Genomic DNA, 72,089 nt, shown 5'->3' with positions numbered 1-72,089 from the left:
ATTATTTTAATTACATTAGCTCTGTTTATTAAAGTTAATAATGGCTTTTCATTCATAACATTACCAAAATGATACAGTAATTTGTTTCCAACAATGAATCATTGCTAATTACGCACGCAAATTATGGAGTTGCATCTACAGTGCATGACTTGGGTTCTTGCATTGAATTTCAACTAAAGGGTCAGACTTACTCTTTTTAATTACTTTAAAATTGGTATTACTGATTTATTTAGGTTCAAATTTGAAAAACACTTGTTTTCAGAGGTAATTCTAAGTTATATACATTTGTTATTGCTGGTTTTCTCTGTTAACTTGGCATGATTAAGTCACTCTCTTTACCACCTGACAGTATACAAACTAAAAGAGACAATGACGTTCAACATTTTATTTTAAGGTCTAGCTACAAGCTACGTTAATGTTATGTTACATCATCCCAACAGGTAACAGTCAAAAGGCAGTTTAGATATGTATGCACAGAGCATTACATTGGAAGGACACAAGGAGACTCAAGTGGTTAGTGCATGGCTTGTACTTCACCAATTTGTTGAAATATTTACACATGAAAATACAGTTGAAGGCAGCACTGTACAAGAGAATTCATGTGACAACCCAAGGCACTTGGTGACGGAGTGATATATATACAAGTGAAGAGTGACAACGCAAGTGATAGAGGTGAACAGCGTGAACGGCGCAAGGTGACAAAATTATGTACAATGGAGGCTCAATAAATAGAAGGTTTTAGTCAATTATAATACATTCAATCATAGTTGTGAGCCAAACGCTAAAGTGCGCCAAAACAATTGCGCTGTGGTGTCGACGGCGTTTCGATCCACAGTTGTTTGGGATCTTCTTCAGGACAGGGTTGTCGAGTTGGTATGGTGCTGCGGGGGGACAAAGAGTAGGTATGAGGGACAGGAAAGGGGGGGAGGGGAGAAAAAATCTACACGAAGATGTGAGCCGTGTGGAAACTGCCAGAGACGCGGTTGATGCCAGGATGTTAAGTCAACGAGAGCCAGCCGGGTAGGGGAACAAGGCTAGGGGATAACCAGTTAACGAGTCCGTGAGAGTCAAGTGGTAGGTACATGCATTGCATGGCGCGTGAAAAATAAGGAGCGTCGTGGTGTAGTCTAAGGAGGGGGGGGTGGGGAAGGGGAAGGCGGAGGGCGGTAGACAAACTGATCATGAAAGATACGGCCCGGCATACCTGAAGAGGTTAGGAGGGGGCGGATGTTGGTATAGTTGGCCCCAAGAGCGCCAATACATGATAGGATCCACGTATGCTGGCGGGGGAGAACAGGGGAATTAGATGGGGGGAGGGCTGGAATCAAGGGATAGTAAAAGAAGGGCGAGAGAAAACTTACTACTAAATTGTCAATGGGGCGGGTCTCGGAGAGCTGGAAACAGCCTCAGAGTCGGCGTATCTAAAAATTAGAAAGAGACCGTGTGAATACAGGAGTCTCACCCTCTGCGTGGCGGTGGGGTAGAGGAGGGGAATGCGTGGCGCAAGGCGCCTAGGGAACATATGTTACCTGAGTCAAAAGTGGAACGGCGTCTGTATTAAAGATGATGACCAAGCAGCATCTGAAATGACAAGTGGAGTAAGTATAAGTAATCGGCGGGTGCCAAAGCAAGGCAGTGGTGACTGGAGGGAGAAGGTCGGAACACTGTACCTGAATAAATCTGAGCTGCTACATGGACCTGAATCACCCGGTATAATTCCAATCCGCGGCGAGGCAAACTGTAACCCGGAAGAGTGGGCTCGTACTAAGTAAACAAGGAGTGGGCGGAGTAGGCGGGTGACGTGGGGAAGGGGCGGGTTAGGCCTGTGATGGGGCATGGAACGAGAAAAGGGGAGGGTAACTGCGTGCGTCCCTGGAGATGCTTTCAATCAGGTAGAAACCGAGGAGCAAATTGGAGGATGGAAGAGCAAATGTACACACTTGAAATCTGAAAACATGTACAGAAATGCAATAACAAAATTACTGTGTAAATTAGTATAGGCACATAATTACTCATTATAGTATTGTCATAAAAAAATAATAATAAATAAATTCCATTATTGCATCGGGGTGCACATAAACAACCGGGTTGCACTGGGTTGAACGCATTTCCCTCCTCTACCCCACCGCCATGCAGAGGGTGAGACTCCTGTATTCACACAGTCTCTTTCTAATTTTTAGATACGCCGACTCTGAGGAAGTTTCCAGCTCTCCGAGACCCGTGCCATTGACAATTTAGTAGTACGTTTTCTCTCGCCCTTCTTTCACTATCCCTTGATTCCAGCCCTCCCCCCATCTAATTCCCCTGTTCTACCCCGCCAGCATCCGTGGATCCTATCACGTATTGACGCTCTTGGGGCCAACTATACCAACATCCACTCCCTCCTAACCTCGTCAGGTATGCTGGGCCGTATCTTTCATGATCAGTTTGTCTACCGCCCTCCGCCTTCCCCTTTCCCCCCCTCCTTAGACTACACCACGACGCTCCTTATTTTTCACGCGCCATGCGATGCATGTACCTACCACTTGACTCTCACGGACTCATTAACGTTATCCCCTAGCCTTGTTCCCCTACCCGGCTGGCTCTCATTGACTTAACATCCTGGCATCCACTGCGTCTCTGGCAGTTTCCACACGGCTCACATCTTCGTGTAGATTTTTCCTCCCCTCCCCCCTTTCCTGTCCCTCATACCTACTCTTTTTCCCCCCGCAGCACCATACCAACTCGACAACCCTGTCCTGAAGAAGATCCCAAACAACTGTGGATCGAAACGCCGTCGACACCACAGCGCAATTGTTTGGCGCACTTTAGCGTTTGGCTCACAACTATGATTGAATGTATTATAATTGACTAAAACCTTCTATTTATTGAGCCTCCATTGTACATAATTTTGTCACCTTGCGCCGTTCACGCTGTTCACCTCTATCACTTGCGTCGTCACTCTTCACTTGTATATATATCACTCCGTCACCAAGTGCCTTGGGTTGTCACATGAATTCTCTTGTACAGTGCTGCCTTCAACTGTATTTCCATGTGTAAATATTTCAACAAATTGATGAATTACAATCCATGCACTAACCACTTAAGTCTCCTTGTTTCCTTCCAATGTAATGCTCTGTGCATACATATCTAAACTGCCTTTTGACTGTTACCTGTTGGAACATTGTTTTTTCTACATACTTTATACCCAGTCCCAGTGTGGTCTATGGGTCTTACTCCTGTTCTATATCACCTGTTACATCATCAACACACAAAAAGATGCACAGAAAGGGGAATTGGGTCTTTCCCTATCTTTCACTGGCTTGACTGGGTCAGCCCCTTTTTGAATTTTTTTTTATTATAACTTCTATCACGCACGATTATCCAGAGGTGTCTTGGCGCTGAAATGAACCAACTGTGCCTACTCCTGCCTATCTTAGTTCTGGAAAAGCCATGTCTTTAGCATTTTCCTAAAAACGCCCAGAGAGTTGGAAGCTTTTATTTCCTTTGGTAGCGTGTTCCAGATTTTGGATGTACCGTAGGCTATGCTTCGCCCCCCCCCCATCTAGCTGTTCGAATCCTGCCATCAGACGAGAATAGGAGGACCTCAGTTGTCTGCCCGGGTAATACCATGAGTATAGGCTTTTCAACGCAGCCGGTCGGGTGTTATTCAGGACCTTATAGGCTAAGCACAGCGCTTTGAACCTAATTAGTTTTATCACTGGCAGCCAATGAAGTTTTCTGATTTCTTCCTTCACTGATACAAATTTTGGTAAGTTCAGTAGGAACCTAGCTGACTCATTTTGCACCATCTGAAGCTTTTTTAGATGTTGTTTTTGTAATCCAAGATAGAGACTATTACAATAGTCCAGCTTCAATAGCACCATGGTGGTAACCATTGTTGCTTGATTCAAGGGGAATAAAGGGGAAAACCTTCTTTATTTTTTTTTATCAAATAAAATGACGCTGAAACTGTCGCATTCGTTTGTTGGTTAAAGGAGAGTTTACTATATATCAGAACCCTTAGATTTTTGGCTTTTTCTACTGGTATAGGCATTTCTCTAATTTCTGTTAGCCACCAATGTGCATCCCAGCCCGGCTGGAGGTTGTCAAAGGTAAACACTTTGGTTTTATCCGAATTCAGCTTGAGGTAATGTCTTCCCATCCATCTGCTGATTTCTCTCATACAGTTTTGAAACTGAGTTGCTGGGGAAAGAGAATTTTTGTACACCGCAATCACAATCTGGGTATTGTTCGCGTATGATGTTAGATTGAAACCGAAGTTTGAACTAAGGGAGCCAATTCCGATACATAGATATTGAATAAGGAAGGGCTCAACGAGGAGCCCTGGGGGACCCCACATGGGAGCACATAAGGTGTTGCTTTGAACTGGTCAAGAGTCACTGCCTGTCGTCTGTTTATCAGAAAAGATGATATTAGAGACCATGCCAGCTCCTTGATCCCCAGCTTATCAAGGCTCTGGGGCAGTGTGTCATGATTTATGGTATCGAAGGCCGCAGACAAATCCAGAAGGATAAGTACAGCCGCACCTCCTTTGTCCATCACTGCTCTTATCTCCTCTGTTGCCTTAATCAGTACTGTCTCCGTACTGTGACCAAGACGGAAGCCGAACTGTGATGAATCTAGCAAATTGTTTTGTTGTAAGAATTCGGTTAACTGGCTGTTCATAATTTTTCCATTGCTTGTGCTTGGAGGGACAACCTAGCAATTGGCCTGTAATTGCTAGTTAATAGTGGGTCCAGGTTAGATTTCTTTATTAGTGGCAGGATGGCTGCATCTTTCCAGATAGGCGAACTTGTTAAATATCTTGGTCAAGGTGGGGCCCACCTCCCTTGCTATGTTTCTTAAAAACGCTGGGGTGCAGGGGTCCAGTGGGGATCCTGATGTGATTCCCTGAATCAGTTCTACTACCTGCTTGTTTGAACCCTGAATGAAGTTAGGGTAGATATTCCTTTCGGTTTCTTTTCTCAATGGATCCTTCTCTGTTTTGTTAGGTGTAGTCAAATTTAAGATGTTATATATGTCATCCACTTTATTTCCGAAAGAACTAGAAATTATATCTCAGAGAGATTGACTGATCCCTGAGGCTTTATTTTTGGGTGCTGCTGTCAGTTTTTCAACTACCCCAAATAGGTTCTTTGGTAGAGTTTTTTGCTTTCTCTATCTGTTGAGAAAAATAAGACATTTGCTCTGTAACCAGCAGTAATTTGTATTTAGATAGAGAGAGTTTATAGTTATTTTTTTCCTGTGTTTCATATTTCAGTCTCCAGCGTCTTTCCATTCTACGACAATTCTGTTTTTCTAGGCGCAGGGTTTCAGTAAACCAAGGAGCAGATGGTTGTGTACAGTTCCCTGTATTTGTGCATGTGGGCACTGTGATCCTAAAGGCATCATTAAGCCACTTGGTGTAATCTTCTGCTGCTTGGTCTGTGTGAGAACTCAGGATAGGCTGAGTGTTTTCCAGCTGAAGTTTTGAATTATTTATATCTAACTTACTCCATGCTTTATAAGTGCTTTGCTGTGGATTGGTTTGTCTGGTTCTTTGTATTTGTGTAACTGCGAAGTCAATTAGGATGAGGGAGTTGTCTTTCCAGACCATTGGGCAGATCTCTTTAATTACCAGACCCTGTACTGAGGAGAAAACCCTGTTGAGTGTGTGCCCTGCCTCATGCGTCGGTTTGTGAATCATCTGGGTAACCCCCAGCACACCCAAGCTTTCTATAAGTATAGCTGTGTCTTTTTCTGCTTCATCTTCAAGATATACATAAAAATCGCCCAGGATTGTGAATTCATTGGTGGTTAGGAAGGGTTCCAACAATGAGTCTAAGTTTCCAGTGAAACTAGCTCGTGGCCCAGGGGGGCATTAGAGCAATAAACCCTTAAAACTATTTACTGGACTTAGATCAAGTGCAAAAAATAGGCCTTCATATTGCGGGTCAACCGCGGGAGAGAACTAAGCTCGAATATGATCCCTATATATTATAGCTAGCCTTCGTCCCTTCTTTATCAATCTAGTTTGAAAAATGCAGATCCCTGTGGGACTGCAAACACAAAGTCGGGATCAGATGCCGGGCCATCCCATGTTTCAGTAAGGAATAAAATGTCCAAATTGTATTGTAGGATGACTTCTGCTATTTCAAATTTATGTTTAGGCAGTGATCTCACATTAATTAGTCCACAGTGTACCTCTGTCCCTTCCTTGCTTCCTGTCTGAGCTGTTACTAACTTAGTATCTAAAGTCTGCCCGGAAGTAATTATTTGTTGCTCAGAGAGGGTGAAACCACAAGTACATGAACAGCAGTTTTGATAAAGGCCTGTGTCCAAAGTGTATTGTTTGCAGTCAGGCTATGTACGAGAGTTTTTTTTTAAATCTAACAGCTCTTTACCTGAGTATTGTATTGGATCGTACTTCATCGGACATGGTTTCTAGCCCCTAGCCCCGTTCTGGCACGGACGGGCACAGATGGGCTTGCCTTTGGTGCACCTTTGGCGCGCCAGCATTGCTCCCGCTGCCCGCGTCCGCTGCACGTCTGTTTCCTTATCCCTTAAGTAGTAATAGTGGCAGAGAAACTAGACTGCTCACCCCCGGAAGTGTAGGGTTCTCCCTTACGGCCTCCCAGCTCCCGTCTGACCACAATTGCCCTCCGTACAATCGGCCCTCTGCCGTGACGGACCGGGGCATGATCTAGAGCAGGGGTACTCATAGTACGGCCCGCGGGCCGTCAGCGGCCCGGCAAGCCTTCCCTGGCGGCCCGCGGGCCTTGCAGACAATTTACCCATGGTTAAAATAAAAAAAATAAGTGTGTCTGCAAACAGTGCGTGCCAAGACTCTGCTGCTCTGTGGCTCTGTGGGGGCCCGGCATTCCAGTGATAGTCCGATCGGAGCTGCAGGGGCGCCAAGAGGTGGAATAAGAAAAAAGCCTCATTAACATAGGAATGGTCTTTTAACGACCTGTGAAGTGCTCGGGTGCGGCTCTGATGAAACCTGATTGACAGTTACAGCTGGGCACTGCAGGGCTTAAACCTAAAGCCCTTGGGCTGCCTAAGGCTGATGCCGGAGTGCGTCACAAATGGGGTGGGGGTCTAGGTGTGTGAGACCCCCGAGGCCAAGGCTGGGACTTTGCTTAATTCTGCCGATCTCTGAAGTGCTCCGTCAAAATACTTTCAGCTTTATAAGTGAAATCGAGTTAAAAGTGAAATCGAAAATCATACTGCCATTGTGCGGCGTTGTGACAAGAGTCTTTTGAGTTAATCATATACCCTTAAGGGAGCATCCCTAATGCACTCTATTGTGCGCGCGCTCTGCAATCAATGCCTTGTTGTAAAATTGCATAAACAAGGCCTCCGTTTAATCCTGACTGTGGGTGTCCCTGCTGATCCAGATCTCGTGTGACATTCCCGGGGAACAGGGGGTTAAAACAGAGGCCGTTTGTAGCAGAGAGCCTCTCCAGCTCTTGCCTGAGCGCCGCGCTACTCCGAGGCCCGGCTGACGACATCGAGTGATGTGCACTTTTCACAAGTGCATCTCTACGGTGACCCCGTTCCCCAGCAACAGCATCCCCACATGACCTGCCAGGTAATCTTGTACATGGCATCCGCGTGCAGCCAGGGAGTTAGGGAAAGGAGGGTAGGAGTTAAAGGGAAGCAGACAGAGGGAGAGGGAGGGAGGAAAAGGGAGACAGAAAGAGGAAGGCAGAGAAAGGGAGACAGAGAAAGGGAGAGGGAGACGTACAGAGGGAGGGAGAAAGACGGAGACAGACAGAGGGAGGGAGGGAGACCGACAGATGGAGGGAGGAGGGAGTGGGAGGGCGACAGAGGGAGGAGGGTGACAGAGTGAGGAGGGAGACACGAGTGAGGAGGGAGACAGAGTGAGGAGGGAGACAGAGAGGGAAAGAGAGAGAGGGAGACAGAGAGGGAGAGGTAAGGAGAGAGAGACAGACTGAGTGAGAGAGGGAGATAGAGAGAGAGGGAAACAGAAAGAGAGAGAGAGGGGAACAGAGAGATAGAGGGACTGAGGCAGTCGGAGTGAGTGAGACAGGTAATCAGGGAGACAAAGAGAGAGGGAGTTAGAGGGAGTGAGACAGTCTGAGGGAGAGTGAGACAGGTAGGGAGACAGACAGAGGGAGGGAGACCGACAGAGGGAGACAAACAGAGGGAGGGAGACAGATAGATGGAAACAGACAGAGGTCGACTGACAGACAGACAGAATGAGGAGGGAAGCAGAGGGAGGAGAGGGACAGAGGAAGGGAGACAAAGAGAGGGAGACAGACAGAGGGAGACAAAGAGAACGAGAGGGAAGGAGACCGAGAAAGGGAGAGGGAGGGAGACAAAGAGGGGAGAGGGTTGTAGGGAGGGAGACAGAGAAAGGGAGAGGGAGGGTGACAGAGAAAGGGAGAGGACGACAGAGAAAGGGAGACGGAGGGTGACGGAGAAAGGGAGAGAAAGACAGAGAAAGGGAGACGGAGGGAGACAGAGAAAGGGAGAGGAAGACAGAGAAAGGGAGACAGAGGGTGACAGAGAAAGGGAGAGGAAGACAGAGAAAGGGAGACAAAGGGTGACAGAGAAAGGTAGAGGAAGACAGAGAAAGGGAGACAGAGGGAGACAGAGAAAGGAAGAGGAAGACAGAGGAAGGGAGACAGAGGGTGAGAGAAAGGGAGAGGAAGACAGAGGAAGGGAGACAGAGGGTGACAGAGAAAGGGAGAGGAAGACAGAGAAAGGGAGAGGAAGACAGAGAAAGGGAGACAGAGAGGGAGAGGTTAGGAGAGACAGACAGAGAGAGAGAGAGAGGGAGTGAGACAGTCAAAGTGAGTGAGACAGAGGGAATCAGGAAGAGAGAGACATATTGAGACAGTCTGAGGGAGAGGGAGAGAGAAAGAGAGAAGGAGAGAGAGGGGGAGAGAGGGGGAGGGAGTGTGAGAGAGAGGGAGAGAGAGGGAGAGAGAGGGGGAGAGAGGGAGAGAGAGGGAGAGAGGGAGGGGGTGAGAGGGAGAGAGGGAGGGGGAGAGAGAGGGAGAGATAGGGAGAGAGGGAGAGAGGGAGGGAGAGGGAGAGGGAGAAAGAGAGAGGTATGTGTGTATGCGGGGTCTGGTGGCTCAGTGGATGAAGCCGTCCGCTGCAGGGACCTGTGTTCAACCTCATGGTCACAGTTTATTTTGTTGCTCTAGCCCCGCCCCCTCCCCCAATGATCCCGCCCCCACTGGTGCGGCCCTCGGACACAACCCATACTGTAAATTTGGCCCCCGAGAGAAAGTTTGTGAGTACCCATGATCTAGAGGCTGAGGCACCAGAGGAGTGAAAATGCACGTCCGCAACTAAAGTAAGTATTTTAAACGAAGTTAATGAGTAAACAAATACACAGCTTGTAAAATCTCCCCCTAGTAGTGTTAGTGAGGAGTTAACAGGAAAAAACAGTTTGAAAGAAATCTGACAGAGTTTAAAAACAGCGGAGCGTTAGCAGGGCTTGTTCAGTCATTGAAGCCATTGATTCAATAAAAATCCACTCAGATAATGGATCAGGACAAAGCAGTCGTTCTTTCACGCCACCATGTTATTTGCTAATAGGTAAAATTCAAGATAAAAAGGGGTTCCCAGCACAGGCAAAGGAGTCTTCCTAAAGCCATGGCACAGTGCACACTCACCCCCTAGGGACCTCAAATGTATCACAAAGGCGGCCAGAAGAGCGCTCCTGCGCATAGGTGATTTTATCAGTGTTTACGATGCTCAGCACCAGCGTAGCATCTGATGGACAACCACGCATCTACATCACACTATGTGTGAAAACCATTTTTTCACACTTGTAATGCAAGATTTCATTTTTGCTCCTCCCTTCCATTCCAGTATGCAACACATTTTCCACTTCTATCAGCTGCTTCTCTTTTATTTCAGTGTTTCATTTTGTAGATGAATTGGTCAGGATATGTGGTTGGAAGAGAGCCGACACCCCCTCATTCACACTGGAAAACATCTTCATCAAAACCGCTCACCTGTGCTCTATTAACATGAAGGTTTATTCAAGTAAACACCTTATTGAACATTCTCAACTTTGGGGCCACAGAAGAATTGTGGGATGATCTCAAGGCATGTCATCCAATGTAGGGGCGTAACACAGGCCCCCGCAGTCCACGCGGTGCGGGGGGCCCTAGCTCCAAGAGGACCCCTCGGCACTGAACTCTGGCCGGGAGAGCTCCTAATTGAGCCCGGAGGGGATCCTCTAAGTACCGTGCAGGGAGGCACCCTCACTTTTCGTTACGCCAGTGATCCAATGCACTATTTGGTTGCCAGAAAGAAGAATATGCGCACCCCAACTCAGAACTGAGATATCCTAGAAAAAGATTATGGAATTCTCCCTTTATTCTGTACCCAGTGGTGTGAAGATCGGTTTGCCAGCGATTAACAGTGATTTCTGGGAGTAACAGGACAGCAGCACCCTCCCTCCGTTAGCACACCGGGGGAAATATCCTCCCCCCACATTCGGTAGATCTTTCTCTTTTGAAGTTCACTTTTAGACTTTCGGGGTCGACTTGCAACATCTATTTTCCCATTTTAAATATTTCACGAAGTTTTTTTAAATATAAAATTATTTGCACTACTGTGGGAATGTGTTGATAAAGTTAAAGAAACAGAATGTATGCTTGCCAATAGAAAAACAACACCCGGTATTTGTGGTGCTCACTGTGGGCTGAAAGACTTTGCCTTCCAGTCTGACCCCAGATCTGCCATTTACCACTAGACTCATAGATAGAGTGATACAAAACCTGCACATTGCTGTTACTCCACCTTTCAACACCAATGGTTCTGTTTCCCAGGCCAGCTCACCTCTTCCACAGTCGGTCACTGTTACTAGGATTCTCCACAAGACATGGTGAGCAGATGGAAATGTTGATGATACTTGTAGTATCCTTCCCACCCTGGGTACGTGCAAAGGATTGGTATTACACATCTTTATTCCTCAGTGTGTAACTGTTAACTGAACATTCAACATCATGAATTCAATCACCTACACCCAAGCACTTAAGCCACTATTCTACAGAGTCCCTCAGGAACCAAAAGGGTCCGGTCATTGCTAATTCACAAGATACTACATATCCCCCTATGTTAAATAAAAAGTACAAATAATACATATATACATCACAACATTTCAATAAGTTGTTTCGGTTCTCAAATCAATCACACAGATCTGGTCATGTGAGGTTGTGGAGAAACAGGAGAAGTATGACTGGCACTGGTGACAGAGACACTGTTACAGTCACTGGGCTCTCCGGAATGTCATGGGATAAGTCTCACTTTTGACACCTGGAGCTGGTGATGGCCGAGGCAGGTGCTTGAAATGCAAAGAATCTCGCAAAATGGACTTTCCAGGATGGTGAGCAGTCACCACGTGTCCTTTACTAGTCACAGCCCTCAGTGGGTCAGCATCAAAAGGAGCATCAGACTTGCGTTTCTGTTCGGCTTGAAAATAACACAGTCTCCTCTTTTGATCACAGTGCTCTGTGCACAGTGGTTTCTATTTTCACATAGTCCTTCATTTTCTGTTTGTGAGATTAATCAGTAGTGTGAAGTTTACTAATGTCAATAGATCTCTCATTGGTCCATTGTGGCAGTTTGGTTCTCAAGGGGTCCAAAGAAATCTATTGCAATCTTCTCCTGTGCATGCTTTAGAAGATCAGGCATGTTTAATGGGTGTGGGTTTGTCTTGGATGACAAGCAGTTGCACAAATAACATACCTTTAACTCTTTTTCAACTCTTTTGACAAGGGAACTACACAGGGTCCAGTAGAGCTTGTTTAGTAGGAACAACTCCACGATGACCCTCAGGAGCTAGTTCAATCACATGTTGTCTCAGACTCTTAGGTATGACAATTCTCAAGCCTCTCAATATTATGCCTTCTGTGGTAGCTGAAAGTTATTCCTGCATATTTTAGAATTCCTGGTGTTCAAGGTCTTCGTGAAGAGGTAGAGTATGTTTTCGTCATGATTAATGTGTATTAATGTCTTTTGAGTGTCATCAAATCTCAGTCAGTGCTTGTGGCAGCAATGATTTGTTCCACCAATATGGCAGCTGAGGTACTGGATTTCACAATGAAGTTAACATAAGCATCAGCTGCTTTAGAAGCACTGCCATGACATCCTAGTGGCACACATGAGAAGTCATCAGCAGGACCTTTTCAGACAAAGCACAATCATATAACCATACTCCTGCAGTTGCAACCCCCACATATCAAAGTGAGGGGGCATTTTGGCTTTAGGATTGCCAAAAAAGGTGAGCAAGTCTTGGGGATCGGTGACAACTGTGAAATGCTTTCCATATAGGGACACGTAAAAATGCTCACAAACCCAAACTGCAGCAAGGCTTTCTTTTTCAGGTTGTGAATGGGCATGTTCTGTCGATGACAAACTTCGGCTAGCATAAGCCACAACATGCCTTGGAGGATTGCGATGTACAGTCTTTTGGGCAAGGATGACACCCAACCCCACTGGGCTTACATCAACAACAAACTTCGTCTGTTGCATGCTTTATTCTCTCAAAGCTTTGCTCGCATTCACTTAACCAATGAAAGGGAGCAATTTGTATCATTAAGCCTCTCAATTGAGCACTCACAATGGCAAAAACCATATATATCTAATAATAAGTGGTTCTACCAAGGAAGGAACTCAGAATAGTTATGTCTTGTAGAGGAGAAGTGGATTACACAGTTTGTACTCTAGTTGAATCCAGTGTCATTCCCCCATCAAGCAAGATATGACCAAAGGACTAGAGTTTGGTTTTATGAAATTCACATTTGGTCTAATTTAAAGTGAGACCTGCATCGGCAAGTATACGACCCACTTGAGTAATGTCTTTGTCATGTTCATCTTGTGTGGCTCCAATAATTAGTACGTCCTCACTTTAATTGAAAGCATTTGTGATTGGCTGTATTATTTGACGAATGACATCCTGAAAAAGTTCTACAGCTGTTGACACTCCAAAACATAGCCCTTTATATCTAAATAAACCAACATGAGTCAAGAAGGTAGTAATTTTTCTGCAATTCTGTTCCACATCAAGCTGGTGATACCCTTTGTTGAAATTAAGGTGGGAAAAGACTTTATCTCCATTCATCTGCGCAATCATGTCAGCAATGGGTGGACCTGGGTGTAGCTCTCTTTCAATCACCTTGTTCGCATGGTGCATATCAACACATTTGCTCATGGCTCCTCCACTATCCTTTTTCGGTACTACCAGTATCGGTGATACCCATGGCATTGGACCAGTGGATCACACAATGATGTAATGCTTTAAAAGTGTCTCAAGTTCTTTCTCAGTAGCCTTTTGGAAATGAAAGGCAATTCGATGATTTTGAGCAATAGGACAAACGTCCTCATTTATGTGAAGCTGCACTTTCATAGTCTTAAGTCTTCCTAGTCCCTGTAACAAGGGTGGAAACTGATTCACTATAACATGATAGATATTGAAATTGTAGTTTACAGAAATCAGTCCCATGTCAGCAGCAATACTGAAGCTGAGTAAACATGCACTCAGTTAAGTGCTTGACAAGACATGAATTGGTGCTTGAACTTTTCTCTTTTTATGCTACATGGTCGCAATGACAGAAAAGGGCGAATGGGTTTGCTACTATTTAACCGAACATCACAGAGTTAAACCAATTGTAATATGGACAAAAGTAGTTTGAAAAAAGCAACTATGGCTAGGGTGCTCCTAAGGTCTATGACATCTACCCACCAAGGTGTCAATCCGTCCTAATATCCAATTGAATCTAGGTCAAACATATATATGCAAAACACCCAAGCACACCATATTATTGTAACACATCAAGTGATGTCAATATTTTTTTCTCAAGAACAGTCCATAGAGTCTCAGCATCCAATCATTTTCTAAAGCCCAAAAAACTTCTCAAAAGAGTATCCACACAAATCTTCTTAGGTTGAGATCTGATGTTTTATTTCCAAAGTTCATATGAGGAAAGACAGCAGCCGATGCGCGTTTTGCCCACAGGGCTTTTTCAAGGCTATTTAATCACTCTTCTTATAGGTAATGCTATAGTCCCCCAACAGATATTGACGAAAGATGACGCTTGTGGTGAAGATGTATAAATATTAAATTTTGCTCATTCATATGGTAATTGTGGCCCCAACAGTATTCAAGCCTGTCCTCTTCCAATGTCACCACGCGAAGTGATTATTCTAATCCATTTTGTTAGGCGTATTAGTTCTTGAATCTTGATACATCCAAGGTAACACTCGTTTTGTCATGAGTGATGTCACTGACCATGTCATGAGTGATGTAATATGTGACGTCATCAGCAGTGCATTACACGCGCAAGTTATAGTGAGTCCAACTAACTATAACGTGGAATTTCAATGGTTTTATGTCAGTAAAATTTCCAGGTAACTATAACTGGTGTGAAACCTATGGTTTTTTCAGTGAATTTAATAGGTTTTTTAAATGCTAATTCCTAACTATAACTGGTGTGAAACCTATGGTTTTTTCAGTGAATTTGATAGGTTTTTCAAATGCTAATTCCTAACTATAAGTCTCACTTTAGAAGTAAGTCTGTTAACGCTCTAGTTGTTCTTTAGAACACTCTGGTACATTCTATCATTGGGCTATAGTTGGGCTACATATGGCTGATATTTGGGCTACATTTGTATTTATTTGTCTCTGGTGGCCATCTTTGGGCTACATTGGGCTACATTTGGCTACATTTGGGCTACATTTGGGCTCTAACATATATTTAGCCCAATGTAGCACAATATATATTTTTTTCAAAGTTAATTTTGGTAAAAACCACTTGAGTATAGCAAAGGCACATCAGGCTACCAGTCCCTACAATTTTTCCCATTTTTTTTTTGCCTTGGAGCGCTCCCAGTGCGCGCCCCGGTGAGCCCACCGGAGAGCGTACTCGTTTGAAGCGCCCCGGTGCGCGAACCGGGAAGCGTCCCGTTAGCGCCAATGTCGCAAACAAAACCATGATCGTGACGTATCATGTAGCCGCGTCCGCGTGATACGCACGGCGTAAACGCACCCGGAAGCATTCGACACGCTTACGCGACGCGCCCCTGGGCGCGCCCCGGGACGCGCCTCGGGGCGCGTAGCGTAAGCGCGTCGGGTTATGTGAACTGAAAATAACACTTTTGATTGGTTCACAACCGTTTTGTTTTCCAAATGATGAAAGACCCCACCTTTTTTCCTCATTTTCACTTTGTTGTTTGAGTGAAGAAGACCTGCATTCTGTAAGAAATGGCTTCACTGGTAGCAGCTGCAGGTGCATCTGCACCACCACCACCTCCACCACCACCACAAGGACCACCACAAGACCACATTGGTGGTCATGAAGAAGAGGAGGACGAAGAGGAGCAGGAGGAGAGGCAATATCTGCCTGAGGACAATCCCCCATACAAACCCAAAGAACATTTTATTTGGGAGTTTTTCAAAATGCCAAGGGGTGCCAAAAATGTAAATGCAGCAAAGGTCACTTGCCTCATCTGTGACCAAGAACTGTCAAGAGGGAACCCAAACAGGAAATATTAGTTTGGGAACCACACAATGATAAGGCATATGCAGAGGAAGCACCCAAACAATTATTCAAGAGCAGAAGTCAGGCAAATGACCAAGAACCCTCCCCATCTTTCAACTTCAGGCACCTCCAACCAACCCACTCCATCGGGTGCAGAGGCTAGGGAGATGGTCCCTAATGTCCAAACCAAATTTTCAAAATTTTCATTTGTTTGCATATATTGCAACAAAACTATATCATATGGTGAGCAGAGCATCACTTTACTTAATCGAGCTGCAGACAACCATCACTGCAGCAAGCAACCTTAATTTTTTTCTATTTTTTTGCTCGAGTTGAGCTGTTTGCAATTACCTGTCTTTTGTTTCACCCCAGAAAAACTACCCAAAAAATATAAAATTGTTCAATAAATCCCCCCCCCAAAAAAGTTCCAAAAATCAAAAAAAATATAAAACAACAAAAAGAAAAAAAAAACAGTTCTTTTCAGAACTACCTCCCATTTATATAAAATGACTTACATTTTTAAACTCTGCCATTCTCTTTTCTCCCCGGTGCGCTCCCCGGTGCGCGTACCGGGCGCTCCCCCGCGGGACCCTTTTATAGCCCCCACATCAAACCTAGGGGGTCAGGGGGGGTCTACCCTGCCCCCTTATGGTCAATTCCCCCTTTGTTTTGGCCACCTCTTGTGTCTTGATCCTACCGAGACACAAGATGGCGGCCGCTCCGGATTGTTTCGAATGTTTACAGACACCCAAGAACCAATCAGCTTTCTGCGCGCAAGTCGCGTGGCGCGCCCGGATTATAGATATATGTATTTTTTTGAACCTAAATTACTCAAAATCCACTGTAGCACATGTCTTGAGACATAGCAAAGGCACATCGGGCTACCAGTCCCTACAATTTTGCCAAATTTGGTGTAAATCCATTCAGCCGTTCGAGCTAAAAGTGAGGTCAACCACCCTATGGAAATTAACATGGGGAAAACGCGTTTTGGGACCCCCCTTTTATCTCGGCCCCCGCTTGACGCATTCCCCCCCAAACTTTCAGGGAAGGACCGGAGCTCGACGAGGCCATTTTGAGGACATTTTCAGGCAGATTCGTCAACCGGTGCCAAAGTTATTCCAAATAGAATTTTGAGATTTAACATTGAAAAAAATCCTAACTATAACTACCTACTGGCGACCTCCAGTAGGTAATATATATATATATATATATATATATATATATATATATATATATATATATATATATATATATATATATTATTCCAGGTTTGCCCCGATCTTCAAAGACACCACTCCACATGGAATTGATTCACAGAATTTTTATTTCCAAACTGCCACCAGTGTCTCCAAACATTTTCCAGTCCCAACGCGTTTCAGAGCGCCTGCTCCTTCTTCATGGGGAGTGGCGTCTTTGAAGATCGGGGCAAACCTGGAATAATGTTTACACGGCATGTCCCTGCCGTGGAAGATGCACCGCCCGTGTGAATGAAGGACGGGGCTGCGGGCCAAAACCCCTTCAGCCTGTTTGCAGCACGTGGAATTTCCCAAAGCAAAGCTGCGCTGGTGTTTCTGAGGCCCACTGGAGGGTCACGAACATTGTTTCAAATAAATGGATGTTAACTTTTTGGCCAAATATCACGGACCCCACTGGAGGGGATAAAACATACAACAAATCCCAACATGCTACTCACCTGGGAGTGCATGTTAGAAAAACGGAAATAAAAGCACATTACTTCCGTGAAGGTCAGAATTCCCCATGAAGAAGGAGCAGGCGCTCTGAAACGCGTTGGGACTGGAAAATGTTTGGAGACACTGGTGGCAGTTTGGAAATAAAAATTCTGTGAATCAATTCCATGTGGAGTGGCGTCTTTGAAGATCGGGGCAAACCTGGAATAATGTTTACACGGCATGTCCCTGCCGTGGAAGATGCACCGCCCGTGTGAATGAAGGACGGGGCTGCGGGCAGAAACCCTTTCAGCCTGTTTGCAGCACGTGGAATTTCCCAAAGCAAAGCTGCGCTGGTGTTTCTGAGGCCCACTGGAGGGTCACGAACATTGTTTTAAATAAATGGATGTTAACTTTTTGGCCAAATATCACGGACCCCACTGGAGGGGATAAAACATACTACAAATCCCAACATGCTGCTCACCTGGGAGTGCATGTTAAAAAAACGGAAATAAAAGCACATTGCTTCTGTGAAGGTCAGAATTCCCCATGAAGAAGGAGCAGGCGCTCTGAAACGCGTTGGGACTGGAAAATGTTTGGAGATACTGGTGGCAGTTTGGAAATAAAAATTCTGTGAATCAATTCCATGTGGAGTGGCGTCTTTGAAGATCGGGGCAAACCTGGAATAATATATATATATATATATATATTTATATGTGTGTAATATTAATATAGATATAAATATAATGTAATTTAAAAGAAATAATGTCTCATTTTAATAAAAATATATATATATGTGTATATATATATATATATATATATTATATATATATTTTTTAAATAAAGTACTTGTACAAAGTATATGACTTCACCACACATGCATTTGCGTTGTAATTGCATGCGTAGTAAAGTCATATGCGTTGTAAAAGTTTGAGGAATTATGGCTTGCGGACTAATGGTACTTGCGTACTAAAAAATGCGGAGTGATGGTATGCGGGATTTTTGAATGCGGAATGGGATCATATATTCGTCCCTCATACATTTGTGGAAGTTGGCTCTGGTGTTAGAGGGGTCTTCTGACAGTGAGAGGACGAGCTGTGTGTCATCGGCCTAGTAGATGATGTTGAATCCGTGCAACCTGATGGTGTTGACCAGGTCTTCATGTCGTGGAGAACGGTGAAGGATCCAGGTTGTTTAATAGGCTTATAGTTCCAGGTTTTCTCCTGTGAGCCTGGAGCTCGAGCAGACATGATATGATGTGATCCAGGATAAGGATTCTAGGGTGTCTTGCAAGCCGGACCAGAGCTGTAGGCTGTGCAGCATGGCAAGTTGTCTCAAGGCTGTACCATATAGCTGTGCTTCAAGGATGAGGCATGTCAGTCTACAAGCTGTGCTGCAGGGATGGATGGTGCTAGTCTGCAGGGCACTGAGAGCTCCTGGGAGACCAGTGGAATCTGTCTAATCTAGCCTGGTGCATCAGAGTTTCGTATCAGAGCAGCAATATTTTTAACTTAGGAACTTCAAAAATCTATAGTACTGTGATACCCTTGCATCATTTTCCTTCTTTTCTTAGTTCTCTCTGCATTCGATGATCCTGCCTGCACTTGTCTTATCAGTCCTTAAAACACTATATGGAGTGTATGAAAAAACTCGAAATTATAAGAGACTGTGGTGTTTTCTCTAACCTACTTCACTGAAATCTTAAGTGTTTTGCACAGCAGAGGTTTCCTGACATTTATTGCGAATGTTGTGACGAACGTGAGTCAGTGGTGAATCACTGCAGAGGAAAGGAAGGTAGTCTGTTTACAATCTAATGAAGTCATAATTATCACATTGATTCTGCAGTAGTACATATTAAGCACACATCAGTTTTCAAGCAGTCATTTATTTCTTCACCCATTCTTTGCTGCCTGGATTCAGTTGGAAGCCAAATGTTGCTTTTAGGTACCTACTGTCTGTGTTTCGCTATTATCTTCCCGGTATATGAGGGTTCTCCTGCTTCATGAGCTTGCAAATATCTCACCATAATCGATGCCTCCTCCTAACAAGACAGACATATTTACTTTACTAATCAGCCACTAATGGAAATAGTAGACCATCCTTCTTGCCATCAGTTTCCTCTATTTTCAAGTCACACTTGCTTTTAACTTCCTACTTTTCTACTCACTTCTATTCCCTTTTTCCTTTCCCATTCAGTTCTTTTACTGTTGTGACGACCGGATTTTCAGACCAGATAGAATCAGCTCACCAGAGCACCACCAACCCAGCCGAAACGCAACCACCTCCCTCCTCAGGACCCATCTATCCAGGCACCTGGGTACCTACCTGAGGGTGGGGAACTCGCAATATACAAGCTCATATCATCAGAAACACCTCTAAATCTATAGGGATTACTAGGAATACTCACTGATTACTAAGGACGTCCATGCCCTACACCACACTCATACCTCATAGTCTCGCGACCACATGGGCCCAGACTAATCTACCCTGGGGCAGTTCTGATTATATACCATTACACACTGGCCACAACCAGTGCTCACTCAAGCCACGATCCTGTGGGTATAACAAGCCGCAATCCTGCGGGTATAAACACCAGTCTCCTCCTCGGTGTTCTCTTACTTACATCCCAAGCCGCAATCCTGCGGGTATAAACACCAGTCTCCTCCCCGGTGTTCTCTTACTTACATCCCAAGCCGCAATCCTGCGGGTATAAACACCAGTGTCCCCCCTGGTGTTCTCATTAACGCCGCATACCAACGACGATCACTTTCCTATGAATACCTTCAGCTCTCTCTCTCTCTATGTTGGGAAGTTTCTCTCACCATTCACTAGGGGTACAATAATATTATGGAATGGCCGAATTACTTAGTGTATAACTTATTCTCCTAGCTCAAGGGCTCCTCTCTCCCTAATTATTCAGTTGTTACTTACCTGATCAGGGGTAGCATCTGTTCCAGCTGTAACACCTGACTAGAATAAAAGGTTACCTGCACTATAAGAACAAGAGGCACACACTGTATGCAAAAGTTATTCCCTGATTTAAGCGCTCCTATTTCCTTTTGATCCATCAGTTACTATACAGCATCTGGTTAGAAGAAAGGTTAGCTCTATCATAAGAACAACACATGCACACTGGTTCACTAAGAACTGGGGTATCTTTATTACACTATAACACTATACTATAACACATAGCCTGAAAGGTAAAATGGGAATAGACACATACACAGATCTGCGGGGTCTCTGTAAAGCTTTATTACTATACTACATCCACATGTGACTAACAGGGACTGTAAATAGACTGCACACCGCTGAAAGAAAAAGGATTAGCAATACAATAGGGGGCTTTAGCCTAGGGAATAAAAGACAAGATTAAGGTGTAAGTGTAAAGCAAACTAGTTTAGAATACCTCACCCTATTAGAAGGAATGTTTCTCTCTCTCTCTGGTGGAATCAGGGCTCTCTCTCTCCCTCCGTCACCACAGCTTCACTCCTCAGGCTCAACTGACCAGCTGGCAGCTTCAACTCCTCCATCTGACTGGTAACTGCTTTAATGCATCCTGATAAACTGGCAGCTCCAGCTGACAGTTCCAACTTCGTTCATCTGACTGCTCTCTCCATCTTCAGCAATTATCTGCCTTCTCTCTCCATTCCAGAAAATCAATTGAACTGAGCTGTTCTCTTCAGCTCCGGCAACCATCCTACTTCTCTCTCTCCAAGAACCAAACTGACACACCTCCTCTCCTGCAGTTCGCTAATATGGAATCCTCTCCTCTAGTGGAAAGTTCCAGCCAGTAGCCTCCTCCCACGAGGTCCATGCACCAGGCTCCTTGCCCTAGACGCTCCCACAGTGATCAGCTGCTTGTTTCGTCTAGAGACCTGAGCCCAGGGACACTTCTTGATTAGATTCAGCTCTGGCCGGTTCTCTCCGGTTCGCTTAGGGCGAACAACATCTTATAACTAAAACATTACCTTTACCCTGCAAGCGTCTCAGTCTGCAGGGACAGAAAGCAAAATGGAGTCTCTCTAGTTCTGGGCCTTGTAGGCCTAAGAAGGATGAAATAACACTTAGCTCTGTCAGAGTACCTACACAAACCATGCTAATATGTAATATAAAGTCAGGACTACAGGATCCACCCTCTACTATAGGCATGATGATGTAAGGACACATAATTATGCCAAAGCCAATAGGCAATAGATGGATTAGAGTCAAGAATAAGGGATCTATCATCATATAAAGCAGCTATCCTCTAGTTTATGCTTCTAGGTCTGGAAAAAGGCCTTAAAAGGACCAACACAAAGCAAGAATAGAGATTCAAGATGTTAGCAAGCTTAAAGTCACCATCACTCAGAAATAGAGCCAAAAACCATGTCAGTACATTGCACCCTTGACTTTAATTTGCTAACATCTGTAAACAACAACAAACAAATAAACAAACATCAACATGATCTATCAACAAAACCGAAAACCAAAAGACTCCCTAAAATAAATGACAACTTAAGGAAATACCACCTAAAACTTGATGTAGGGAATACAAATCTAACAACCAACTGAAAACAAATCAAAGCACCCTTGACCTGAATGCTGAAATGTAACTAAGATTGATCTGATAACAGCATAAACTAACCAAAGCACCCTTGAACTAAATGTGCCTCAACTTCTAATGATAACTCATAAAATCTATTGATGTAGGGACATGTTTGTGGAATGAAAACAACAAAGGGCCTAAATGAGGCCTACCTACTTCGGTCAACTTAAGAACTAAATGTGCCTCAACTTCTAATGATAACTCATGAAATCTATTGGTATAGGGACATGTTTGTGGAATGAAAACAACAAGGGGCCTAAATGAGGCCTACCTACTTCGGTCAACTTAAGAAAGGATTTGATAAAATTTGACAAATAAACATGACAAAGGGTCTTCAAGGTCTCGGCAACTATTATTAATAAATGTAGGACATAACCTGACTAAAAGACACACCTCCCAGGACAACTTAAAGTCTAGGGTGACCACCCTTGGAACTAATCCCACTGTTCTAAATAAGAGTTGATGGATCAAAGTGAAAGTGTAATAACAGGAAAACAAAGATAACCCCATTCCTACAAAATAGCTGGTGTAGCACTATGCATATCAAGTAATAAATCAAAGAAAGTTATCTAAGTGTGGTGTATATATTTTTCTAAAAGATCATAGACTTAAACTTGGGAAATGGAGTAATAGTAAACCATGCCAAAGGCAATAGGTAAAGGTCATAAATCATCTAACTCAGAAAACAGTTTGCACCTAGTCCCTCTGGGTCAATCTGTGGAACACATGTGTGCACCATCATTTAAAACATTGCTTTCTTTCCAGTGACAAGACTGTTTTGCAGAAAACAGGAAAACTATGAAATAGGTGAAAGATAAACAAGTGTATCAATAATGAAATAGCGTAGCATACTAAAATCAAAATATCATGTCATATAGTAAAAGGAGTCATTGAACTAAAGATCAAATTATTAAATGTGGTACTGCATCTTTTAAACTGGAAAATCAAAACCATGAACAGGACTGAGAATTTTTCTTTTCAAGTGGGGCCTGTATATGGTAACTGCAAAAGTGGCATAATGTCCATCTGAAATAGAAACATGGGAAAAATGCAAAGCTCAAGAATGCAGGCCAAGGAATTACATTTCAGGTCAATTAAATTTTTTTCAAAAATATACTTTATCAGGAAAAAAATAGTTTTTTCTTTAGTGGATCAAAAATAGTATATGGGGTTTGAACCTGACTGCTCAGGCAGCCAACTGTAGATTATAATGTAAATTGTCACTATAGGTAGTTCTCTTCTGTAGTTGGTTTCTCCTTAGGAAAACATTCATTCTTGTAGGCCATGATTCTCCATCTTCATCTGTATCCTGTGCCAAGGAAGCACATCCTCCAGTCTGGTCAGCCTGGTACATCTGCTTCTAATCCTGGATTCAGCCTCAGGGGGTTTGGGGGTTAGGGGCCACTCACTCCGAAAATAAGAAAACTCATCACTCCAAAATAAGAAAGTCACACTCATCCAGGGCCCCCCACACGATAATAGCCATCTGAAACAAGAAACACGCATCATCAATCTTGCAAAAACACATTTTCCATTCAAAAAGCACCCCAAGTGCTTTTTATTTCCATAAGAAACCTCCTAATTCATGAAAAGAACCCTTCTAAATCCAAGGAATGATTTAAACATTCTACCTATACCATATTCTTTAAATTTGTTTGGGCAAAATCTAATTTTGTCATACACAGCCAGAAGGGCTGGGGCCTGGCTACTCCTCACTCCTCTGAGAAACAGCCCCTCCCTCCAGAAAGATGTTCGCGCTCAGAGTTTTGAATCAGCTCCAACCATAATAAGCAAGAGCCGGGCTACACTGCGATGTAATTTTGAATCACTGCCAAATGCTGATCTCATTGCAGGAGCAAAGCTCCTGCCAATTATTATGTTTAAGCATCTTCTAATCTCTAGTCAGGGAAGCTTTCTGTGCCTACTGTATTTATCTAACTCCAAGGGCCAAGCGTCTGCCAATTATTCTGTATTTGCAAGCATCCCTTATCTGGAGTCATTGAAGCTTTCTGGGCCGACTGTAAGGAAGAGCAACTTGACCCCCCCCCTTATATAAACATTTCTCCGCGGAAAGAATTGACTCATAGCCAATAATAACAAACTTGCTCTCTCTGCTCTCAGAAGTCACCCACGGGTCCTCCACCCTTTCGAAACTCTGAGCCGCGAACAGATGCCTGACTCATATCAGCCAAGGTCAAAGCAAATTCTTTCTAACTGAAAACATACAGCTGTTCCCAGGTCAGAAACACTGCACCATTACTTCTAACTAATTTAAGCAGATTTAAACGTGGTAAAAAGCATCCTAAAAACAAGAATTAATAAAGACATATTTTTTGTAACTTAGTCACATGCTAGCATTTTAACATAATTCTGTCATAATGTACTGCTACTTGCTGAAAAGGAAAAAATATTAGAACAACATTTCATGCAGACACATTTTTTTTTAAAATAACATGTGAAACACCATCAATTTAAACAAGGGGCATAACCAAGAATTCGTAATTTAGTGTGCAAGCTTTTCTATTCTACCTATTAAAAGGGCCAGATTTATTTTTTCAGATAGCCATTTTTTCTAACTGAGTGGGTTTACTCAGACGATGGTCTGCTACATATCATGCGCAAAATACAGAAACATTTGCATTTGAAAAAAGGGCAGCTTGCATTAGGAAAATAATCATTTGCAAAATACACTACAGAGCATTTTATTTTTAACCCTATTAGTGCCCATTGAAAATCCTTCAGTGCTAAGCCATTTAATGACTTTTTGGAGTGCTTTGCTTTAACATGCTGTAGTTTGTGTAATTATGATTATAATGTTGGGAAACTACATTTTTGGTTTCAGTACTTCTTGAACTATTAATTTGCATATAAAACTTACATTTATAAAACACCCTGAAGTCACATGACACAATTCAAGATGGCCGCCAGGTGACTGTGAAAATGATAAGTGTAAATGACCGCGTTGGTAGGGTAATAAAAAAAATAGTGTTTTCCAAAAGCAGATACTCAGAAATATTTATTAGTCCGTTTGCTCAATGGTAATAGGGCAGATTCTTATTTTTATTTTGTTTTTGGTGTTTTTTATGGCTCTTTGTCACACTATGACATAGATATAAGGCACACACATGTGTCATGTTTTTCTATTGTTGTGCAGAATCTAAACTTATAAGCCTAGCAGAATTGGTTCACAGAAGTAAAATGGATGGTTCAGAGACTACCATTAGTAAATTTATGAAAATACATATTTGCTGCTTTTGACAGCACTTTACATGCTACAAAATGGCCGACATGCTGTTTCGTCTGTTGGGGTTTTTCATATAATGATCTCAGTCTTGTTATTGGACATATGTTCAACATCTCAAAATATATTTTCTGACTTTTATGCACAGTAGTGATGCATATTTTGTGAATGGTTGGCATATGATTTCATGCATATAACTCCTGAAGGTCACAGTCCTTGACCTTTGACCCTAAATGGTAGCTACTGGAAGTGTGCAAAGGATATATCTTTGTAACAGTGAAATTGTTTTTGCAAAGTGAGGTATCTTTGTAAAGGTCGTTGTCTGATATCATAGGTCAACTAGTCAAATTTTATAAGAGGTGAAAAAAACGTGACCTTTGACCCCTAAATACACATTTTTTTTTACCCTTTTTTCTGTTTATTCTGTTACCGTTGGATCAATTTCAACAAGTGTGGCATTATTGGACTCGGCATGCAAAGTACTATTTTTTCCCTTGTTCAAATTATTGTAGAGGTCATAAAATGTGACCTTTGACCTCTATTTGCCCTTATTGCAGATGTTTACGGAGTTTATTCCATTACGGTGAGACCATTGTTTACAAGTGTTGCAGTGTTTGAATTGTAATGATAATTACTTACATTTTTTTCAATAAATTGGTGAGAGGGGGGTCATGTGGTTTGACCTTTGACCTCTATTCACACTGTTCTAAGTGTTTCATGGTCTTTAGTCCATTACTGTTAGATCATTTATTACAATTGAGGCATTATTGGAATTGTAATGATGAGTACCTGCATCCTCCTTAGTTACTGTGTTGGAGGAGGTTATGCTTTATGACCTTTGACCTCTAATTATACTTGTTTAGGTGTATCAAGGTCGTTATTGCACACTACCTTTGCATAATGTGTTACTAGTGTTGCATTATTGTAATTGTCTTGATAAATACTTGTGCTTTCATTGGTTTCATTGGTGTCGGGGATCATGTCTGTTGACCTTTGACCTTTAATTACACTTTTCTAAGTCTTTCAATGTCAATAATGCATTACGGCTGGATCCTTCCTGCCCTTATTACCCTCTACACCTCTACTTACCTCTGCTATCATTAGTCTCTCGCCTGCAACCTCCGGTGCTACACCTGCAGACTTTTTGGCAAAAGAAGAAACTCTATTGAGAAGCATTGGGCGCCTGGAACTTAATTGGCATCCTGCACTTGGCCACCCCTGTGCCCCTTGTGGTGTATGTTTGTTTCTGCTCTGAAGTCCCCCCCCCCCTCCTGTGCTTGTGCTAACCCCCAAAGCTTGGCACCTGCAACCAATCTACTTCTCTGCAAGCAGTGTAGCTCTAGGCATTCCCAGTCTCTATTTGAAAGCATTGGGCCAACCTCTGACTTTGACCTCTGCACCAAGCTGCCCCGGTGCCACTGGTGGTGCAGTTTTGGTACTCTCCTTACCCTTTGGCCTAGCTGACCTTTCCAAATATTCTATGAATCCTTATATGGACGACCAGACTAGTTAGACCAGTATGGCCTGGCACATTTCTTGTGAGCCCGTGTGGGATGGTGGTCAACACAGGTTGCCAATGGAGACTCTTCGATGCTCTCCTATTGACGAAGACTTGGGAGCCCCTGACTTCGCATGTTATTATTTATCTGACAAACTACAGTGGGTGGCACAGTGGCCAGCTGGTTCCAGCCAGGAAGAAACAGGCCTGGCGGGTAGATTTACTCCTCAAGAAGCATTACTAGAGAAGCATCTGGCTTGAAAGGCTGACGTTCCACGGCACGGGATTCTGTTCTCTGTGGTCCTGGAGTGTTGTAAGTGATTTATACGACAAACAGCTGGGAACCCACTATACAGCCCAGAAAGAACACTGCTAGGATGGTTTGTTGTTATAAGTTTACCTTTTGTTTTGTTGAACGGCCACTGCAATAGTTCCTATCTTAGACACATGTGGAGCACTGCAAAATGGCAAAACATCTTATACAGTTTCCTGGTATCCTGGAAACTCCCTTAGAGGTATTCTGCACACAGGGAGAATAAATGACTAACAATAAGGTATCTGGATGAATACGTCAGACAGGCAGACTCAGTATCCCATGGACACATGTTGAAATACTGGGGATAACTGTAAGGTGATTGATTAAATCCTTGTGAAGTGCTATGAATATATGATTCGAATGTATGTTGTAAAATAAAGATATGTTAAAAAAAATAACATTCTTGGCAGGAGAGAAACAGGAGAGACAAAACAAGAGCGAGGTTGCCTTGAACCAACTGTAAAAGTGGTGCTGTGGCTCTGCTGGCAGTAAACGCAACTCAGTGAGGGCAATAGCTCAAGGAAAGTTCTAGTCCACCGAGAAGCAGGAAAAGAGAGAGGGAGTGTGCCCTCAACCTGTCCCTGTTTAAAACATTCATGGCAGACCGAGGAGAAAAAAAGGAGAGGCAGGGCACCTTGAACCAACTGTACAAAGGGGCGCTGTAATAACTGACTAACATGCCCACCACTCAAATTACTTTCACATTTCACCATACTACTTCACCACTAATCCTTTTTGCGTTCCGGAGGAAAATAAAAGTGATTTGACGTCTGGTCAGGGATAGTAAATGCCAAATAAGTGCAATTAAAATTACACTTACAATTGAAATGTTAAGAATAGACCGGTCTTTAGCCTCCATCACTACTATGTATGGGTTGCACCAGTCCAGCCACAGAAATGCAGCCACTTTAAAAACTCCTCTCACTGTGCAGTCAGAGAAAAAAAAAGTAAAGCTGGATACAATGGAGAGATTCAAAGCGATTAACTATCAGGAAATGGAAAATTAGATCATCATTACAGTAGAGGTTAACATTACAAACAAATTTAGTCACCAGTATTAAAAGTATTATCAGCTATTCAAAACTAACAGTGAAAATATATGTAAATACCTATTTCGCTATAGTATGTATGTAGTGAGGATCACGGCTTTGCGCTGTTGCCCGGGCGAAAAGAGAGAGACTGTGCTGTGTGCTCTGATAGGAGTCAGCCTGGAGGGAGAAAAGGGTCCCGCCACTGGTGCCCTGCCTGTAAACTTGGTGTTCATGAGCAATGTTATCCCCAGTTAAGTCACTGTCATCGCTCTCCTAATGTTCAGGAGGAACAGAACTAGCTTTTTGTTGCCTTACATTTTTCTTCATAACTATCATAATATTTTACATTATCATTACTATATTACTATTTTAAATATTTCAGTGTTTGCAGTTTATTTGAAGTAGTTGTAGGTTGAGTAAGTAAGTTATAAAAAATAAAACCCCCAAAAAAATATAAAAATGTAAAAAACACAGGGGAGTAGCAAGGAGACCGGGAAGAGAGAGGGAAGAGGGATTGGGAAAGTTCAATACCCAGGTGATACTGTAAATTGAATGTAAAGGATAACTGTTATAGCAGAATGATAATCTGGAAGATATAAGACAAGATGAAGAAAAGAAATGTATGTATGTCAAAACGCTGACTGTTAAAGTTTAGAAAAAGCGAAAAGACTGAAAGTACAATGACTGAATGTAAAATTTAATATTTGATACAGTCAAGAATAAAGAGTTTAAAAAAAAACATGATGAAAGGGGTGCGGCAACTTGATGATCAGGATTCATAAAACACTGACCTTGGAATGTCACTAATGAATGAGACCTATCCCCTTGTCAGTAACTTACTGGTCTACCTGACCACCATATATGCAAGCTTTCTGCATTACAGAAGAAATGAAATCCTGTGAAGACTACTGGCTATGCAATTGAGAAAACAGGTGGCCTGCCATTCCATCCCTGCAAATTAAAATAAGCAGAACGTCTGACTGCACACCATATTGAAATCTTAAACATGCGTCCGTGACTTTTATAAAGCCCATTCTACTCCTTGGATGCCAGAATATGCATTTAGAAGCAGACACATTTGTGTGCAAAAGATGAAAAAGGGAAAGTGACAGAGGTCATCCTCACAGTGATAAAAGGTGGAACTTTCTGGCGGTGCTCTCTAGTGGAAACCTGGTGACCTGATACTGCGGCCTGACTGGAGCCCACTGAGGTGAGATATTTCTTAGAATTTGCGCCACTTCCCTACATCATATACGGAGAGGTATCTGAGAGGGGCAGGCCTCGACCGGGAGGCTGAAGGAGGGGCATGTGACAGCACTGATGGATGGACGGTACACACCTGGGACCAGTTGCATGTGGGAGGTGACCCTCCGGGCGATGCTGCGATGGTGGAGGTCTGCTCCGTTTCTGGCCCAACTCAGTGCCCCTTACCTAGAAGGAAATAAAACTCTCCTTGCTTAGTGGAGAACACTACTGCTGACCCTGAGCCTACTTCTATAACTACAACAACTTGTGACAGAGTTACTATGATAAGGTCCAAACAGCCAACAATGCAGCCCAGTTCTGAGGAGTCCCACCCGCAGTGCTGGTTACGGACATCCATGATACACCAGAGCCTTCTATGCAACTTCACTTCGACAAGGTGCTGGCTGCCATCATGGATACCAAGCTAACACTCAGCAGGAGATCAGTGCTGTGTCAATGGGGTTGGGATTGATCTGGGCAGAACACAGCAAACTAGCAGATCAAATGGACACAATGAAAATTCTCCGAGTGAGTCATAGCTAGAACAGAAGGCACTGAACCCTAATGTAGGGGACCTCTCAGAGAGAATGTGCGTCCTGAAACGACACGCAGAGGATGCGTAGGGGCCTAACCGGCGCAATAATAACAAGAGGGCATACTGTGCTTTTACATAAGTTTGAGTAAATTGGATAATGTTATGTGGCCAGATAAACATGTACAAACCCATCTCAGGAGGCCAGGGAACTCTAAACCATAAACCTACAAGCTGTCCCTAGGCTAAACATGTGTACTTGACGGTTGTTGAAGACACGGTCCACCTAGAGGGAAAAAAGAGAGAGAGTGTGCCTATAATCTGACCCTTTACTAAACATTGTTGGTACAGTCAGGAGAAACCAAAGGAGATGGAGGTTGCCTTGAACCAACTGTACAAAGTGGTGCTGTGGCTCTGCTGGCAGTAAACGCACCTCAGTGAGGGCATTAGCTCAAGGCAAGCTGCAAAACATGTACCTACAAGCTGTCCCTAGGCTAAACATGTGTTGTGGATAGTTGTCGAAGTTCTGGTCCACCTAGAAGGGAAAAAAGAGAGAGAGTGTACCTACAACCTTTCCCTGTTCTACACATTCATGGCAAAGCAAGGAGATACAAAACGAGAGGCAGGTTGCCTTGAACCAACTGTACAAAGTGGTGCTGTGGCTCTGCTGGCAGCACAAACACCTCAGTGAGGGCATTAGCTCAAGGCAAGCTGCAAAACATGTACCTACAAGCTGTCCCTAGGCTAAACATGTGTAGTTGACTGTTGTCGAAGTTCCTGGTCCACCTAGGAAGGAAAAAAGAGAATGTCTATAACCTGACCCTATGCTCCTCTAAGAGTTACAACTAGATCAGGTTTCCTAAAGCGTATACCACAATGCTTTCCAGGAGGTCCACAGATTTGGTATACCTTCTAGTCACCGACTTACCTGAATGATGTTTCTTTGGCAACATCCAACAGTCTTTCCAGCGTGACGTGATTGTTCATCTTCTTCACCTTCATCACAGACATCATCACAGTGTTCTCATGAGTATAGTTTTCACCATCTGAAGAAAAAACAAAATGTAATGATTAAGTACTACAAGTCACACATCCCCAAATCGCACCCATCCATTTATTTGATACTAGCCCTCTTACTATACGGAGTTGGATTGTTAGTAGCAATTTCAGAGGCAGAGCATTCTATCAGAAACTCTCATGCAGAACACAGAATACAGCTGTGCTCGACATTGACCTCTCAACGTGATGCCTGGGCAGTCCAGATGGCAGAAATGCAGTGTTTAATTTGTTAAAAAAAAGTGCCTCGGTCCTCATCAGGAGGTCACTGCAGCAGGCATCACACATTGACCCTGCCATGCTGCCGATGATAGTACCAACACAACTACTAACCATCACACTCCTACAAGTGTGTCAATTCAGATTATTCCAGGCTCCAAAAGCTATGAGAAGTGCTTGTGTGGCAGGCATCAGTCATTTTGAATGAATATGAAATTAATAAGCTACTGTTGTTGTGCTCATTGCTAAATTAGGCAAAGAGCACCGCCATGTGCCATGCTGAAACGTGAGAGTTTCACAGCTAGAACCCTAAAGTTACGAGTCAGCCTGAAAAACCTTGAGCGTCACACATCAAAATCAGTGGGTATAAAGTTATTAGTACATAGAGGGCATGAGTAGTTCTCAGGCCCAGCATCAAAATCTGAGCCAAGGAATCAATAAATCAATTAATCAGATTTATAAATTTGTGATATTTGTGAGGGTATATCTAGAGCGCGACGTTCGCTCCGGAGGGAGCATCTTGGCGCTAAAAATCCAGGATGACCGGTCCTGGAGATGGAGGGGGATTAGATGGCTGCCTTAGAGTAGTCATCAGAGAGGTTGAATATCCAGGTCTTTAAGAGCTTTCTGAAGGGTTTTTCAAGGGTCTGTTGTCTAAGTTTTTTGGGCAAGTTGTTCCATGCTTTCGTGGCCAGAAAGCTTAAGGTTTTTCCGCCCTTCGTCTTCGGGTTGTACTTAGGGGAGGATGAGGTTGTCATGGGACGAGCCGAGGGAACGACTGGGGGTGTAGTGGGGAAAGCGTTTGGAGAGGTATTTTAGACCGGATTTGTTGAAAGCGCGGAAGGCGATGATCAATATTTTAAAAATAATTTTTTTGTGAAGAGGCAGCCAATGTAAGGATCGTAGGGCTGCGGAGATAGAGGCTGTGCGGGGTAGTTTGAGGACCAGTCGAGCGGCTGTGTGAAGCACACTTTGGAGTTTCGATAGAGTGTTCTTTTTTGCCCCTGCAAGAAGGCCGTTGCAGTAGTCTAAGCGTGAAATTATAAGTGCTACTGTCACAGTTTTTCTGGCGTCGATTGGAAGGAAGTCAAAAAACTTTCTAAGTGATTTTATTATTCCGAAACATTTGCCGGCTACAGTCCTGGCATGTTGATCGAAGGAGAGGTCTGAGTCGAAGATGACGCCAAGATTCCTGGCCGTTGTTACTGTCTGAGGGGGAGCGACTGAATCGTCTGGCCACCAAAGGGCTGGGCAGAAGGAGGTGTTTTTTCCAATCGGGAGGATCTCTGTTTTGCTAGAGTTGCATTTTAAATGGTTGCTGTCCATCCAGCGGAAGACCTCAGTTAGGCAATTCTTGAGGTTGAGCTCAGCTTCAGTGGAGTTGTCCTCTAGTGGCACGATGAGTTGTGTATCATCGGCATACGAGGTTACTGGTATGCCGAATGATTCGATCAGGGACAGGAGTGGGATGAGGTAGATATTGAAAAGGAGGGGACTCAGGATGGACCCCTGCGGTACACCTGAGGAGACCGTCTTCTCTTTAGAATGGAAGGGGCCAAGAGCGACAGTTTGTGATCGGTCGGTGAGAAATGACTTTATCCAAGATAAAGCGGAATCCGAGATGCCTATGTCCATTAGTCTGCTGATTAGGATGGAGTGGGAAATGGTGTCAAACGCCGCAGTTAAATCGAGAAGAATGAGAATTGAGTTTTTCCTCTGATCTTGTAGCAGTTTAATAGTGTCAGACAGTTCTATCAGCGCTGTTTCGGTCGAGTGTTTAGGACGGAAACCCGATTGTTGTGGATGGAGAATGTTGTTAGCTTCCAGGTAGCGTTTGAGTTCGCTATAGACTAGTTGTTCAGTTATTTTTCCCCGGGCCGGGAGTAGTGAGATCGGGCGAAGATTGGTCAGGTCTGTCGGGGATTTGTTAGCCTTTTTCATGAGAGGTTTGACAATTCCCTTCTTCCATCGGCGGGGGACAGATCCTGTGAGGAGCGACGAGTTAACTATGTCGTTGATAGTAGGATTCAACACATCGATTAGTTGGTGAAGTATTTTGGGGGGACAGGGGTCAGACGGGGAGCCCGATTTGCAGGCCAAGATGACTTCTCTGGTTTGAGCCAAAGTGACCGGAGAGAAACTTCTAAGTTTTCCGACTCGAGAGTTCGGGGCGTGGGGGGGACGAAAGAAGTATCTGGAGTGGGGAAGTTACTTTGGATGGAGGCAATTTTGTCTTTGAAGTAGTCAGAGATTTTGTCGCACAAACCCAGAGATGGGGGTATTTCTGGTAGGAGTTCTTTGGGCTGAGTGAACGATTTTACTATTGCAAACAACGTCTTTTGTTTTTGACTGGATTCTTTGATGGCGTTAACGTAGAAAGTTTTTTGGGCTGATTTAATTTTTGAAAGATAAGTTTTCCTTATTCTGATATAGGAGAGACGGTTGTCCTTGTCGTATGTCTTGCGCCATTTACGTTCTGCCTTCTTACATAGTAGATGAGCGGTAGCTAGGTCGGGTGAGAACCAGGGGGCATTGGTTTTGGTTTTTTTAAGAGAGGTACAGAGACGTTTGGGAGGGTTTCTAGATTTCATTTCATGTGAGATCCAGTTATGGAAAAGGTCAGCGTCAAGTTCGACGTTCCCGGATAAGGAGGGGGATTGGGATTGAAGGAGGGGTTTAAGAATAATGTTTTCTTGAACGTTTTTCCAGTTGACGGAGTTGGTAAGGTGAGAATTAGCTTTATTGCAGGAAGGTGGACGCACATTCTTGATATGGAATGGGATCAGGCTATGATCAGCCCAAATTTGGGGAAGAGGGGGCAGGGTGGTTAGGGAGGAAAGGTTGGTGCACACACCATCGAGGGTATGACCTAGCGAATGCGTAGGTAGAGTGACGTGTTGCTGGATGTTGAACATTTCGAGGGTTTGGGAAAAGTTGATGGTTTGTGCATCAGATTTGGATTCAAGATGTAAGTTGAAGTCCCCGAGTAAGGTGAAGTGTGGGTATCTAAGTAAGAAGTGTCCCAAGGAATCGCACAGTGAGTCAAGAAACTCGGTGGCATTGCCAGGCGGGCGATAGATAAGACCACCTGAAAAGGAGGTATGTTCATTCAATTTAATTGAGAAGCCTATGCCTTCTGTATTTTTTAAGGACTCTAGATTGAATGTATAGGAGTGGTAAAGGGGTAGACCCTTAGAACTCCAGGACCGGGGTCCAAATGTCAATACACAAAACAGTGGTCCTGGTTCAAATATGACTCATACGCTGTGTCAAGTGTCTGTTACATCCAAATCACACTCACCGCAAAGTCCTATTACCATACGTCAAATCACATTAGTATATATAAATTTAAACCAAGTAAATGTTTTCTATGCATTTATTTATGCATAATCAATATTGACGCAATCTTATTTTTGCGAGCTTATAGCTTGTATCAAATATAGTAAATAACACATAAAAATTAGAATGCAATTGTATAATCATTACATTTCAATGTGCTCTCAGAAGAAAGGGAAGGGAAAGTGTGCAGGTTGTGAGGGACCGGGTAAAGGTGGTGTGACTGATTAGGATCATCACGTTAAAATCAAGATGCCTTTACAATCAGTATATACAAGGTTCCAAAGATGCATCTAACATAGGTTTAGACTAATCAATTTCTTTATATCCTATGATGTGCTTGAGTGGCGTAGTCAACGTTTCGACCCCCGAAGTACGCTGAAAGGGTGATTGCTGCCTCATGTTGGGGTCTTCATCAGGACTGTGTGATATGAGAGCATCGAAGAAACGGTAGATATCTGTGCCGTCTCGGGAAGGGCCGGCTGGTGCTCCTAGAAAATTTGAGAACTGCTCCTTACAGGTGTAGTTAAGTTAGTCCAGGCTTACATCCTATTGTTCATAGTTCATAGTTCTTGAGCGCGTTTTGACAAGCTGTCTCATGTCCGACCTCTGGGGTTCTGGGCTGAACCCAGAACCCCAGAGGTCGGACATGAGACAGCTTGTCAAAACGCGCTCAAGAACTATGAACAATAGGATGTAAGCCTGGACTAACTTAACTACACCTGTAAGGAGCAGTTCTCAAAGCAGTGAAAATGTTCCTGTCAAGAAAATAGGTGACAGGCTAACAAGAGGGTGAACCCACAGTGTGCAGCACCCTAAGATAAAAGAATCCTGTTCCAGCCCATAGGAGCTGCACGCTAAGCTAACACTTCTGATTCTCTTGAAAATTCGAGCTGTAGGGACTCGGAACGCTGAACATTGCAAGGGACCACTCCCAAACTCTTACATTTTCAGAGACTACTAATTACATATCTATGAGAGCAGAAACAACACCCACAATAACATCTTGGAGCAGTCCCAGTACATGTTGCTTTGTTGTGGCCTAAAGATAGAGATATGTAAGAGTAAATAAATCAACAAGAAAATCATTACCTCTAAATCAAAGGTTGAAATGGATCAGTTTGGTTTCTCCTGTGCAACATAAAACTTGACATTTGTTTGGGAGGGGGAAATGCACTATAATTTAACAAATTATGTGTCTATGAGTCTCATTTTTTACCTTCGAAATCCCTGTGAAAATAAAACACCAAATTACACTTGCAACACAGTGGAACATATGACACTGTTCAAAGACTTTTAGGGCTGATTTGTAGATAGAAATACACAATGAGCATGCATATTACGATATAAGATATAAATTCACGCCAACATTTTCAAAGAAGTGACCTATCAAATTTGGACAGGTCCAGTTTCAGTAAACTGTACAATTTAAAGTTGTGCAGGGAGCAGGTGGTGCAAGATCTAAACTCATACCCAGAAAAAAAACATTTGAACCATCCTCCTCCCACTGTCTGACATGTCACAATCCTCCCTCAAGCCGGTTGAATGCCTATTACCATTTTACGCCATTCTATACTAACCTTCCACAGATACATTCTGAATGAGAACGCAATATGGAATAATTCATGTAACCTGCCAGGAAAGTGATTTTCCTTGACTCTTGACATACCTTCACTATAAGTGTAAGTGCGAGAAGTGGTAAAAGTTTGATGAAAACTGTGCTCATGTGCCTACACTTAATATCACAGTTTACAATTCCTCTGACGAACATTCTGCACACAAAACAATTTAGAATTTCCTTTGTACAAGTGCATGAGGGTTTCATCTGCTAAAATACCACTACAGCCCTGTCCACTCCTATATCAGTGAAGATTGACACAGGCACAATGCACAAAGAATAGATTCACAATTCCACACAAACACCAAAGAAAACACAGCTGGCTTTCAAGACCTTCAGCATCTGTGAAAGTTACTTGGAGGTGCAGTGCAGGCATGGAGTTGTGGAGGGCATGACAAGGCTCCACACTGCAAGGCTGGTATTTTCAATCCTGCCCCCTTCTGTCGCCATAGCAGCCAAGATTTTTTTATTTTGGAACAACCAAGACTGCAAGTACCAGAATTCGAAAATAAAAACAATACTTCAACAGCACATCATGCATGGACTTGGAAATATTAGCAATGCTTCTGTCCCCTCATGTGCTTTTTGAAGATGGGAAAGCAGGGCCTGGAAACAGCAGTGGGTCAGCATGATCAAAAAAAGGAGCTCGGTATGAGAAACGTGCTGAGTTTGGGGTTGCTTTGCATACTGGGGGGGCAATCACAACAATCATTAGGAAATCACAAATGTATGAATAATTTAATTATGTAAGCAAAAGTCTTGAAAAGTCTGCAGAAAATAAATGTTTTTGTGTTACATGCTACAGAATTCACCTTCACCATTTCCCCAGCAGCAATATGTCTCTAGGCCTTTATAGATCCACTGAAAGTTTAATTCAGAATATTTTAGAAATAAAAGATGCCCATAATTACAAATGGTCTTTACATTTAATTTGCAGTTCCTTTGTAAGTTGCATGTTGCCAAGTATTGAAAGCATTCCTACTTTTTTTTTTACAAAAGTGTTCCAAAGGCCTAGCAGACCCCATTCTCATGCTTTCAACCCTGCAGAGCTTTATGCAACTTCCAATAAAGACGGCATGCTGCAAACTACATTTTGAAAATATATGCCGTTGCCCATTTGAACTTGGAGAACAGCTGTTTGAGGGGCATGTCATCTAGTACTATCCCCGCAAATCTAATAAAAACGTATTAGCACAGTAGTGAGCTTTGCATGCTGTGTTCAAATCATAGACTGATAAACGTATACCCCCGCATAATCTCTATAAAGCTTTCCAGACACTAAAGTTTTGAATCTGACCTCCCTCCCCCATGATCTCAACCAAGCAGTGCTTGTAAACCCCAGAGAATGCCTCAGTCAGACGTTCTTGGTAAACAAGGGTATCAGGGAAGAACTGGACAATACCTGGTCGTAAAGGATTTAGGCTGTGTGTGGGGCCCGAGCAAAAGCCATGATCTGACAAAGCCACGTGCTGCACTGTCTCTGGGGCTGCAAGGCAGACTCCGGTAGCCAATAGCTGTGTGAACTGTTTGTTCCCCACCCCCATCTGGCGCTCTGGGTTCCCGCTTTTGCCTGTGAATGAAAAATAACACAGCCTTACAGTGGTCCCATCGCAAGCTAACCAAACGAGGCAAGTAAACCACAGATTGTTGTTCTGAAAATACGCAAGTAATCAGGTTGTTTCTGAAGCTGCATTCACTTCAAAGAGTAAGTAACATGTACAAACGTGGGAACGTTTATTATTTCCCTTCAGTCTCAGCTGGTCTCTGAAAGATTATAGTATGGTTCTTGATCGTGTGTACACATATTTGCAGTATCAAGAAAGATATGCAAATCAGCTTTTTTTACTTAGCAACAAATTACAACGGGTTTGTAGCTGGTGCATACTGAGCGGAAGCTGATGAGCAGACTACAGACTGAATGAACTGTTCAAACACACGTATGGAAATAAAATGCTAAAGTTAAAAATACACCTCAGTTTTGTAAAGAAAAACGTAGGGAATTTGGTCACGCTGTTCATTCAGGAAATTACAGTTTAGAACAGACATGAGGATCGCTGAAGCAATGGTTCTAACTTCAAAATAACGAGGAAGCAATCAGTAATCTGTGGAGCATTTGGTCTTCAAAACTTACCTGGTATTTCAGTCCTTATTTCGCTGCTCAAATGACTTTCTCCGGGTTTTTCAGGAACAAGTTTTGCAGCCTGGATATTTGTCTCCTGTGACGCTCTACTCGCGCATGGCACTCTTGCTGTGTCAGACAGCTCAGCTCCCTCTACAGGTGTTATGAAGCATATGCAGGCTAAATTTCAGCTATATGTAAATAAGCTCCCGGGGTGCATATTTTGAGTCCGTTTGTTCATTTCTCCCCTATATTTGTACAGGCAGAGCATGGCGTAAGACCCTCAGGGGCTAGGAAAATATGAAAAACAATTGAAAGCACACGTCCCCGGAGCTTGAAAGTAACAAATGCTGACGCGTAGCTGAGCACTGTCAGACCAAACAAACACTGAAGTGGCGCATGAACAGTGCTTTTTGGAGGCTCTTTTTTGTTTGTTCGGGGGAAGCACATGACTGGAGCTGAATCCCAGTAATGACAGAAAGGGTTGTAAGTTTGTAGAAACCAATACAGAAAGAATTCTTGAAATGCAGGCTAATAAAAATTCATCCCACTAGAGGGCAGAGCTCAAGGCCGATCAGATCGGCCGGAGCACTCTCAGTTTTAACACAGGGCCGATTAGATCGGCCCGTGGCACTGCTTAGGTTAAAAAGCACACAGTTGCATTTCACTAATTAAAGCACATTCTATGATGGGTCTGTTTTATTTTTCAACCGTTAAACACTAATTCTAAAACACTGGTTCGTGTACCATCCACAGCTGAAAACCCTTATCTCAATCCGACTGGTTGATTTACAACTTTCCGACCTCCGAGTCAGACGCATTAAATCATGTGTTCAAAGGCAAACCCACAGAAACTCGTGGACGCATTTCAAACAGAATGTTAAAGGAACACTGCTTTTTTTACTCCGTGCGAGATGCTACCAGTCTGTCAGCTAGCTGACAAAGCACATAGGCGAACCCTGCAACTAATTAAAAAGTCAAATCAAACCATCATTCAGCTATCTGTCAAAGCACATAGGCGAACCCTGCAACTAAATAAAAAGTCAAATCAAACCATCATTCAGCTAGCTGTCAAAGCACATAGGCGAACCCTGCAACTAAATAAAAAGTCAAATCAAACCATCATTAATCTAAACACTCACTGACTTTTAGCGTCAACTTTTGTAACCATGCATGTTAAACAGCATGTTAAAATAAATACTGCCGTCTCAATCCAAGATATTAACCCTTTGGCAGCTCAAACACAATCATTCCCCAATGTCTGCAGTACATGGGAAATTCAAGAACTTATCTCTCCACGTTTTCATATAACACATGCGCACCTCTTCAAAACATTTTCTCCAAGCATTTGAAAGAGATCCAGCTCTCTCCTGCCTAACGGAACAATAGAATGCTCTGTACAAGCCATATCCACATGGCACTATTCACAAGCCATATTTACAAGAAACTCAACAAGTCATAATAATGACATGCTCTTCACAAGACATTTATACAAGGCGCAATTCACAAGGAACTCATCAAGTCAAAATGAGAACATGCTCCTCACAAGCCATATTTACAAGGAGCTATTTACAAGGAACTCCACAAGTCATATTACACTGAATACATTTCACATTGCACAGCATAAGCAAATGCAGCAAGCCATTTAATGAGCAATTTACAAGCATTTTTCACACACATATGTACAACTGCATCAACACGAAGATGTAATTGGTTCCCTCATGTAATGTCACCCTTCAAGCCTGACAGTTCAAACACCAAGATGAAAAGCATGTCTTCCACCCTGCATAAGTCAAAAGCCATGATGTACTGCAATCTCCTTACAGTGCAACTGTTCAAGCCCATAGGTCAATTTCGTGCTGAGTGCAAACCAACAAGATAACAACAATACAGCGCACACAGGCTATGTAAACAATTTGTGACGCCAGATGTGACGACCGGATTTTCAGACCAGATAGAATCAGCTCACCAGAGCACCACCAACGCAGCCGAAACGCAACCGCCTCCCTCCTCAGGACCCATCTATCCAGGCACCTGGGTACCTACCTGAGGATGGGGAACTCGCAATATACAAGCTCATATCATCAGAAACACCACTAAATCTATAGGGATTACTAGGAATACTCACTGATTACTAAGGACGTCCATGCCCTACACCACACTCATACCTCATAGTCTCGAGACAACATGGGCCCAGACTAATGTACCCTGGGGCTGTTCTGATTATATACCATTACACACTGGCCATAACCAGTGCTCACTCAAGCCACGATCCTGTGGGTATAACAAGCCGCAATCCTGCTGATATAAACACCAGTCTCCTCCCCGGTGTTCTCTTACTTACATCCCAATCCGCAATCCTGCGGGTATAAACACCAGTCTCCTCCCCGGTGTTCTCTTACTTACATCCCAAGCCGCAATCCTGCGGGTATAAACACCAGTGTCCCCCCTGGTGTTCTCATTAACGCCGCTTACCAACGACGATCACTTTCCTATGAATACCTTCAGCTCTCTCTCTCTCTATGTTGGGACGTTTCTCTCACTATTCACTAGGGGTACAATAATATCATGGAATGGCCGAATTACTTAGTGTATAACTTATTCTCCTAGCTCAAGGGCTCCTCTCTCCCTAATTATTCAGTTGTTACTTACCTGATCAGGGGTAGCATCTGTTCCAGCTGTAACACCTGACTAGAATAAAAGGTTACCTGCACTATAAGAACAAGAGGCACACACTGTATGCAAAAGTTATTCCCTGATTTAAGCGCTCCTATTTCCTTTTGATCCATCAGTTACTATACAGCATCTGGTTAGAAGAAAGGTTAGCTCTATCATAAGAACAACACATGCACACTGGTTCACTAAGAACTGGGGTATCTTTATTACAATATAACACTATACATAGCCTGAAAGGTAAAATGGGAATAGACACATACACAGATCTGCGGGGTCTCTGTAAAGCTTTATTACTATACTACATCCACATGTGACTAACAGGGACTGTAAATAGACTGCACACCGCTGAAAGAAAAAGGATTAGCAATACAATTGGGGGCTTTAGCCTAGGGAATAAAAGACAAGATTAAGGTGTAAGTGTAAAGCAAACTAGTTTAGAATACCTCACCCTATTAGAAGGAATGTTTCTCTCTCTGGTGGAATCAGGGCTCTCTCTCTCCCTCCGTCACCACAGCTTCACTCCTCTGGCTCAACTGCTCCAGCTGGCAGCTTCAACTCCTCCATCTGACTGGTAACTGCTTTAATGCATCCTGATAAACTGGCAGCTCCAGCTGACAGTTCCAACTTCGTTCATCTGACTGCTCTCTCCAGCTTCAGCAATTATCTGCCTTCTCTCTCCATTCCAGAAAACCAATTGAACTGAGCTGTTCTCTTCAGCTCCAGCAACCATCCTACTTCTCTCTCTCCAAGAATCAAACTGACACACCTCCTCTCCTGCAATTCGCTAATATGGAATCCTCTCCTCTAGTGGAAAGTTCCAGCCAGTAGCCTCCTCCCACCAGGTCCATGCACCAGGCTCCTTGCTCTAGACGCTCCCACAGTGATCAGCTGCTTGTTTCGTCTAGAGACCTGAGCCCAGGGACACTTCTTGATTAGATTCAGCTCTGGCCGGTTCTCTCCGGTTCGCTTAGGGCGAACAACATCTTATAACTAAAACATTACCTTTACCCTGCAAGCATCTCAGTCTGCAGGGACAGAAAGCAAAATGGAGTCTCTCTAGTTCTGGGCCTTGTAGGCCTAAGAAAGATGAAATAACACTTAGCTCTGTCAGAGTACCTACACAAACCATACCAATATGTAATATAAAGTCAGGACTACAGGATCCACCCTCTACTATAGGCAGGATGATGAAAGGACACATAATTATGCCAAAGCCAATAGGCAATAGATGGATTAGAGTCAAGAACAAGGGATCTATCATCATATAAAGCAGCTATCCTCTAGTTTATGCTTCTAGGTCTGGAAAAAGGCCTTAAAAGGACCAACACAAAGCAAGAATAGAGATTCAAGATGTTAGCAAGCTTAAAGTCACCATCACTCAGAAATAGAGTCAGAAACCATGTCAGTACAACTGCCTTCTTCTGTCTGCTTCATTTCATGCTCATTACTTCCTTTCTTCTTCATTTCTCATATGCTCATTTCTCTTTTTGTTCTCATTTCTTCTTTTCCCTGCCCCTCACTTCTCATGATGTGATTTCTCTTTTGTTCCTCCTTCCCGTCTAATTCTTCCTTCCATCCCCAACCTGTCTACCTTAATTCCTCATTCAGTTATTTCTTAATCCTTCTTTCCCTAATTAGCATTTCTTTATTTCTTCCTCGTCTTCCTTTCTCCTTCCTCCACATTTTTTCTTTCCTAATTTATTTCTCCAAAGATATTGCTGTCTATGTCAGTCAATCACTGATCAAATCCCTTTATAAGAAATCATCTATAACAACTGGTAACCCCAATCTATATACTACATCCCTCCTCTGCACATTGAGCGTGCCTCTGATGTGAAGGTTCCTACCTCTGTCATAATTGTAGTAATTTCTGCTCTAAAGGGGATCCAACATAAAATGGTGTCTACCCTAGAATAATATGGCCCTGGCAGAATGGTGGACATTTTTGTATACTTTGGCCACGGCAATATTCTCCTTGAAGGAGAGCTATTTGGCTTTAGACAGATCATGGCATGGAATCTGCCTTTGTATGGCATTGGACAAACTCAGAATGAGTAAATATTTGGAAAAAGGGGACCCCTATATAATACAGTTGCACTTGCTATACATAGGGAAGAAACAGAGTTGGGAAAGGTCTATAGCCAAGTGACAAACAATGATTAGATAATTTAATTTATGGTTTTCTGAAAATGAAAACCTGAATTGAATGGTATATTAAGTCCAACTGTATACAGAAACCAATAAACATAAATTATTTCTGATATAGCTTTATTGTTTATTGTTATTTATTATTTTTTCTTTGTTTTCTACTGTTTTTTATATAGTTTTTATAAGTGATTATGTGTTTTGGTTATATAGTATTGAATTAAAAATACAAAAGAGAAAATACAAAATCAATAGACATGAAACGTATATACAGTGATGAAGGCAAAGCGGTAGACACCACTACGCGCGTTTCAGCTCTTGAGCCTTCTTCAGGTGACCGTCTATTGTTAGAATTTCAAAGAGTCCGGGACTCAAAAATTGGTGTGGCGTGGAATAAATAGGTCAGTCGGTAAAAGCAGCTTCTCAAAATCTTAAGATGTAAAAGGATATAGTCCTATAAAATGTCATATGATATTATGACATCAGAGAAGGGAATATAGTGGAGGTAGCTCTAATTGAGATCGTTGCTCATATTGAAATCTCCACAAGGATTACTTCCTGCGAACTGATGGTGAGGTGATGAGAGAGATAGGACAGGAAATGAGTATTTTATCTCCACAAGTAGATAAAGTATCCGGAGGAGAACAATAGTGGTATCTGATTGTCAACACGAATATTTGTTATCTATCTAAAAGTAAAGGGGAAAAGGTGTCCCAGGAGCAGGAAACTCTATGAAGGATGATCTGGTCATAATATTGTCCGTAGGCTTTATTAAAGATGATTATGCTCCTGGTATAGAAGGACTCGCAACGGGAGCCGACCGCCAAGAAAACTGCACACCGGTATGCCGGATGCAAGCCAGAATGAGGACTGATGGAGGCTAATTAGCTCTCCTTGTTCTCCTAGACCTCTCAGCCACGTTTGATACATCGAACTACATTTCGCTCTCGGATCAACTTTCTGTGATTGGTGTATGTTGCACCCTACACAAATGGATTTGATCATATCTCTCTGAGCATTCTTAGGGAGTTGCTATCTCCCCCTATTTCTCCAACTTTAAGAATTTGGATCACGAGTCCCGCAAGTCTCAACTTTGAGTCCGGTCTTATTCAACATCTATCTGAGACCTCTGATCACGCTAATTAAATCTAACAATTTGGTGAACTATGTAGACGACACTCAGTTCATTTTATCCCTACACAGAGGTCATCCGGCATCTGTTGCTGGTTTTCATAACTGTATGAACGATATCATCAACTGGGTCAATCTTAATTCCTTTAAATGTAATTGGGATAAAACCGAGGTCCTGTGTTGTTATTCAAGCAAAGTCCCAACTGTAATGCCTGCAAACTTCTGACCCTCGGATGTAGAGTTATCACATTCCTCGTCAGGGTGAACCACAAAGCCACTAAAGTAACCTGTGCCTAACCCTCCGGTAGCTTTGTACAAAGCAGTCAGACTTATCTTAGAGGCAACGCATAAAGTGCTTATAAAGCACTCAAACAGTAATAAAGTCAAAATACAATACAAGAAAAATCCCAAACCATTGTATAAAATGTACATTTCAATAAAAGCAATGACACCAAAACAATAAAAATCCAATCACTAGAACTGGAGGTATTTGTTTTTAAAGCTGTATGTGAAGATAGCGCCCAAAAGCATAAAGTATACTGATCATGCTGGGTTGGGATAACATCACAAGTTCAGGCTGACCGCAATGGAGTACATGCCTTTTACAGGACAAAATATGGCTTGATGAGAAGACCTTTTTGGTTGTCCACTGCACTGCATCGATTCCGGTGAAGCCACTAATTCAGGGCCATGTGGGCAGGGCCGGACTGGGAACTGAAAGCAGCCTTGGCAAATTTTTCTAGACCAGCCCCCGTCTGGCCTGTAGCAAGCGAGCGCAGCGAGCGCGCCCGAGGGCTACCATGGCGGTTGGGGGGGGTTCTCCCCCAAGAAAATTGTGGAAAAAGACAGACGAAAATGTTTAAAGCACCTTTTTCATTACATATTCAATTGTATCAACTTTCAAAGTACAGTAAATAGTAGATGATGACCTTAAAGAGCACCAGGTTGCCCATCAAGTCATATGTACCCATAGACCTTCTTTCAGAGAGCACCAAAAATAGACACAAGTTGTGAATCAGAGAGAACAAAGTTAAAGTGAGACCCGCCCCCACATGGTGTGCAGCGAGCAAGCGCAGTGAGCAACCACTACTAGGGGGAGTTTGGGGGGTTGTCCCGCCAAGAATATTTGAGACAGAAATGCCAAAACAAAGCATTTTTCAACAAATTTTTGATTACATATTAGATTGTATTAACTTTTAAAGCATAGTAAATGATTACCTTATGGAGCACCAGGCTACCCAGTCATAAATCACAGAAATTCCTACAGAGAACACTAAAAAATGAAATGTCGAGCACGAAACATGAATTTAAAGATAACCAATTTATTCTTCATATAAAATAGCATAACGTCATTTAAAAATGGACTTAACTTCAAATAATTGTGCAAAGGTTCATAGTAAAAAGTGTACAAGACAATGTATACTTCAACCCTTGTGGTACCAACACTTTTGCCAAGAGCTGCTACTCTTAGTGCGACCAGAAGTAACACTTCTAAAGAGGACTGATTTCCTTTCTTGGTGCAGCACGTCACTGCCAGGGTGTAATAACTGTGATAGGTCAGTGACTGCACTTCTGATGTGAATGCAGCAATATGGGACAGTGAGCACCCACTTTATTTATTTTAAACATTTGCTAAAACGTTTGCAGCAATGCTGTGTGTGGGCTGAGGCCTTTTTTGTTTGCTTTTCATACAGAATGACTGATCTTTGTAGCGGTCTGGTGCAACTGCAAGATTTGGGTACCCTTTGGGGTTAGTTGTTCTGCCATAAGGGTGCACTCACTGTGTAGTTCTTCAAAAGGGAAGTGTCAGAATTTCTCAGTTCATTGAGGAAAAAAAGGTCCATAACAATAATAATTAAAAAAAAAAAGTAACAGAAGGCCAATTAGGTTTCCCCTGAGTGAGGCAATGTATGTTTTGCCAATTAGTTTGGCTGTGTATGTATTCTCTAACGAGTTCTGGAAAAGGCCAGAGTGATGCTTTAGCCAAAATACAGCAAAGGTTCTCTGCCTCCTCCTGCCCCCTGCTCACCACATGCCCTTGAGGTCCTCCTGGTTTCCAGGTTGATGCATGTAGCATGTTTCGACCTCTGAGGGGTGGTGATGACTCATGGCTGGCTAAGTTACATGGAGGATAGCTGCTCCCCGAGCCATCAATCAGAGCCTGCCTGGCCTAGAACCTGAGGCCAGCCACCATCTCGCTCCGCCCCTGCTCACAACAAACAAAACCACTACGCTGCAGAACCGGGCCGGGGCCTAGCCTTGCTGCCCCTTGCCCCTTTAGGCCCCTTTGCTCCCTTTTGCTTTTAATTCATTTGTCCGGCCCGGTCGTGACGCCCCCATACAGTGCCGCCGAGCGCCCACCACCCAGTGGTCGAAGTGGGGAGAAAAAAAGGGGAACTGTGGGCGGAGAATCAGAAGGCGGGAATAACCCATGGATTGGGTCAGTGGGCGGAGTCAGAGGTGTGGCAGAAAGAGCAAAATATCCCAATTTTTAGTAGTTGTTTCCCATTTCACTAACCGGTTACAGCTTATTACGTTATTTAATTTAACCAATGGATACACTGACATTAAAATACATTCACAAAGTAGGATATGTTTCCAATCATAGAATGTCCCAAATATCCTTAAAAGTGGAATTGCATGCCTTTGGTCTCCCAGCCATGGAGTTTCTGTCATCAGAACTTCTCCTCCCTTTTTCACAAGAGCAGTTCAAACATGAATGGCAAAATATCCTAGTTTGCAAATGTTTTCCAGATAATTATGGCTCTGTCATATTTGCCACATAATCATCTGCTGCATATTCGAACGATTTTAACTAATAAATTGTTTAAACCTCAAAAGTATCAAAAGTTACTAAGAAATGTGACTTGTGCTGCTGTGAAGAGGAGGGCCCCATGAAAAGATTATCTGGTCACCTTTCTCATTGCTGCAGGTGTATGTTCCACTGGTACTAATAAGTAAAAATCTTTGCAGAGGCTTATAGCATGTGTAAAAATGTAAAAATAATAACGTATCAGAAAGTTTACAGCACCACTTATACCTGTGTAGGGTGTCAGAGCGCTTTACATCACACATATTGCACAGAGACTATCAATCATACAGGGGTAAATCACTGTATAGGAAATGTTACATAAGAATAAGGACTACAAGGTGTAGGAGTCACATGACAACCATACTGGTAAACAGCATAGCTTAATAGTCATTGGTCTGGAGAAACACAAACTCAGAATTTACAACGTAATGCCATGGTTGGGGGTTCTCTTTAATAATCAGAATTCATTTCTATCCAAATGATCCCTTTTTTGTAACGTGAGGATAATCAAAGACTGGGGAAAAACCATAACACTCTAATTTATACCTTGCAGTTTGCATGCAGATCTTACATGACAGTTAATAGCTCACTGTTCTATGTTAGGATTTTAACTTATTAACTGCAAGTAACAATAGGGCCTCTCTGGCAAAAGCAGGAACCCACTGACCTATTTACATTATGCAAAAACAACAATTGATGAACAGAATGCAGAACAATGTCATGCATTCACCCCATTACAGAGATCTGGGCCTAAATCCATTGTTTTTTTGCTCACCATGCCATTCCAGTTTGAACCCAGCCATATGCAAATCAGTCTTGAAACTGTGCCCAATGGGAACAGTCCAGCCCAAACTGCCAGGCCAGGTCCTCCCTGAACTGGAAACAAGCATCCTATGACCAGTTTCATTTGTTGCAGTTACACTATTTACATTATGTGCACTTTGTGATCTGTATGGTACATGTTCTTAGCAGCAGGCACATTAACCCTCTTTCCATGAGTCAAAATGTCCACTAGGTTAAACAACTTCTGTCTATACTAAGAACATAAATCACTGGAGTTATCGTGACATTTTTATTGTTGCCGAAAATTGTTGGAGGGCAGGAAGGAGGCAGCAAGTGCTTTTAAAACCATAATATACTTGCAAACACAGCACCCCCATCTGAAGTCAGCATCAGCCGCGGTCCAGGCAGGTAAGAGCTGTGGGTGGTGGGGCCGGGTGAAGGGTGGATTTTGAGGGACAATGCAGAGGGAAAATTAATTATTTATTAAATTTTTCCTCTGCATCATCCCTCGAAATCCCCCCTTACCCAGCCCCACTGATGTTACCTGCACGGATCACTGCTGGTCAGCGCCTGGTGCGGTCGCACTGCCCTAGAGCCACCCTGCTCAAGGGTCCTGTGACCTCAGTGACAGAGTTACTGTCACTCTATGGTGTGCTGCTTCATAGGCCTGCCTGCAAGACTGAAGGTGAACTTCAGAATGAATTGTGGCAGACAGGCCTTCTAGGTTAACTCACACTTGCCACAGCTAGGGTCCACCTGCTGGTGCTAAGACACCAGGGCTTCTACAGTCTTGTAGGGCCTTCTAAGGTCTAGCATGGGAATGTGCTCCCTCAGGAGAGTGGTCTGGTGGACTGGTCATGAAGGCTGAACCTGGTTCTCCAGTTCCAAATTGAGCAGCTCTGTCCATAGTGCCCCCTCCTCTCCCCCACTGAACACCATACTGCCCCACTGAGAGAAACTTGCACTGCATTGACCCGCTATAAACACCTGGATGTGACTCAATTCAAATCACGCACTAGACAAGAGCAAAATGCTGCCTGCAAAAAAAATTAACAACATTCTAGAAAAAGCAAACACTCATAGGGAATACAAGATTAAGTAAAGCATGTGAAATGTAAGCAGGAAACAACATGGTTACCTTTTTCTTTTTACACTCATTATTCAGAAATTAGAGAGTGTTTTTGCCTGAAAAGTTAAGGCCATGACTACCGGGCGTAGAAGGGACCCGTTTCAATGCCGATTGCTTATATCCTTACAAAACATAAGCAGTATGGTTTAAAAAGACCACGTTTGTGAACACAAAGCTGCTGTACATATTTTGTTTTCCAATTCACCCATCAAGCAGGTATTTCAGTACTTCCAGAAATGGTGCACTTTCCCACCCAGTGTAAGTAATGTTGAGAGATGAGAAAACAAAAGTAGGGCTTCACTGGCATACACTGTAAAGTGGCGCTAATGGGTTTAGATTTGAATAAATCAATCTGGCCACCTTGCAACCACCCTGTCTTGCTTTAGTTTGTTAGTTGGTTAGGTATTTTTCATATTCTGAACGTTTTATTTCTCTCCACCCCGAGGATGCACACTTAGAAATTGAACAATGTCAGAAAAAGAGACGTTTCCAGAAAACTTGTTTTTCTTTTTTGGATCCATTTCACAGGGAAGCAAAATAAACGATAGGAGGAAAGAGAAGGTAATGCCTGGCTGTTCTTAATGCAATGACTTTCTCTGACTCACGCAGGGGTCTGCCAAATCGGCCCCAGCAACAGAACCAGCCCCCTGTCACAAAACCTGCTCCCACCCCCTCCAGCCTACCGGGGGATTGCCCGGTGCCCGGTCTTACCAGTCCGGCCCTGCATGTGGGGTTGAGATGCGAGCTCCTGCAATGTGGGGTCCTGCATCGGTAACAGTGAAGCTGCTGATCAAGGGATTCGAGGTGCTGAGGAGCAAGGTTCGGCATCTGCCTGTGCCTCGATGTGTTGGTTCAAATGAAGCCTTAAGTTGGCCAGGCACGTGGACACTCTGACTACAGTCAAGGGTCTAGGATCTTAATGACAGCACTAGGGGTGTCAGGGCTCACTCCTACAATGGCCAGCGGAGGGGACCAGGCCAAGTTCAGTTAGGTCTGGTCAGCTGGAAAGCAGGACAGGCATCTAGAATCTTGTTGTGTCCCTGTAGCTCAACAACGGACCCTTGGAATCACTTCTGGTGAGCCTGGGTTCAAGGCAAACAGGTACAATATTCCTTTTCCAAACAAAAGGGCACTTCCTTCTGAATTTTTTACAGGTCCAGGAGTGTTTTGTTGAGTGGTTCTGAAGTTGTCACTTTTATTCCTGGTGTAAGCCTTTGTGTGAGGGAATTCTCTAGTCTACCCCCAAAGCAGATTGTGGACAATACTTCCCTTCCCCCTGGTCCTGGCTCCAAACTGTCTAGAGTTACAAAGACACGGGCAGGCCTGGTGTCAGGTTCCTTTAGTTGTGCTGTAGTCAGGGCAGGGTCCAGATCCTTCCCACCCACCCTGTCAGGAAGACCATTTACCCTCAAACCTAGGCTTCCTTTTCATTTTGTGTCTTCATGTTAATACCTGGACTGTGACCTAAATGGTCTGGAAGTCTGATGAGGTACTAGGTTTCTTTTTTCTTTATGTATAGACTAACTGAACACAGTTTATGAATCGACAAATACACGGATAATCTAATAGTGAATACTGTCTGATACTCATTAGAACTCTATATTCATATCCTTGATTGTTATTTTACAATAATGTAAAATGTTACTAACAACATTTTTACAGTGCAGATGTTCTTGTGCGTGTGCCATTTACTTATGGCGTTTACATGTAAAATGTGGTACATTAGTCAGTGAACTGTACAAACATTATTTTAAACTACTCACTTGCACTTCCAGTCGTCCGCCTCTTCCATACTCTCATCTGGTGCATTTAAACAGGGCTGACACATGTTCTAATTTATGAATTGGGATTTTTGGGGGTTGGCAAGGCTGTCATGGCATCTGCAAGTGGCAGATGCAGACAAAACCTCTTGTACGAGCAGTAGTTGTTTTGTTGTTAGTTTAAAAGGATGTTCATCCCCAAATAACAGCTTTCTGCCAGTCATTGATGATACTGGTTTTCATTATTTGATTCTAGCACCCTTCAGACTCAACAAAATACACTTTAGCAAGCAACAGAGAAGTACCAGAACTGTTTGTGAAAAATGGCTGGGTGTTTGTGCTTTTTAAAGTGGATTAGTGGTAATGTTTTTAAGGAAAATTGTTGGTACAGTGGGAAGTTTTTGATCACCTAAAGTTTCATAAACTAATGTATTAAACAGCCCTTTTTGCACCATTATTTGACTGAAAAATTACTCCTAAATGCTCCAGGCCTTCAGGATTCTGGGGAGGTTCTTCTGGAAAAGCATTTATCTCAGCTAGCAAAATGCCTCCTCCTTTTCAATATAACCCTGTGAATGGCATAGATTATCACCTAAGTTCATGCAAAGCTACAGAAGTATCATATGCATACATAAACCATCCACAACCGAGCTACCTCCCCAACCCCAATGCTTATATTTGACTCTTTGTCCTTTTGGCTAGGTTTGCACTATAGAAATAATAAATTATAGAAACAATACATGCAAATATTATATAACTATTGAAACTATAGACATATGCATACATGCATCACCCTAGGGACCCTGGAAATACATTGACATCAGAACAGGGATTGCTGGTTTAGTTGCTGGTCAGCTCACTTCTGTTCAGTGCTCACTTTACCATGCCAATTCAGTGATGACTCGATCCAGAGCAAATTATACTTGTTATTATTTGTACTTCTGCACCCTTTCATCTGCTAGTGTTATCGATACTGGCATTTATCCAGTTTCCTGTGAAGTTGTAAGGAAGTCTAATTTCCAAACTAGAGTTTTATCTTTTGACATCAATAGAGCAGCCGCTTCCTTTAAAATTAGACCGGTATAAACTTACATTGTGCACTTATTGATCTGTGAACAGAATAGAGGTTGCCCCTGTGCTGGGAACAAAGGCCTTGATTACAAGTCTGGGGTACATGGATCACCAGACTTGTGGGGGTGTGGCAGTCTCTCTGACCGCCCTATTTCAATAAGGGCAGTCGGACCTCCATTGCCCTGCCTCAGCCACCAGGGAACTGCCATTCCCTGGTGGTGTTGCAGTGGTCAGGAGTCAGTAATATGCCTGGCTGGACTGCTGTGGTCCTGCCCAGCATATATCAAGTTTCCTCTTCACCACGGTTTTCATGGCGGTTCCACTGCCATGAAAACCATGGCGGAGAGGAAACAAAGGGAGCCCTACAGGGACCCCGGTTTCTCACGCCTTATGGATGCACACAGAGGGGCACGACATGTGTTCCTTTATTTGCATGCACATCAGTTCCTGCACGGCATGGAGTTTTCAATCCATGCCATGCAGAAACAGTTTTTGTCGATCCTATTGTGATGACCATTTTTAGGGCATTGCTGGGGTAATGTCAAAAGTGAAGCCCACCAGACAGGAGGAAACTCCTAATCTGACAGGCGGTCTGACCACGGCTTTGGTGGTGTGGTTGCAGGCTGGACCCAGCACCACACCGCCAAAGTTGAAATGAGGCCCATAGTGGCTGTACTGATTGTGGTGCTGCCAGGGTTGGACTAGGACATCTACGCTTCTATCAAAAAGGAGGGAAGAGGATTCAAGGTCCATTCAGTTCCCCTAGTTAGATACTGAATTATTCAAATGGGAATGGACACTGGTGTCTACTAAACCTTCGGTTAGTCTTTGAAAACCCTCATAGACAGCCTGATTTAGTCGATGCAGTGTGTCTTTTATCCGCCCCGTCAGGCGTCATGACATATTCATAGGGTAGTCAAGTAAAGTGCAGTATGCCTGCCTCACCCGAGGCTACCTCTGGTCCAGAAAGAAGTGTCCAGAAATAATAGGAAAGGGAAAAATATAAAAAACAGTGTGTCACCAAAAAAGAATTTTTAAAGAAAAGGTTGGCACTGTTGTTAAAAAATTCGATTCTGAACCAGGGGCAGAGTCAGCACAGGGACTGAAAGCTGGTCCTTGTGGCAAAGACCACTCCTAGAGACTCTTCACTCCTGTAGAAGCCTCTAAGTATGCCTATTAAGGTGGCTGTATAAGAAATTCCATAATAGCTATAGGAACCTACACAAGTTGTGTAAGTACCTTCTGTGTATGTATTTTTGTCTTTTTGTCCTGACGAAAGCTCTACAGACCCGGCTGGGCTCATAGAGCTGAAACATGTTGACGCATCCATATATATATAGATATATGGTAATCTAGTTGCCCGATTACATATATATCGAATTTTTTAACACCAGTACCAACTTTTTCATTAAAAATTCTTTTTTGGTGATACACTGTTTTTTATATTTTTCCCTTTCCTATTATTTCTGGACACTTCTTTCTGGACCAGAGGTAGCCTCGGGTGAGGCAGGCATACCGCACGTTACTTGACTACCCTATGAATATGCCATGACGCCTGACTGGGCGGATAAAAGATACACCACATCGACTAAATCAGGCTGTCTATGAGCATCTACACTTCTAAACATACATATAAATGAGCCGTGCTCTAAAAAGATTTCCCTGTTTGTAAACCTGTATTTTACAAATGTGAATTAAATAATTAAAGAGCTAGGTCAGAAATTGTGAAGTTAAGCATGTAGAACTAATCTGTTTTTCCAGGATAAATGAAGAAAGACAAATATTCACATGGAAAATTCTTTCCAAGTGAAGATAAATTATGCATTTTTGTGAGAGTTCCCAAGTACCATAGCAATTGCAGACTCTGCATCTGGCAGTTTTGGAAATTTTATACAATTTTTTATGTCCCCCTGTCTGTTGGCTATGCTTATGTCTCCAGGGTTGTGGTACCAGAATATTGTAATCAGAATACCTCTTGATATATAAATTGAGTCCTATATTGTTGGTCAAGGCCCTTCTTAGGGGATGTCCTTAAATTGCTTGTTTTTCTCCACCTTGTTTTTGCTGATTCTCTTTTAGTGGCCATAGGACCTTTGGCTCTTTCCCACTGTAATGCTAGGAAGTGGTGCTTACCTGATTGGTCTAGGTGCTGTATCTGTGAGTAACCTGTATAGAGTTATACCACCTACCCAGGGCAGGTACTGCACTGGCTACTAATTGGTCGCACCACTGACTGTGCCACCCACAAGTATAGCCTTTCAAACATGTCTCAAGTCTGCTATTGCAGGCCTGTATGTGCACACTTGCACTTCTGCTCAGGGTGGCACTTCTAAAGCATTAGCTAATGCTGAGTGGGCCGTTCACTACTACTAGGACACCCCTCGGGTAAGTCCAGAGGGTTGGGGCTAGTGGTAGGTGAAATGCAGGGCAGGTACATATCTGTGTTCCCTGCTTAGATAGTGAATACTTCCCATGTGGGTTTCCCCTAACTAGGAGGTCTGCTGTGCCCATGGGTCAACAAGGGGGAATTGCTGAATGACTTTTAGACTACAGTTTTAGCTTACAGCTGGGAGTAGCTTCATGGTGTTTTCAAACATGTCTCAAGCCTGCCATTGGAGGCCGGTGTGTGTGCATTTGCACTTATGCTCCAGTTGGCCTTTCTAAATCATTGGCCAATGCTTCACTAACAATAGAGCACCCCTGGGGGATGGAGAAAGTGATATGTGAAAGGCAGGGCAGGTCTACATGTGTGTTTCCGGCCCATGTAGTGAAGAACACCCTTGTGTGTTTTCACTACCTATTAGGTTTGCTCTCCCTATAAGTTAACATGGAGTAATGGCTGAGATTGGTGGCTTACAGTGGAGTAGCTGCATGTTGTTTTCTATCATTGGATTCACATTAAAAAATGCTCCCTTGTGGTAAAGCTAGATTTTTCCTTCATAGCTTAGAAATACCACTTACAGAAAGTGGTCATTTCCCTGTGCTAAACTCTTTTGAGTGCCTTTTAGTTTGACTCCAGTTCACACTGGAGGCGGGAGGGGGCAGACCTCTGCCATTTGAGGACTTGGCTGGATAGATTAAGGGAAAGGCTTTGACACTTGGCCTCTGGGAAGCCAGATCATGGCCCCACTAAAGATTAAGATCTGCATTACAAGGTCTCATGGCAGGCAGGACGGAAATTAAGGGACGACATCTGTGGTTCACAGGGTAACTCTCTAAAACACCCCCAACTTAAAAGGCACACTACAGTGTAAAAACAGGTGCTGATGGAGCAAGGACTTCGTAGAAAAGAGACTTGATCGGAAGCAATCCTCTCATTTAACTCCTAACATGTTATTAATTACGTATTAAATGAATGAATGAATTTTAAATTTATGTAGCGCTTGAATGCCCAAGAGCATGTAAGGGCTGCAGCGGAGGAATCTGCCGGAAATGAACAATGGGATAAGATGTAATTTGAGAAAAGCCAAGTTTTCAATGCTTTTCTGAAGGAGAGTAATGTTGGGCAGTTTCTTATGGCTAAAGGAAGTGAGTTCCACAATTTGACAGTGTTGAGGAGTTGTGTAAAACTAATATGCACCACATAAAAATAAGGATCAGAGAAGCTTTATGTGTTTACTAACATGAATAACTCGCGTGACTTTCTAAAATGGCTGCTCACTTGAAATCTTTATACACAGTATGACGAGCTGTCGTTTGGAGGGAAATTCTTGCGCATGGGCAGAAGGTATTAATATGGCTTTCTGAAGTCTCACATGCTTTGCACCTGCTCGCTTGAAAATAAATGGAGCTATTTCACTAAAGCTAATGCGGGAAAATGTTAATGAGTAAAGGGAATTAGAGTAGAGATGGGTGGCATGTAGTGAAACCATTTATTCTTGAAAGTAACATCTGTTTTTTGGACTTTATTACTGGTGCGTATTTGGACCTCTTGGATATGACTGGAGTGAGCTATGTCATGTGGGTTTTCGCGCATGACCAGTGGAGATTGAGCTGGAAGAATGATGAGCAGATCAAGAAGAGTGCAAGGCCACAGCCTGCCTGAAGCCTGGGAAACTGGCAGTACAGGACCTGAATGAATAAAACCTCCTAATAAAATTATACATTTGTATCGAATTTAATGTGAATGCGGTGGGAAAATAAAGCAGGAATAAAAAATTAAGGGGATGGGTTTATTAACAATGGGCTAACTGAAAAGAGTGATATGTAAGCATGGTGTGATGATCTTACCCCTAGCCTGACCAATCACAGTGAGTATTTGACAATATTGAAAGATTAATGGTTGGTACATGATGAGAGAAAAGGTATAGTTGAGGTCGTTTTAGTTAGCTATTTAGATGTCGATGCTAAGATGCTATGAGCCGTGGGTTTTTTCGGAGAGATGCTGTGAGATGCTGATGTAGAACAGAATGCAGAACCATCTATCCTAATTATTAGGCTTAGAAAGAAGATTGTGGAAGAATCTCAAGGAGGAAGAGAGTGTCAGAGAGGGGTGAGGCGTGATCGTCGGTGTTAGAGAGGTCCTGTCCTGAATCCTGTCCTGAAGTCTTTGTCTTCTGACCTATCCCTGGGGACCCCTACGATCCCTTTGGGCAGGAGGCTGGTCTGCACACATCCTAGGTAATTATCAATTTTGCGAGTTTGCAGATGTTCTTTCCTTTCTGTCCTCTCCTTTCTGAGCATAAGTCATTGCAAGTTTGAAGTATGTGTCAATGATTTGATTAATTGAATTTTCTCTCCTATGAGTGATGGTGAATGTACTGCACTTTGGAGTGGTTCACACGCAAATAATTTGGATAAAGATTTAAAACTTTCCTGAGTCTGTGGTTATTTTGCTAAAGGCGTAAAGGTTAGAATTAAATTAGAATTTTTCACCATCAACTCGTTCAACTAATGGTCCATCGACCAGAGGCAAGAACTTTTTTTTTAAAGATATTTTTATTTTTATATAAACAGAGCAATTTGGACAGTTTTGCACATATTTGTTTACATCACATAATCGTGCTTCAGCGAGCATATCGCAGTTGCATTGAATTTTGAGCTATAAATATTAAACATAATACTTTAACATAGCAGTGCCTCACCCCGCATCATGGCCGTATTCGATTAGTCTAAGTCCTCCTCCACCCCAACGGCACATGGTGGCTCACAAATGTTACCCCGAAACTTGTTCCAAGCCCCCCAGATTTTATCCCACTTCCCTGGGGAGCCACAGTGGATGTAGACAGCTCTCTCTGCCACCATCGCCTAATCCATGTCTCTACACCATTCACTAAGCGTCGGCGATACTGCCGAACCCCACAGCATGGTGATGTTGCGCTTCGCTATCAACATGCCTAACATCACCCAGTCTTGTTGCCGGTGGTTAAGGTCATTGGGTTCCCACACATTCAGCAAACAGCGGCAAGGCTCCGGCAGTAAGGAGATGTCTATTGCTTGGGAAATCGTGCGCATTACTGCTGTCCAGTATGATGTCATGTGCCTGCAGTCCCAGATGGTGTGGAAGAATGTTCCCTCCTCCCCACAGTTACGTAGGCAGAATTTATGCGTAGCTTTCCCTATTTTGTATAGGGTCGTTCTAGTATAATACATATGATGCAGTACTTTAAGTTGGACCAGCTTCAACCTGGAGGGAATAGCAGTTTCCTGTGGTGAGGAGAGGGCCTACTGCCATTCAGAGTCTTCAAAGGAGCCCACCTCCACAGACCAGTTCTGTTTCAATGTGGACGTCATGTCCGGGAGGTTATTAATGAGTTTCCTGTAAGTGAAGGAAGTGGCCTTGTCCTGCATGTGTTCTGTCAGGAGTCTATCTTCAAGAGGAGATGACTCCTGCAAGACGGTGCCTGTCGGTATAGTCGCCTGCAGTGCATGCTTAATTTGTAAGTATCTAAACCTCTCCGTCTGTGACATCTCATACTGTGTTTGCAGGTGGGCAAATTCCACCACTTTACCCTCCTTCCAGAGATCACCCATCACCGATATATCTATGGCGTCCCAAGCCTGGAACCCCTTACTATTACGGAGGAAGCCCAATTGGTATGAGTCCCACAGTGGTGTCATTTGGGTGATGGTTCCCAAGCATTTAAGACGTCTGTTGGCTTTGTACCATAACTGCACGGAGTGCTGTGTCGGACCCATCAAATCTGGGTGGGTGGCGGCAGTAAAGATTACGAAGCAGTCCCTTGCTCTCCAAAGAGTGTCTATCAGTGAGGTATGCCGGTTCGGTTTGTGGGGCGTGCAGCTGAAGTTAATCTGCGTAAGATGTGCCACCCAATAATATAGTTCAATATTTGGAAGCGCTATTCCCCCATCATACCAGCTTCTAGTTAACTTATCTTGCGCAATTCGGAGTGGCCTCCTGGCCCACAGCAGATGGGATACTGTTGCAACTATAGCTTTAAAATACGCTACAGGGACCATTGATGGGGTATTTTCAAGCACATACAGAAAGCGCGGAAGCGCCATCATTTTATACAGCGCCGCCTTGCCCAAAAGTGTGAAAGGGAGAGTCTGCCATACTTTAACGTTGCGTTTAAACCACTCCAGGAGGGGACGGAGATTTAGATTGTAAAATTCATCGGGGTCTAGTGTAATGAAGAAACCCAGATATTTGAATGCTGTTGTTGAAGTCCTCAGGGGGCATCTCATGGGTAAGACAGGTAGGGGGCCGGCAAGAACATAAAGGATGAACTTAGTCCAGTTGATCTTGTAACCAGATACTCTACCGAACTTCTCACAGACGTTTAGTAACTCGAGAATAGATTTTTGGGGGGAGGTGAGATATAGAAGGATATCATCCTCGTATAGGGATATGCGATCCTCCCATACATCGGTCCAGCGGAGCCCTTTGATAGAGACCTCCCATCTAATCCAGATCGCAAGTGGTTCCAAGATCAGTGCAAATAGCAACGGAGACAGTGGGCATCTCTGTCTCTTACCTCGGCCAAGAGGAAAGTCTCGTGAAATGTGTTCATTGGCGGCGACATGCGCCAGGGGTTTAGTATATAACAAACGAATCCAGGTGCAAAATTTGGGGCCAAACCCCATGTGTTGGAGCACTGCGAATAAGTAAGGCCATTCTACTGTATCAAACGCCATAGTAGCGTCCAGTGAGAGGACAACTGCAGGTTCCTTGATATGTGTTGCGCGTGCCAGGACCGCGTGGAGCCGGCGGAGGTTAAGGGCCGTGCTCCGATGTGGCATGAACCCCGACTGGTCCGGGTGGACCAGTGACGCGAGGTGTGGAGTCAGGCGTGACGCCAGGAATTTGGCCAGTATCTTAGGCTCCGCGTTTATGAGAGAAATCGGATGGTAGGAGGCACAGTTTGTCTTTGATCTACCAGGATTGTGAATTGCGACAATCGTGGCTAGTCGCTAATCCCTCGGCAGCTCCCCTATCTCAAGGCTGTCGGATAACATACTCAGGAAAAAAGGGGGCCGTCGTTTGCACCGTTCTCTTATGCAGTTCAACTGGGAGCGCGTTTGGTCCCAGCGCCTTGCCGGACGCGAGTGCGTAGGTAGCTGCCTGTACCTCGTTAGTGGTAATGTCCGCCTCCAACAGAAGCACTGCATCTGGGGAGAGTTTAGGTATTGTGAGATCCTTAATAAAGTCATATGCCTCTGCGATCGTATAGGATGCCCGGGGAGCATAAATTTGTTCAAAGTGGTCAGCTAAGACATTGACTATATCATCAGGGTCAGAGACCATGGAGCCTTCAGGTGATTTTAGTTGCGCAATTACTTTATTCGCTCTTTCTTTTCTATCTAGCCAGGCCAGCATTTTCCCGGCCTTGTCTCCCAACTCGTACACCCTATGCCGAGTGGCTTGGATCTGAGTGTGTGCCATTTCTCTTTGGATGGTCAGAACTTCAGTTTGTTTAAGACGGGCCGCACGGGCGGTTCCTAGAGAAGGGCGGGCCTCCTGCTCCGCAATGGCCATGGTCAGTTCAGCCTCAAGTCTGTCCAAGTCCGCCCCCCGCTCCCGTTTATGACCTGTGATGGAAGCCATTGCTTGTCCCCGAAGGCCCGCTTTATATGCCTCCCAGAGCACACTGGGTGAGCCCACCGAGTCCTGATTTTCTTTAAAGAATTGGTTAGTAGTAAGTGTGAGTGTCGACATGATAGGTGCCACCTGGAGGAAGCTAGCGTGAATCGGGAACATGGGTCTCCTACAGGTCGGGTGGTGGGTATATTTTAACATTATTGGGGAGTGGTCTGATATGCCCCTAGGGCATATAGTGACCTCCTGTACACCCTGTAGGGCGTCTGCGGATATCAGGAAATAATCAATGCGCCTGAGACAGTTGTGTACTGCGGAGTAAAAAGTGAAACGTGTCTCATTCGGGTGATTGAATCTCAAGCTATCTGTAAGTCCCAGGGCATCTACCAGACCAATCAGACGGCGCCCACCCTTTGTGTCCAGTTAAACAGGGAATCTGTCCTGTGTGCCATCAAGTATATCATTGAAGTCGCCCCCTATCAGAAGTGTCGCTACCGGTAGTGTCAACAAAAATGCCATGAGAGCTGCATGGGCTTGCGTAAGGAGTGCAGGTGGTATATAGACAGAGACAAGATTAAATAACTGTCCTTCCCATTGACAGGGCGGCCCTGATCGTCAACTCGTGTTTGCTGCACCACTAGTGGGAAGTTTTTCATAATAAGTATCCCTTTGCCCCTGGAGCCTGAGGAGAATTCTGCATGGGCAATCATCTTATATCCCCATTAATCCATAGCCCGGACCGCGGATCCCACCAGGTGTGTTTCCTGCAAGAAGACCAATGCGGGACCGCAGCGTTTCAAATATTGCAGTACCAGACCTCTCTTCACCTTGTCCCCTAGCCCACGGACATTCCAGGTAAGTAGAGTGAGGGTTGTCAGTGGAGCCTGCAGCTCTTGCGAAGCGGTGTCAGCCATAAGCAAAGGTGAGGTGTGTCAAACATCTAGAATTACATTTGTCCCGTAAAGCTAAAATAGCATACCAAATTGCTGTCCTATCCAGATTGCATTCAACAAAACCAAAAAAGAGAACCACATATGTAATGAAATCAACATAAGTGAGCGTATCAGTTACTTCCCAACCCAAGTCCCACCCACCCTCCCTGTCTCTCTGCTTAGCGAACCTACAACTGCCCGCCACCCCAACTTAGCAGAGTGCTCCTTCCCTCCCATAGCTGCAATACTTGCGTGTCGGGGGAGAGAGTCCTACGAGGCATCAGCCTTTTGGAGTCCCCCAGGCTCGCCCCAGTCCAAGACCACAAGTCAGATCGAACCTAAATGTCCATATTTCCGCATCAGGTACAAAGAATTGTCCGCAGCATGGCCGATGTCATTCCTCTCAAGGGGCAATTCGTGGTCGGCCTCTTGGCTACCAGAGCCCAGGTCATCTGGGGTATCTTATCCCTCTCAGCGGCGGTGTGATCTTGGTCTTTGGCCCGTTCTGTTCACTGGACGCCATCCCTCCAGCCAGTCGTGTGTCGCCTCTGGTGAGTCGAAGAACCAGGTCTGCCCTTCAGCTACCACCCGTAGTCTTGCGGGGAAGAGCATGGAATACCGTAACTCCTGAGCCCGGAGTAGTTTCTTAACTTCGAAGAAGCTGCGATGTCTCCTTGAAACGGCCGCCGTGTAATTTGGGAAGAAGGAAAGGACCGAATTCAGTATCCGGATTGGGGGGAGATCCTCGCCGCCTGTAGAATTGCATCTCTATCCCTGAAGTTAAAAAGACGGGCCAGGACCGGTCTCGGGGGGGGGGGGGGGGGGGGGGGGGCGGCTTCGGCCTTCCACCAGGCACTCGATGAGCACGTTCGACCGAGAAGAAATCCGAAAGTCCCTTAGGCTGTAGCCTGGTTTTTATCAGTTCCTCCACATACAGATCCATTGCCTGGGTCCCCTCCGTCTCCGAAATACCTATAATCCTTACGTTGTTGCGTCTAGCGCGCCCTTCTTGTTCATCCAGCTTTTCCGCTAGCGTCTTGTTTTCCTTTTCCAGGCGGGTCATCGATATTTGGAGTTCTGACATGTCCTGAACCAGGGATTTTGCCACTATCTCCACTTCTTTCACCCTATCCGCCATTTTGTGGAGGTCCACCTGCAGCAGAGAGACGTCCGTGGAGATTGTTCTGACTGTCGTCAGTACATTTGCTAGGGCCTTCATGATGTCATCCAGCATGACCTTTTTCCCTCCATCGCCCTCCTGCGTTTTGCCGTGAGGTGGCGTTGTGCTTGACCCTTTTTTTTTTTTTTTTTTGGTGTAAGATGTTTATTGCACTTTCCATCACATAAAAAAAACATACATTGTATACGCCTACAACCGCAGTGGGCCGGCTACATGTACCCACAACAGAGAAAATTGGCGTTAGTTGTACACAGCCCATCAGCCGACATCCAGCGGACCGGCGGCGTGTTATCTGATAGCCCACAGATTGTCGTCAGTGCTGTACTCGCCTACTTATTCGTCAGTAGTCTTACATTTTCACATTTTCTCTTTAACTGAACTAAACATAACAATATACTACCCAACTTGTAATTCTCCTCTTGCTACAAACACTTTGCATCACAGCATCCTCCCTCCTCAGTACCAATATTATACAGTCTTTCGCTCTATGTCTTCACCTACAGATGTATACATTACTCAGTGTCCGCTTCCGATTCTGACGTTCCATGTTCTAGTAAATAGGTACGCAGGTACCCCCAATAGTCTTTGGGCCTAGATCTGACTGGCAACTCCTCCTCGTATGTGTTGAGCGTGTCCCGACAATAAACCATATCCTCAATCCAGTGCTTTACCTCCGGGGCTCTCTTGCTGTTCCAGTGGAGAGACACCCTTCTCTTGGCTAGCAGTAGTGCAACAGCGCAGAATTTGCGTTTCAAGGCTCTAAGATGCGGAACAATACCTAACAGACATACTTTCGCCTCACACAGCATTGAAACTCCGAGCATTGCATTCAAAATGTGCGTAACCTGTTCCCAGTATCCCGCCACTTTACGACAGTGACATGCTAGATGCATGAAGTCCGCATCCTCTTGTTTACATCTGCAACATTGTGAATCATCCCTCAAGCCGTATTTATACAGTCGCTGAGGCGTATGGTACACCTGATGTAAATACTTGTAATGAATGATTTTCAGGTTACCGTTTGGTGTCAACATGCCAGTAAGCATGCAGGATGAATCCCATTCTTCGTCAGTTAGGGGTTCTATCAGCCCAGCGCTCCATTTGTCCCTAGCCTTGTGTGTATTGCCCCCTACCGCCCCCTGTATACTTGCATACAGCTTGGATACTAGGTGAGACGCTGTGGGTGTAGTGAGGAGCAGCCATAGGGGTTTAAGTGTTTTTAGCTCTTCTGGGTGTGTAGGGTAGTGTTCCTGGAGTGCCCTCTGCAGCCTGTAGTAGTTAAACCTGAAAAGTGGGGACGGGTTGCTGATGTATTGTAACTTATCCAGGGTCTGGAATTCACCATCTATATACAAGTCCCCCAGTGTGTCTCTGCCAGCCCGCTTAAACAGATCCATGCCAACCTGTTCTTGTGTTACCGAAAGGGCCGGATGATGCGCTAGTGGAAGCGTGGGCGCATAGAGTGGTAGGCTGTCTGCTGCTTTCCCCATCAGTCTCCATGCCTCTGAGGTAGCGTTAACCGGATTTATGTCGTGGTCGTGTAGCCTAGGGCGTTTATGCGTCATTATGCTGGCTAGCGGGATCGGGTCAGCATCGCCCGCTTCTACAGCCACATGTGTCAAGAAGGGTATGTCGTGGTACCAGAAGTGTGCGAATTGCGCCTGAGCGCATAAGTAGTATAGGTAGAAGTCTGGAACTTTGAAACCCCCCCTAGCATATGGCAGTGTCATGGTGCGCAGTTCCATCCTCGCCTGTTTCCCCGCCCAAAGCAAACTAAGTACCAGCGTATTGATATTACGGTATACTGCAGCTGGAGGTTTTATCGGAATATTGTTAAATAAATACAGGAACTTCGGTAGAAGTACCATTTTGACGATCGCGGCCCTGTCCGCCAAGGATAGAGGAAGTCTGTTCCATCTTTTAATTTTGTCTTCAAGGGACGCTATGGTTCGCCCGTAATTTGTCCGAATGACCAATTCAGGGTCTCTGTGAAACCATATTCCTAAATATTTTGTTGGTTCCTCCTGCCATTCCAGCGGGTAGTCCAACTGTGTCGGATGTGTGCTGTCCGTCAGTGATAGGACAAGGGATTTATTCCAGTTTATCTGCAATCCGGATTGTTGACCAAATTTTATGTATTCTCTTAGGAGCGGATTCAAGTGCTGTTCAGGATTTTTAACATACAACACCATGTCATCCGCATAAAGCGATATGTGTATGGGCCTGGAGGGCATTTGAAGCGCTGAGTAGTGATGGTGTTGCCGGATTTTACAGGCCAGCGGCTCCACGACGCGAAGAGCATCGGTGAGAGTGGGCACCCCTGCCGAGTACCCCTGCATATTTGAATGGGTTCCGAGATGTACCTGTTTACTCTGATGCGTGCAGTTAAGTTTGTGTATAGCATCGACACCCATCCCAGAAAGATCAGCGGAAATCCCATACGCACCAGTACTACTTGGATAAAGGGCCAGCCAATAGTGTCAAACGCCTTAGCAGCGTCAAGCAACACTGCCACAGCCTTCGTCTCCGGAGCCAGATAGTGCGCTAATGCGAACAATGTGCGGGTGTTATGCGTGGTGGCCCTATCAGGGATGAATCCGGATTGATCAGGCCTTATTAACAACGGCATAAGCGGTTTCAACCTATCTGCCAGCAGACTAGCTATGATTTTTGTATCCACATTTAACAGCGAAAGGGGGCGGTACGAGTCACATTTATCTTCCTCCTTGCCCGGTTTCAGTAATGCGATGAGCAAGGCTTCCCTCAAAGATGCCGGCAGCGTCTGGGCTTCATGTGCCACCCCATATAGTTGCACTAAGTGCGGGGCGAGTAAATCAGCATACGTTTTATAAAATTCCGTTACGAAGCCATCTGACCCCGGTGCCTTGTTATTAGGTAAACGCCTAATGGTGTCTGTAACTTCTTCTACTGTTATAGGGCGCTCTAAGTATTTCCTATGCCCATCTGCTAGCCACGCCATTTCTATATCCTCCATGTACTTCAGTAACTCAGCCTGTGATGGTGACGGGCGTGCCTTATAGAGTGTGACATACGAGTTCATAAATTCTTTTAGTATCCCCTTAACATCCATAATCACCTCCCCGGTTGCAGTACAAATGGACGCTATATTTTGTGGTGGTTTCCCTGAGCATATTTTAGCGGCCAGTTCCCTGCCCGGCCTGCCCCCCTCACCATAACGCCTAGCAGTTGCCCGCTTGGTTACATATTTTAGCTCGTCTGTTGCAAATTTGTTATGTTCCGTCAGTAGCGTTTGAATGTCCCCCAGTACTTTAGTGTCTCCTGTCTGGGTGTATGTCTGTTCCAGTGCTTGAATGGCCGTCTCGCGTGTGTGCAGTTGCCGTCGGATATCTCTGAGGATGCCTGAGGTTGTGCTAATGCAGACTCCCCTAATCGTAGCCTTAAAGGCCTCCCATAACAAACCTGGGTCCTAAGTTGTCGGGCCGTTTAGGTCAAAGTAATCTACTATTGCCTTATGTATGGTGGTGACGTATACAGGGTCTTGCAACGCAGCTGCATTGAAGCGCCAAGCGAAGGGTGGTGGGTCATATTGTGGGATAACAACCTCCAGCAGCACCGGGTTGTGGTCGGACAGTGTTCGTGGTAAGTGTTTGATATCTACAACCCATGAAAGTACTTCCTGTGTACCCAGCAAGTAGTCCAGCCTGGACCAACTGTTGTTCGCCGCGTGTATGTGTGTTGCTGTTGCCACCCCTGGGTTACGCATTCTCCACAAATCCACCATATGCAGGTCCTCCTTGGCATCCTGCAGCATTATCCTGGCATTCCCATGCTGTTCCAAAGTATGTGTTGCCCTGTCCAGAGTGTCGCGCAGGGTGACATTGAAATCTCCCCCCCATATTATGTGATGTGTCTGTAGGTCAGCGATGGTGTGCCATACCTTACTGAAAAACCCCGGGTCGTCTACGTTAGGGCCATACGTGTTCACCAACAGTACCTTCTGTCGTCTAACCATGCCTGCTACAACAACGCTCCTCCCATCTGTATCCCTGTGTATGTTTGTAATCTCAAAGTTTGTCCCCTTTCGTATTAGGATGCTCACCCCCCTAGAGTAAGACGAGTAGCTCGAGTTGGTTACAGATTCTGCCCATTTAGCACCTAGTGTGGATGTGCCGTCGCGTGCCAAGTGCGTTTCCTGTAAGAAAACGATGTTAACATTTAAGCGGTCAAAATAAGCAAACAACCGCCTAATCTTTTTCGGGTTGCCTAGACCCCGCACATTCCAAGTGAGGAATTTCAGCATACTATTACGTGACATGAGTATGTGTGTGGATGGTGATTATATACGCCAGGCATTGAGCCTGCTTCCTACAGTGTGTGTACGCAGTGATACACCTCATAGCAATCGAAGGTGACATTAGTATATGTATATGTTAGTATATGTTGAAAGAAAACATTGTCCACATGATAATACACGACTAAGGAGTTCGCCATGCTTCTCAGACACAAAGGTTGTAGTTGAATAGTTCCTGAATTCTCTGCCATCCCCCCACCCACTTTAGCACCCAAACTTTGCCAAAGCAATCCCAGGTTCACACATCTCCATCCACATAGTGGATGTGGACAGACGCTTGCGTAAGTATCAATATACAACATAAGTGTAACCTTCTCCAACCCCCCAATCCCCTTAATATGACCAACCACATTGAAATGGCACAAATACAGACTTTCATACCCACCACAATAATGTGTCTTAGTACATCAGATATGCGGTACTGTGCCACGGACATTGTCCCTCATGCTAGACAAGCTGTACGACGACAGACCCAGCCAAAGTTCCTGCTAGGGGCTTTCGGCCCAACACCCCCAACAGCTGGCCTACCTAACACCCCCCATCACTGTCAGTACTCCTGATACTCACATCCTGAGTGTCTCTGCAGCGGCATATCGCTATCAAGGTCCGTACTCACAGTAGGTTCGTAAGTGCATCGCCAAGCCATCTCGCAATATATTCGCCGTCACTTAGTCACGTAGCAGTTCCCACAGTCGGTTGCAGCATCTGCGAGCCTGCGTCTTTCATGTGAGTTCTGTCGCTCAGTCCAGCCTTGCCTCGAATCAAACTTTATCATTCAACATCGCTCGTTGGTTCATTTCGATCTTGAGGTTTCCTTCGCTTTCCTTGTTGTTTGATATACTCCTGTGCCGCCTGCACTGTCTGAAGTATGACCGGTTTCCCGCCATTGGTGGTTTTGAGTTTCGCCGGATATAGCATGGCGTACTCCAGACCCAGCTCCCTCAGCTTCTTTTTCACCGGAGCGAATTCCTTCCGAGCCAGTTGTACCGCCATGGTGTGATCAGGATAGAACTCCAGAGTGTTACCCTGATGAGTGATCTTACCCATTTCTCTGGCCAGCCGTAAGATCGTGTCTCTATCCCTGTAATTAAGCATGCGAGCAATGATCATGCGTGGGGCAGCGCCAGGCTTTGGGACGGGTGCCAGCGAACGATGCGCACGCTCCACCAGGAACACTGGGGACAGTTTTTCGGAGCCAAAGATCTCTCTCACCAGCTCCTCGACGTAGGTCTCCATCTTCCCTGTGTTTGTGGATTCCGGCAGACCCGAAATCCGGACGTTATTGCTCCTGGACCTGGCTTCCAGGTCCTCCACCCTGGCTCCTAGGCTCTCCATTGTTTTCACAAGGCCACTGCAGGTCTTCGACGTGGTTCTGTGGTCATCCTCCACCTTTGAGATTCGCTGCTCGGCTTCCACAATGCGTTTGTCATGTTTTTCAATTTTCGCCGCCATATTGTCCACCCTCTGTACCACGTTATCCAGTTTACCATTCATCTCCTGTAGGCTCTGCTGGATCGCCCGTAGCACCGATTCCATGCCCGTGCTCTCCGACAGCTCTTGGCCCCCTTCCACTTCGGGGTCTGTCGCGGTATTTTTGCCCTGCTTCCGAGTTTCAAACTGGAGCTTGGTCTGTTGCCTGTCCGGTTTCCCCATCTCGTGGTGTAGCTTTGGTGAACTGCGCCCGGTTGTCTTAGGGCTGCTAGCCGTCGTCGCACTGGTCGTGGAGTTGGCGCGATGAGTTGTTGCTGTGGCCCCCCACCTTGCTGTGCGCGTAGTCATCAGCCGGTGACTGCGAGTGTGGGTATTGCTGGGCCCGTGATGGTATGGCGCCTTATAGGTTCAATGGGTGTCGCTGTCTGGGGACCTCATGGGGCACAGCAGAGACAGATCCCCGCACCTCTGCACCCCTCGCTGTAGATAGAAACTCTCTTGTTCCGGCGGGGCTGGTGTGCTTTTAGGGCCAGAGTGCGTAGGTCTGTGGCGCGTCCTCGGGCAACTCCCGCAGCGTGGACTCCCCCAGCCCCGTGCAAGTCACAGTCCACCTCGCTCACCTCGTTGTCACCGCCACAGGAACGCCGTCTAGGGGTCCGCTGCGCAGCTCAGCCAGCAACAAGGGCAGGGAGTCCTCCGTTCCCACACACCTCCAGAGCTATTCACAGTCGCCAGGTATCAAAGGGAAACATCACCGTGTCTGCCTCGTTCGTCCGTCGCCGCCGATCATTTGCGTTTCAAGGGCGCCGCCATCTTGCCTCTGGTGGAACGCACAGCAAAGCACAGCGCTCCCGCACCCAGCCGCGGTCCTCGGTCGTCTCTCCGCCTCGTATGGTGGTCAGCGCCCTCATTCCTTGCGGCGCCGGGTAGGCACCCGATCCCAATTTACTTGCGCGTCTCGTGAGCTCCGATCAGCCGATCCTCGCGAGCGGCCATTTTGGATCGCCGCAGTCAGCTCTTCGCCATTTGGGTCGGATCTCCTCTAAACAGGCCATTTGGTGTCACCTCCTTGCCATGGCGACGTGGGTCCCGAGTTCCGATGTCCAATTCTCGGTTTAACTCGGCGTTAGCGGGGGATTGAAGGGGTTAAAGGCCGCTAGGTCCGCGACCGTCCGGCGGAGCTGACACACTAGCCAGCCATTCCGCAGTGCGCCCTCTAGCGCCCCCCTGTGCTTGACCCTTTTTCGTAAGCGTATTTGTCCAGCTTAGCCTGGACAGCGTGGTTTCTGGGACCTCTGTCCGCCATGCTAACGTGGATTGTAGGACGCGCAACAGATGTTAATGGAGGTGACCTACAAGTTGAACCGCTAGTATCAGGGTACTATATTTGGTGCAATGAGGTCCGGGATGGCGACAGTCACTGCGCGGTGGAGGGGGGGGGAGACTGGTCAAGTGTTAGAGTAATTACCCCCTCGGCAACTGTGTCGGCGCCCCGTCATAACACCAAGGGTTCTGCAGGCTGTCAAACTCCGGGCCAGTATTCAGTCCCGCACCCCCCGGAGGAGAAGCATGCATCAGAAGGATTGCGTCAGCAATACCTGGTAGGTGCACCCCCGTACTTCAGCACCCCCATTAGTCCAGCATAGGGCCCAGCGTGACTCAGAAGCTGTATCTCAGGGCCTGTACCGCCGTGTGTAAGCGGACGTTGTGGGTCCCACTCGTGGAGCCGGTGTGTTTTGGGAACCAGGGTCAGCGCAGTCCAAAGCAGCAGAAACGGGTCCCTGAGAGGCCGGCCCGCAGCCGCCCCCGGCAGAGTGAGGGGATAGGGAGGATGCGGGAGACTCCAAGGTGCCGCCGTCTCTCACCCGGGTCTGTCTGCCTTGGTGTCGTCAGGCTCGCGCCGGAGACTGGAGCCGGTCAGAGCAGCAGCATCTCGGGGGGGGGGGGGGTCTGGCACACACAGCAAGGTCTTCACCTCCAGGATTAGGGCGGGCACTGTAGGAGACAGAGACGGGGGCGGAATCGCCGTTTATATGCCCCAGGCATGTGGCGGTGTGGTGTTCCGCGCTTCCGGATGTCCGCCGCCGGCCGCCTCAATCACTCTAGCCCCCGGTCTTGTAGGCCCTGCTAGGCCGTGTGCATTCGGGCGGCTGTAGCTACAGGTGACGGTGATGGATTTTGATTGGAGTGCATCCGATATATGCTGCTTGTGTTCCGACGCCGGGGGAGCCTTTCAGCGGACTCCAGTTATTCGGATTAGTGCACGGATTTCAATGTTAGGGCTGGAACGGGCTCCGAGCTCTGGGACTAGGCGGCCATTTCCCTCGGCCGGTAGCCACGCCCCTGAGGAAAGAACTTTTTGATCAGTGAAAGGTTGGTTAGGAATAAATATTAATCAATCTTGGGGAATTCATTTTTTTTTATAAACTTTGACTCGAGCGGTTTACCCAGATTGTGAGTGAGCTTTTATGGGCCCAGGTGAGTATATGGTATTGGAAGATCTTTTGTTGGTACGCTGCTGGATCAGTGCCATACTTCAGCAGGACAGAGGTACACTTGTGGGGACATGGGACCAGACATCCTGGACTGTGCGGTGCACACTGCCAGAGGAATCTGTTGTGAACAAGCAGGAGGCTGCCATTGGAAGGGATCATGCTTCCTACCTTAATAGTGGCTGACCTGGGCTGACTACCTGCTGTTGTGTGGCACCCTTAAGTGTGCTCTACAATTGCTTGTTGGTTTTCCCCCTGTGCTTTGTGTAGGTCTCAGGGACACCAAAGACCTCCCTTGAGGGACCTACACCATCTATGTGTTTCAACTGAAGAGCCGCTGTCTCAAGCGCCTACTTTGTCTACTGGATCCTGACTGCAGTGCGGTGTGAGCATGGAACTAAGTATTGTGCCTGGAGACCAGATTACCATGCGTGAAGCACCCCAACTGTGCCCACATCTAAGGAGTGTGGCATCTGTATGTGAGGCCTCAGCACTCACAAGCATCTCGTTGATGGTCAGTGGATTTACCAGTTGTGGAAATCAGCGTGGTCCGCTTCGTCATCTGAGCTGAGGAACACTTCTGAGAGCAATCTGAAGAGGGTAATGAGACAGCATGACCCCCCCACCCAGTGCTTCGTAGAACTGGGCTGGTGCTGGATGGCAAATGAAGGGACCTTTTGATTGAACTGGGATAGCATCTAGCCCATTTCTGCTCCGTATAAAGTGCGTGAACTTCCTGAGTGGTGGCTAACACCCATTTGTTGACTGTTGCCTGGTTACCCCTGTAGTTTCCTTCTCCCCATGGCCCCTGACTAAGGGCCCGATTCTGACTTTGGCGGTGCAGCGATGGGTCCACCCTGCCACCGCACTGCCAAAGCTGTAGTCAGACTGCCCACCTGATTCGGAGATTCCTCTTGTCTGGAGGGTTGGTTTTTGGTGTTCCCATGGCGGTGCCTCAGAAAACACGGCGGTCCCGTAAAGCATATTGCTGCCTCCTGACTACCGCAACACTGACAGTGAATGGCGGTTCCCCGGCGTCTGTGGCAGGGCAGTGATAGTCCGCCCCCCAGACTCATAATAGGTTGGTCGGGAGGCCAGCATGAACACATGAGTCTGGCGGTCCATAGACCCCCAGACTCCTAGTCAGGCCCAAGTGTGACTCGGCCTTAAAGAGTATAGTAAAGGGTGGTTTTTTTACTCTAACTGGTGGGCAGAGTAGTGGGGGGGGGGTAACTGAGAGATGTGAAAGTGAATGTGCCACGGGGTCCGCATTCATATTATCAACTGACCTGCCAGATATCAATAGCACCACATTATGATTCAGAGTGCGTGTTTGCGCGAGTGTGCTTCAGACAGACATGCCGCTATCCTTTGCACCGCCTTACTGTGCTGTGTGAGTGTGGGAGAGTGTGCTGCATAAGAACAGCCTACTAATAGTTGCACTGCTCAGCGATGTTGTTTTCACTACCTAAAGAATACTCCATTTTGACATTGGTTTAACCGGGGCGGCCTTGGCCCACGGTGCTGATGAAAAGTGCTACAAATTCCTGTGTGTACACATTCTTGATATCGCTGTAATCTGGGGTGCACCCTAGAAATGCGTGGATTTGAATTGTGTGATTTGCCGTGGTGGGCCCAATTCCGACAATGTATTGCACCGCATAAGGGTGCTGGGGTAAGTAGGATTCTTCCCAAGAATGCATTTTACTGATGACATTTTAAAACTGTTGAGCCTAGTACTGCTAGTAATATTTCCAGGTGTGTTTTATGCCCAGAAATGCATGATGTTTATGTTGTGTTAATGAATGTGTGTTGAATACCACCTTTATTTACATTCACCTCGTGTGTAGTCTCTTTTGCGATGCTCAGTGTAGTTATAGTGTGGGAGTGCTGCGCCAATGGTTTACACATTGCTTACGTGATAAGTCTGACTGCAAACCAGAAAGTACCAGTTCCAACGTATCTGTTATCAAAAAGAATATTGCTATGGTGGTGTTAAATAAAATCTTCACTCAATGGGACAATATGTTTGCAAATGAATTTTAGGACACAATATTTATGCCCTGTAATATTTCCTAATATGATATTCTTGACAGAAAAGTACAGAAACTGTGGCTTTGTTTAGATTTGGATCCCCTCATACCTTGAACTAAGGTAGCAAATGTACACATGGGAACTATGACGACATTCATTGAATATCCCTACATGCTCGATATTTTTAGGTTTGGCTTTTGCTG

This window comes from Lissotriton vulgaris, chromosome 9 (assembly GCF_964263255.1).
Source record: "Lissotriton vulgaris chromosome 9, aLisVul1.2, whole genome shotgun sequence".
In the NCBI taxonomy this organism is placed as follows: Eukaryota; Metazoa; Chordata; class Amphibia; order Caudata; family Salamandridae; genus Lissotriton; species Lissotriton vulgaris.
This window is presented reverse-complemented; position numbering follows the sequence as displayed.